Source organism: Ixodes scapularis, unplaced genomic scaffold (genome assembly GCF_016920785.2).
Source record: "Ixodes scapularis isolate PalLabHiFi unplaced genomic scaffold, ASM1692078v2 PGA_scaffold4__175_contigs__length_147842914, whole genome shotgun sequence".
Taxonomy (NCBI): Eukaryota; Metazoa; Arthropoda; class Arachnida; order Ixodida; family Ixodidae; genus Ixodes; species Ixodes scapularis.
In genome coordinates, this window is record NW_024609879.1 from 87,443,184 (window position 1) to 87,515,272 (window position 72,089).

At 44.5% G+C, this 72,089-nt stretch overlaps 2 protein-coding genes across 8 annotated transcripts; both read right to left on the reverse strand.

Moving 5' to 3' along the window:
• Positions 1–6,601: 6,601 nt before the first annotated feature.
• On the reverse strand, positions 6,602–23,662 carry LOC115327227 (gastrula zinc finger protein XlCGF49.1-like). 4 transcript variants are annotated; one of them, XM_040207329.2, is made up of 5 exons: positions 23,330–23,653; positions 20,429–20,563; positions 20,305–20,344; positions 17,615–17,800; positions 6,602–7,913 (listed from the first exon to the last, which is right to left on the reverse strand). In XM_040207329.2, exons 3-5 carry the CDS (start codon positions 20,327–20,329, stop codon positions 7,465–7,467), a joined length of 660 nt encoding a protein of 219 aa, XP_040063263.2. In that variant the 5' UTR covers positions 20,330–20,344; positions 20,429–20,563; positions 23,330–23,653; the 3' UTR covers positions 6,602–7,464. The 4 variants fall into 4 exon arrangements, with proteins under 4 accessions (XP_040063263.2, XP_040063262.2, XP_040063261.2 ...); XM_040207328.2 differs by having other exon boundaries at positions 20,429–20,899; positions 23,330–23,391; XM_040207327.2 differs by lacking the exon at positions 23,330–23,653 and having other exon boundaries at positions 20,429–22,657.
• A 19,141-nt stretch (positions 23,663–42,803) lies between these two features.
• Positions 42,804–58,716, reverse strand: LOC120837759 (zinc finger protein 32-like). Of its 4 annotated transcripts, none has more exons than XM_042293201.1 (4): positions 58,351–58,716; positions 55,815–55,862; positions 53,057–53,233; positions 42,804–43,282 (listed from the first exon to the last, which is right to left on the reverse strand). In XM_042293201.1, exons 1-4 carry the CDS (start codon positions 58,364–58,366, stop codon positions 42,909–42,911), a joined length of 615 nt encoding a protein of 204 aa, XP_042149135.1. In that variant the 5' UTR covers positions 58,367–58,716; the 3' UTR covers positions 42,804–42,908. The 4 variants fall into 4 exon arrangements, with proteins under 4 accessions (XP_042149135.1, XP_042149134.1, XP_042149137.1 ...); XM_042293200.1 differs by having other exon boundaries at positions 53,057–53,236; XM_042293203.1 differs by lacking the exon at positions 55,815–55,862.
• Positions 58,717–72,089: the final 13,373 nt, after the last annotated feature.

Sequence of the window (72,089 nt, forward strand, 5' to 3'; positions counted from 1 at the left end):
TGATGCGTTTACTACTCCAAATTGTGCCAAAGTGCTTACCCTGCTACATTTCACCAAAATGCGGCTAATTTCCGCCAACGGTGCGCCAAAAGCTAATTTAAATTTATCAAAGCAGAAATGGATCAGTCGTCACTACGCTGCCAGATTGTTACGGTAAGCTTGCACAAATTTTCAACACTTTTGTGTACTGCTGTAAATAATGTGTGATTTAATATGATCTTCGTATCAAACGCGACACAGTCCTCGGAAGTTTCGGGACATTCCTAATTGTGGTCTGTTTGGGCTGTTTAATTAGCTTCGTTGAGTGTGCTTCTTATGGCGCACTGGTGCACTACAGAGAAGCTGCACATGCAAAGTAAAATTTGCGATTTGTGTAATGGTTTCGTCGCAGCGCAGCCTTGTGTTGAGGGGGAAAACGCTTTTGCGTGGAATAATAGATCGTAAGTCGTGCATTAAAAAAAAAATGAATTATTTAAAGTTAAAAGTATTCACAGTAAAAAATAAATATATTTGAAGTTTGTGAATGCTGCCTGACAGTGACCTAGGTGGGGGGGAGTGGGGGACAAAATATATTTCAAGTTGGTGAATGGTGCCTGTGACAGTAAATTTTGTACAATAAAATTGTAGTTTATACGATAGACTGCAACATTCTGACAAGTTGCCCACATTATTAATTTTGAACTTTCGTATTGGGAAAGGGTTGATTAATCACAGGAATTAGGTGTAGCTGGGCTGCACCATAATTTACCTTTATGTTTAGGTAACATTTCTAAATAAGCCTTCAACTGTTTGTGGATGCAGCCAATAAAGTTGAAATTGAAATTAAATTGACTTAGGAGTGGAATGAAAGCTTGGGAATCCCAATAATGAGTTTAAATGTATTGTTATGGCATATTTGTTCTCCGCATGCTGACTTTCCACCATCATAAGTCTCCACATGCAAGATGCCACTGATGTGCAGACCTAAATAACTTTTGAAATGTATTTGTTTCACAGTAGATGCTAATAAGTTGTACAGAAATAGAAAGACAAGCACAAAGGGCAGTTTTTTTTTTTATTTGAACAGGTTACAGGGGCGGATGCAGGAATTTCCTGAGGGGGGGGACAGATGTCAGTCAGCCTACCATATGTCTAGGGACCCCCTCCCCCTCTCCTTCGTTTTACGTCCTAAAATTTACACAAGCAGAAATCAAGAGGGGGGTCAGGACATCCGGACCCCCCCTCTAAATCCGCCCCTGGGTTAGCGCGTGAGTATTGAAATAGTATTCACAATGGAACGAAGAGCCTACTCGTGTGCCAACAGTGGTTTTTGCTGCTCCAAGAGTACTCAAACCAATCACATCACTGCATAAAACTTCGCTGTTTTGCATTGGTGAGCTTGAAGCTTAATTGGCAGAACGTCTTGGTTGGTTCAACATGGGCTTGGAAATTTTCTTTGGTGATGATGTGATTATGATAGGCTTCCACATTTTCGGGGTTTCTTTTTTTCTGGGAGAGAAAGGGAAAATCAATGAAGATTGTGGAGAGATTGCATTTTCTTTGAATTTGGGAATGTTTTTCTACGTTTAACTTTCCCTCTCAGATTTGGTATATCTCAGTGCTTACAATGAAGGAAACGGGACACTGATGGGCTTTTTCAATCTCTAAGGAACATATGCGTTACCCAGTAGTTGGAAAACAAACCTACATCGATAAGAGAGGAAAATGAGGTTAAGTTATGGTGCCTGAAGGAAATTGCAGCCTTGTGGACCGTTCAGTGCACGCCATGTTTTAGGTCAACAAAAATAAAGCGGTACATTAACATTTTTAGCCATGAAGCTTGGGTTCTTTTCTCATTCAAGGACAACTTCTAACTGGGGTTTTACGGTTTTTCCGATTCCACAAAAACCAGCTCGGTGGTTGCTTCTTGGAGGTTATCCGTATGTACCAAAAACACAACCCTAGTTATAGATTAACCCCAAATTTTTAAGGACAGTGCCAGAAACATTGTTACCATGTATTCGCACATTGGTGTTTTGTTAATTGGTCAATGAATAAAAAGTAAAATTGGTGGTACCGGTGTTTGCCAGCAGAAAGTTAATCTGCATCGAAAAATTGCTGACCTGATGGTGTTGAGCAAATGTTTGAATATCTCAAGTAGTAGTTTAAATATTACACTATCCGATATTCGCTTCAAGATTAACAATAATACTCATATTTTTCAAAGCGATGATCGCTGCAGGTTAGGACCGTTGAGAGCGCTTCTTACCGAACACCTGTGTACTGCGGAGAAGCAAGACCCCGCGAAAGCGAGCTCCGCGGGTGTTGCTTCGCCGCAGTGCACCGGTGCTCGGTAAAAAGCGCACTCAACAGAATAACCCGCCGCGATCAGCGTTGGTAAAAATATGAACATCACAATTGCGTACTCGGAAGGATTTTCAAAGCGATGATCGCTGCGGGTTAGCACCGTTGAGAGCGCTTCTTACCGAACACCTGTGTACTGCGGAGAAGCAAGACCCCGCGAAAGCGAGCTCCGCGGGTGTTGCTTCGCCGCAGTGCACCGGTGCTCGGTAAAAAACGCACTCAACAATAACCCGCCGCGATCAGCATTGGTAAAAGTATGAACACCACAATTGCGTACTAGGGAGGATTTTCAAAGCGATGATCGCTGCGGGTTAGCACCGTTGAGAGCGCTTCTTATCGAACACCTGTGTACTGCGGAGAAGCAAGACCCCGCGGAAGCGAGCTCCGCTGGTGTTGCTTCGCCGCAGTGCACCGGTGCTCGGCAAAAAACGCACTCAACAGAATAACCCGCCGAGATCAACATTGGTAAAAGTATGAACACCACAATTGCGTACTCGGGAGGATTTTCAAAGCGATGATCGCTGCGGGTTAGCACCGTTGAGAGCGCTTCTTACCGAACACCTGTGCACTGCGGGGAAGCAAGACCCCGCGGAAGCGAGCTCCTCGGGTGTTGCTTCGCCGCAGTGCACCGGTGCTCGGTAAAAAGAGCACTCAACAGAATAACCCGCCGCCATCAGCATTGGTAAAAGTATGAACACCACAATTGCGTACTCGGGAGGGTTTTCAAAGCGATGATCGCTGCGGGTTAGCACCGTTGAGAGCGCTTCTTATCGAACACCTGTGTACTGCGGAGAAGCAAGACCCCGCGAAAGCGAGCTCCGCGGGTGTTGCTTCGCCGCAGTGCACCGGTGCTCGGTAAAAAACGCACTCAACAGAATAACCCGCCGCGATCAGCATTGGTAAAAGTATGAACACCACAATTGCGTACTCGGGAGGATTTTCAAAGCGATGATCGCTGCGGGTTAGCACCGTTGAGAGCGCTTCTTATCGAACACCTGTGTACTGCGGAGAAGCAAGACCCCGCGGAAGCGAGCTCCGCTGGTGTTGCTTCGCCGCAGTGCACCGGTGCTCGGTAAAAAACGCACTCAACAGAATAACCCGCCGAGATCAACATTGGTAAAAGTATGAACACCACAATTGCGTACTCGGGAGGATTTTCAAAGCGATGATCGCTGCGGGTTAGCACCGTTGAGAGCGCTTCTTACCGAACACCTGTGCACTGCGGGGAAGCAAGACCCCGCGGAAGCGAGCTCCTCGGGTGTTGCTTCGCCGCAGTGCACCGGTGCTCGGTAAAAAGAGCACTCAACAGAATAACCCGCCGCCATCAGCATTGGTAAAAGTATGAACACCACAATTGCGTACTCGGGAGGGTTTTCAAAGCGATGATCGCTGCGGGTTAGCACCGTTGAGAGCGCTTCTTATCGAACACCTGTGTACTGCGGAGAAGCAAGACCCCGCGAAAGCGAGCTCCGCGGGTGTTGCTTCGCCGCAGTGCACCGGTGCTCGGTAAAAAACGCACTCAACAGAATAACCCGCCGCGATCAGCATTGGTAAAAGTATGAACACCACAATTGCGTACTCGGGAGGATTTTCAAAGCGATGATCGCTGCGGGTTAGCACCGTTGAGAGCGCTTCTTATCGAACACCTGTGTACTGCGGAGAAGCAAGACCCCGCGGAAGCGAGCTCCGCTGGTGTTGCTTCGCCGCAGTGCACCGGTGCTCGGTAAAAAACGCACTCAACAGAATAACCCGCCGAGATCAACATTGGTAAAAGTATGAACACCACAATTGCGTACTCGGGAGGATTTTCAAAGCGATGATCGCTGCGGGTTAGCACCGTTGAAAGCGCTTCTTACCGAACACCTGTGCACTGCGGGGAAGCAAGACCCCGCGGAAGCGAGCTCCTCGGGTGTTGCTTCGCCGCAGTGCACCGGTGCTCGGTAAAAAGAGCACTCAACAGAATAACCCGCCGCCATCAGCATTGGTAAAAGTATGAACATCACAATTGCGTACTCGGGAGAAATGCGCGCTTTCAAAGCGGGATGGTGCACGCGCGCGCCTGGTCTATTCAAAAACAAACGAAAACTTTGTTAATGTTGATATCTACACTCTACATTAAAGTAAAAATTTCAAAATTAATCTGGTTGTTATGCACAACTCCCTTAAACGTGCGTTCATCATTCGTGATTCTTTTACCTTTTTTTCTTTTTCAAATTCGATATTGAAGAAAAAATATTTGCATAAAGAAAGATTTGGAAATCCACTCAATTTCTTTATGGGTTTAATTGCATGTTCAATCCGTCATTCACCTGCCATCCCAAGGCACTTGACTTTTGGAGGTTACAACTAGCTTATAAATGAACAAGTGGAACTTTGGAAGACAACCTTCGCGAGTTAAGTTGTTTAAGCATGGTGCAACAGTAGTGAAAAGGCTTGGAGAAGCTATTCAGTATTCAATTCGCAAATATTCGGACAAAAACACTTTTTGCTTACAACTCAAAATATACTATTTGGCCCCCAATTTCTCGAGCTTATTTTTATATGAAATTTGGTGTTTATTGAGGTTTACCTTTGTTCAATTCTCAATCATAAAAAAGTTTGTATTTAATCTTGTCATATCTCTCCACAGTTTTGAATAGGTGATAAAATCCACAAAAATGTATAAAAAGCATCGTGCACATAATCTTGAATGTTGTAGTGTTTCAGATAAATTCAAACCTTACCGGTGAGTGCTCAGAGTTTGAGGCAAACTCTCAGCACACAGTTATCTTGGGGGACTTCACCAACATCTTAATATCTTGCCTTTTGTTGTATGCATCCTTACGCCTGAAGAAAACCTTTCAAGACAATGTTATAATGCTCAGAAATCAACATTTTAGGAGTAAACTCTCAAGGCACTTCTTGGTACATATCTGCATCTAAGCGAGAAAAAACAAGTAACATAGGTGGTAAGAAAAGATAGGCGCATCTGATATTTTTTCTTGAACTCATGACTAGCATGTGCAAACAAGAGGCTTATGCCGGTTTTGTGTGTAAGGAGTTTACATCGAGGTTTAGCTCACCACACAAAAAAAGGATTTGACTGGTTTTGAATGCCTCTTTTTTTTAATATAGGAGGAGTGCAGTCCCTATTGTTTCAAGAAGGGTGAGATTTAGGAAAGTATGCAGATTAATGTGAGCCATATGTCTTTACAGATCGGTAAAAAAAAAGCATCTTTGGAATTTTTTTTTCTTGTTTCCAAAATCTTTTTAAAGGGTCGTTACCATTGAGGTGTCACATCCATAGCATAATAATACACCTTGCATCTGATTGTGTGAGAATGCAAACTTTCATGTAACCAAAGTAGAATTTGTACCTACTCTATTTTCTGTTCGCCACAATTTTCATTGTTTCGACAAGTCGTAGATTATATGTGCTCTAGTCGAGCTCAACCAGAATAGACATGCCCTATCTTTTCAAAGTGACTCAGACATCAATTTTTCATTTCAATTATATATTGTTTTACCAAATATCAAATTCAAGGATAATGACCATCTGCATGCACCATTGCGACGTTCAAGCGATATTTTGATTGCAATGCAAAAATTCAAAATGACAAAGTCAAATTTGGGGGTTTTACGTGCCAAACCAATGACAGGCATCTGGCACGCCCCAGCGGAGGACTGAGAAGTAATTTCGACCACCTGGGGATCTTTTGACATACAACCGAAATCTCGGTTAAACGGCGCCTTCTCTGCAATAAGCCTCCGTCAGATTGCGGGCACCTCGGCCGGGATTCAAACCTGCCACATGGGAATCTGTGGGCCGGCTCTCTCACCTCAGAGCCACCGAAGCGGCTGTAATTCAAAATGAAAAAAATTTGGCAGCATTCCACTTCCAATTCAATGATGTCATTGTTTGGTTATGAGAAGTGTGTAACAATGAGATGAGCCAAGAAAAAAGTGGACAAACACAGAGCCTGGTATTGCCTACAAAGGGCATAATGTCTCAGTTCTGCATTGACTGATATCCAACTGCTTCAATACCTGCACATCTGTAGAGCTTGGGCAGAACCGGTTGGCTAAAAAAAACACATGCAAAATCTATTGGACACGACATTCAGTTTAAGCCCAAAAAAGAAACCTACTAACAGAGCAAACAATGAATTTAGTGTAAACTACTCGTTGCCAAGATGAAACTTTCAGAAATAAATAATCACTATACATTTTACTCATTCCCATCAGTGCAACATACTATAAATGGTTTAGAAGACCACAATGTGTTGGAAGAAATGTTTATTGTGTGTTCCCCTCCTGCAGTATCTTTGGCTAGACAAACTGGCCACACTGAACAGAATTTCTCAGCCTTAGCATGAGACATGCGTAACTAACACAATGTGAAAAGGCAAAGAAAGACAGTTCCTCCAAGTTTCATCTTGAGGGCTAAAAGGTCATTAGCAAAACTTGAACCCTTCCGGTGTGTCTCTCTACATGATTAGAACACATGCAAAAAGTTTTATTCTATACAATAACTTAAATAAAACTAAATTAAACAAACACATAAACTGTACAAACTGTTCTATAATGAACCAATGTACGAGCGAGAGGCAATATTTGCAACTGCTGAAATCAAGAAAGTTGTAGGAATGCCAACCATGTGGGGTCAAGCTCTATCGATCAAAATAAAGGTTTCTTTTTATCTTCAACAAAGCCCTATGATCCTGATCCAATGACAGCAGAAGGTCATCTCAGTTGTATAAGTGAAACTGAAACATATTCCCCAAATAAATCTCCCGGCATTAGAAGCCGTCCTGCTCATTTGCGTTGAGAAGTTATGACAGTACCGAGGCTCCGAATGCAACAACTGAACAATGTATAAAAATGATAAGGAAAATTATTGCTGGGTTTTTAACAGTCACATTAGGCAGAAACAGAACAGGAAATTTTTCCCATCGTAAAATAACATTGTAGTATCTGCAATGCTGCAAACATGTAACCCAACGATGCAGCTACCTTTCACAAACACTGCGGCCACAGTCAGTCGGTAGGCACAGAACAAACGGTGGATATTTAAACAAAACTTCTGTCCATACCTTCGTCAAACACATCATATGGCCTCACATGCGGCTCCTCTTTTAGTGGTTATTGAAATGGTTGCTCCCCGAGAACACCCTCCCACAAGTCACGCACCGGTGTGTCTTGACCTCTGTGAAGCCGCTTGTGATTAATTAAGCCAGATCTCCACGCAAACGCAGCTCCGCAGATGCTGCACTTGAGCGGTCTTTCCCCCGTGTGAACCCTCTCGTGAGATGTCAAGGTTCCCTTCTCCGTGAATGTTTTTTGGCAGAACTGGCACCTGAAGGGCTTTTCACCCGTGTGAATCCTTTCGTGATTTTGCAAGGAAGACTTCTTTGTGAATGCTCTCTGGCACACGTGGCAGCTGAAGAACTTGCTGCCTATGTGCGTTGTTTTGTGAAGGGCAACAGATGTGTTATAGCTGGAGTAAGGGTAGAAGCGGCACTGGTATTTGTCCCGTTGTTGGTCACCCTGGCTGTTTGCTGTTTTGTCACCAGAGTTTTCCTCGACCCAACCTGTTGGGGCAACAAGACAAAGCAGATTGGTCAGAAGAGTTTACATTTTTCTGAACATCAATTAGTTGGCGGCAACAAAATTTACCCCAAAGTACCAGTATTCTCCCTACAATTACATGTAAAGCAACACTAGTGCCAGCTCTGTGGCTACTGGAGTGAGGGCAAGAACCAGCACTGCAGTACGTCCTATCTGGAAGGGACATATCTTCAATGCCACCAGCACAAACCATATTTTTGCAAATACTATTAGTTTTCCTAGTTGACACACTCCCCCATGCCAGAGGCTGGCTTGGTGAACTGTTGGGGTAGACAGGTCAAGCTTTCTATGAATGGTTTTTATTACATACTAACTCAAAGGTTGGATTCCATGCTTTCAGAGTTGATTTCTTGTGAAATTCGCATGGAGTTTTTCTGAGTTTATTTTTTGCTGAAAATTCGGGTTTTATTGGAGTTTATAATTGCTAGAATTCTTTGAAGTTCGGAGTTCACTTTACCTGTTGTCCTGAAGGAACCTCGATGTGCAAAAAGCAAAATCCCTTCTGTCAGTAGTTCTAGACTAGTTTTCTAATGAAACTGAAGTGGCATCTCCTCAGGATTACTGACCCTGTGCTCTTATGAAGTTTATTTGTAAAACAGTCTTTTTTTTTATTTTGTAGTTGACCTTGAAATTTAGTTTTCTGGATAAATTCAAATTGATAAAACATTTACCGACGAGTGTTCTTCACACTTTTTCGTATTTACCCAAAATCACATAGCCCTTATAGGACCTGGTGCACTAAACTACATGTCATTGCACGGTAAATGGCAAGTGAAGCTGAAAAGTGTGCATGCTGAGTAAGCAAGTTTGGTAAGTTCATCCAACAGGCAGATCCAATAGTGGCAAAGAAATAAGAGTATACAAACAAGTGTACAATCACCAAACATCCGGAACAATACTGCTGTAAAAGAAAACTGAAAACCATGCAGAAAATTCGAATCTATCATAACTCCCAGCTAGTTGCGGTGAATTTATTCATGAAGAATCTATCTTTAAACTCCTGGATTATTCTGAAAAAAAGATTAAACATCATGGGCAGCGGATACGTCCAACACCACATGATGCCGTGGTGTCTTGAAACCCGCCGTGATGTGACCAGGTCACACGATTAACGGTGTCGTACGGCCAAGTCATGACATATGCCGTATCATGTGACATGGTACCGAACGCAACCAGGACGAGCATCCATTTCGACGGATTCTCCATTCACAGGACACTGCCGGGAGGCCAAGCAATTTTTAATTCTTTGTTCAGTTTGTTGTGTACAAGGGCATACAGAGATTCACAACTGCTCGAAACCGAAAAAGGACTGGGGAGGAGAGAGATGGCAGAAGTCACGCGGCTGTGCAACTTTTTTTTTCCAATCAATATATTTGCAGCTTTATAGACCTTTGCAAAAATTGCCTTCTGGCCGCTGCCATCTTTGTCTGCTGGGCTGTGGAACGCCTTCTGAGCGTGCGCTGTTGCTGTGCTGTGCGGTATATCGGATGCTGCGCATGCGTCCACAGCTCAGTGACTCAGCATTTTCCGCCCGGGCGCTTCGTTCAAGACTGCCGCTGGAAAGGTCTATAGAAACCCCCAAAAAATGGGTATCATATTTTTTTTCTATTTTTAATACTCTGTGTGTGCCTTCGATGACTCACGACTGATTATATTCAGTGGTTGTGTCTAAACCATAGAAAACGGCATGACCACGAAGAAGAGAGTGAGCGCGACTCAAACCGGCCAGTTCTCGATCGGCAGTTTCCGGGCGGAAAAAAAATGAATTTCGAGCTGCAAATTGTTTTCTAAACAGTTATGTTTTCATATGTCATGTACAAATAAACCCTTGCAAGCTTAAATACCCTGTCAGTGCCCCTTTAAAAACCAAAGAATAAAAACACAAAAGACACACATGGACGATCACACTCTTTCAAATAGGAACGTTTAATTTTGGTAGAAAAAAATTTCCTCTCTACTCAAACTTCTTTTGCAGATAAGTGGGGAGGAAAGGAGAGGGGGAATGGGACTGGGGAACTGGAGGAATGCGGCGTAAGAGGAGGGCAAAGCACTGTGTCATGGTGACGTCTGTTCCTTCCAAGTTGAGTTTTGTGATTTTTCCAGCTCCGGCCTAAGAAATTCAATTTCCCGTCTTGATAATGTTAGAGAAGCCGATGACACATTATTTCTTGTGTTCTCGACGAAAAATGCCTCAATGATTTCTCGTCCGCAGCATTGACGGTGAGCTCCTTTGATTTTCGTGCAGGCAAAATTGGGAGCACATCCAAAACAATCTTTCGCATGTGCTGCGATGGGGTTCGTGGGGCACTCGGCTCTCAAAGTTGCCTTGTTGTGATGTTCGCGAAGCCGATCCTTGCTGCACCGGCCTGTCTGACCGACGTATTCAGCTCCGCATTTGGGGGCTACCGAGCATACTTTTTCCACCCCACACTTTCTAAATTGGGTGGTGTTTCTTCTCGCAAGTCACCTTGGGTTCCCTATGGTTCATCATGCTACACAGGCTTGCCAGCTTGAACCTGCATAAGGGAATCCAAGTCATGTTGTGAGAACAAACACACCACCCAATTTAGAGGGTGTGGGCTAGAAAAAGTATACTTGGTATCCCACAAATGCGGAGCCGAGTTCAATGGTCAAACAAGCCAGTGCATCAATGATCAACTTCGCGAGCATCACGATGAGGCAACTTTGAGAGCCGAGTACCCCATGGCCTACCGCAGCACATGCAAAAGATTGTTTCGGATGCGGTCCCAATTTTGGGTAAACAAAAATCAAAGCAGCTCACTGTCAACGCTAGAGACGAGAAATCAGAGAGGCTCGCCTCATCGAGAATGCCAAAAAGTCTCATCGGCTTCTCTAACATTATCAAGACGGAAAATAGAATTTCTTAGGCCAGAGCTGGAAAAATCATGGAACTCAGAAAGAACAGACGTCGCCATGACACAGTGCTTTGCCTTTCTCCCCCAACCCTTTCCATCAGTTTCCCATTCCGACTCGCCCTTATCTGCATAAAATTTTCGAGTAGAGCATGAAGTTTTGTCACCAGAATTAAACGTTACTATTTGAAAAAGTGTGGTGGTCCGTGTATGTCTTTTATGTTTTAGAGCGCAGCTTTCAGGTGCCCGCTTCCGGGTTGAGCGGCGTCTGTGTAACCGCGCACGTTGCATTATGGGACGTTTCCTCGCTAAAGTTAGCGAGGAAATTTTCTCGCTATATTTAGCGGGGAAATTTTTCCACTAAATTTAGTGGGAAACTTTCTCGCTCAAGTTAGTGGGGAAATTTTCTCGCCAAATTTAGCAGAAAAATTTCCCCGCTAAATTTAAGGGAAAAATGACGTCACAGCTTCATGTAACGTCACCCATGAACAAATTCAGCGGCAGAAGAGCAGGAGGAAGGGAGGGTATGGAAAAGGAGAGGTGACATACCCTCCCTTCTTCCTCCTCAAGAGCTGCGCTCTAGTTTCGCATTACAAAAATTTGTAAAAACCTTTCATTTTTTATATTCTTTTGTTTTTAAGTATTCATTATAATAATGCTCTCAAGTTAACTTGTAAAAAAAAGCGAAGACATGCAACCCGCTCTTGTGCACGAAACAGAGTTACTTTCCTCTTCACGTCTTCCCCTTTCTTGTTTTTGGGAGGTTGAAGACCGACTAAAGCAGCGGTGGCCTTGACTGACAGCCAGCAGAGTATGCGAGTGGCTACTTCCTGCCTTACGTCATGAGCACAGTCCAAGGCTTTGTTTAAGGATGTAAGCAGAAGGTGACTTTCTGCCCAAAAGAAATTGTCTCAAACAGAGCCGGAAGCAGAGGAAAAATCTCCGCTTCTATGAGCAAATGCAGTGTGTGGCTCAAAGAGTGTCCTGTGTAGAAAGTCTTTAACTGGACCACATCAATGACACAATTTGCACGCTCGACAAGAAACAAGCCGAAATAAAACACCATAGGTAGCCAGGAATAGCCCAGTTCAGTTTTGTGAGCATGCCAGAGAGGACACATATTTTTAAAGCATGCCTCATGGTATATTGGACCCCATGCAAAATCAAATTGATGCTAGTTACTACAGAATAAAGCAGGAACACATTAGTGCAACAAACCTTTTTTTTACTATGTACTATGCTACAAGCACAATTGCCCTGTACAATGTTCACATATCTAAGAGTGACAATCAATATTCAAGTCAGACTGGGAATGATCACGCTTATGCAGGGTCTATCTATAAATATACACAGAAGGTTCGATATGCCCGCAGTGAAGCAGAAATTTTTCCGTTCCGTCCGCTTAGAAAAGCATGCGACAAGGTGGTGCCATTGCATGTGGCTCCTGGCGGAACCATTATGTGTACACGTCTGTGTGGCAGAAAACAGCATCAGTCGTATGTTTCTAATCAATTTCAGCTTCAGGGCCACATTCGGTGCTAACTTCTTTTACACTGGACATGAAAATTAGGAACACGGATCCTCTTCATGCACTAGCGAAAGCAAGAACTACAGTCTCATTCCCGATAGGCTTTCTCAACCAGCCAGTGAGCAAAGAGCCATCTGATAAAATGAGGAGCAAAAAATACACATTATTTAGATTGCATAAATTCCTGAAAATGGTGAATGTCGTCCCATGGTAATTTCAGGGCAATCGAGCACAGCAGCAGTTCATAAAAGCATATTCTAGTAGAGATAAACGAAAAATATGTTGGTTTGTTGCATCGTGCTTTGAGCATCGAACATTGAGCTTCGAACTACTCCTGCAGGTCGAATCATGTGGGAACACATACAAAGCAATGCTGGGCACAGACAGGTTTTTGAATGTCAAGGTATGAAATATTTACTCCAAAGAAAGTTGCCAACGTGGTGGCATGACGCCATTGGTGGCGAAGCTGCTGCCCCCCCCCCCCCCCCTTAGATGTTGCACACTTCTTATAGAGTTTGAATGAATCTATTTGGAGCAAAGTGCACATGCCCCGCAAAGCTGAGAGGGTTAGAACCAGTACTCTAATGCGTGAACAACAGAAGTAGCAGTGCAAATTACCTTGAGGCACCACTTGCAACAGTTAAATGTTTATAAATAAAAAGGATGAAGAATTAGTATGCTTTTCTACTCACCTTTTTCGTTGTTGTTGGGGGCCTTTCCTTTTCTTAATCTTACAAAATAAATTATGTCCCAAACAAAACATATTAAATATCTAACACCATGGAAGCATCATCTCTCACAAATATAGAATCCACAGGTTCATTGGCAGGTGTGAACACACAGCGGAGTTTGGAGCAAGTCATCTGTTCAAACCTTCTCTGCCATTACCTCACAGTGTGCATCTATTGCTAGTGATAGTACCTCTTCCGATGGACATCTAAATTCCACTTCTGCGTAAACCCCCTTCCGCACACGTCGCACAAGTATGGTCGCTCTCCCGTGTGAGTTCTCTCGTGACGCACCAAGTCACCCCTTCCCACAAACGCCTTCTGGCAACTCCGGCATCTGAACGGCTTTTCACCCGTGTGAATCCTTTCGTGAACGGTGACAGACGCCGTGTAGCGGCTGGAGTAAGGGCAGAAACGGCACCGGTGCTGATTTTTCACTTGAGCAGTCTTCCACTGCGGCACAGACAGCCTGTCTTCTTGAGCAGAGAGGTCACCATTGCTCTTCTCGAAGACAAAACTCCCCACTTCAGTGTGATAGCCCACCTTGGAACCTGTTGGGGTGACACGACAGATCGTGTCAGATCAGAGGAATGTTCACCTCTCCTGAATGCAGATTAGTCGATGGCATTCGAGAACTGCTTCAGCCAAAAGTTTGCTCATTTTATAACTTATAGGGTGGTTTAGATTAGGTTCATGTGTGATTGAGCGGGTTGTACTTACTTGTAACCGCTTATAGGGAAGATACAAATTGATGCACTTGTACCGCCTATCAGGTAGCACCGGAAATACTTCTGCTCGTTGTATAGCTAGACTGAAGGTCGTACAGTATTTGCAACATCAAATTTATGCACTATCACCAGAAATGGTCACTTACAACTTTGCCCAAATTATACAGTGTTTTTTTATAAGCTTAACAGACTTCTTTAAAAAAAGAAAGGGCAGTGAAAGCTACACTAATGCAGTTCGTGCAGGTGAGTTATACGGCCAGGCGGAGAATAGGAGGCTAATAGTAACGATCAGTCAAATAATTAATTAAAATGTGTTAATCATTGCTTTAATTATTGAAAAGAAACAGTTTTAAGTAAGAAACTTGCTGAGCCTCACTGAAAACCATGAAATCATTTAATATTTAAAAATTGGAGCACGCGGGAAACACAACAAAGCACTAAAGTTACCACTCCTGCAGCAGGGACAAGGCTACCAGTGCAACAGCGTGCCCATGTGGTTTTTTTCGTCTCTTATCATCTACGTTTTCTCATGCCAAACTTGTGCCTGTTGCATGACTGGCAACTTTAACACACTACTGCGCTCCCCATGCACTCAGTTCTCAAAATTACTGATTTACTGGTTTTCAGTGATGCTCGGCACAATTCAAAATGGAACCATGTCTATTTCACTAATTATAAGTTTATCAACAAATCTTTAGTTAATTATTCAACTGGTCGTGACGATGGACTCCTATATTATGTCCTTCTGGCCGTATAACTCGCCAGCACAAGCCGCATGGATGTGTCTGTAACGAGGGGTTTTGAAAAGAAGTCTGTAAACTCTAAAAAGCCATATTTTTTGCTTACACTGTGCGAAGAAACGAAAGCGATGTCAGCAGCACGGTCACGCAATGCAAGTGAAATGGTGCCGTCACATACCTGAGGACCAAGCTACGACGCGGTTAATTCTCATAGCCATTGTGGTTGGTATCATAGATGCCAATGACAACTGCCACTAGTGATCCGTGAAGTAGGTAAGCGTGGTGGAAGTTTCTAAAACCATCCAACATTACGCATAGCAACTGGACACTTCCAAAGTGGGACTTCGCATAACGCGAGGAAAGTTTGAAAATAACTCTTTTGGAGCAGACAACATGGACATACTCCCTGCGATGCGCAATTATTGGTGGGACGCCTGGACTGGCCTCTGCTTTCCTCGCAAGGCACGGCCAGCGGGACGTCCCCAACTTCCCTCTCCTAATGGCAAGATGGGAGAGAAAAGTTTCCCTTCTTCAGGCACGCAACGACGAAGCCGAAATCTCTGTAGTGTTTCCCCTAAAGCTATCGCTTTAAAAGAAACATACTGCTTGTGCACATCTGAAGTGTTCTTGCGTTACCTGATAGATGGCGTCAGTGTGCCAGTATTTTCTCTTGTCATAAGCTGTCCCGAGCGAGCACGATACATATTGACCACACTCAAACATAAATGTGTGAATTAGCCTTAATAGTGCGCATCGACAATAATTTACAGGGCTTTCAACATACCGTAATATTTTGAGATGCCCCACCCTTGAGAGATAACCTATTCATATTTTTAGTATGATTCGCTACTTTTTAAAAAGACGCAGAAAGATAGCCCAACTCTAGTAACTGCATGGCTCTGGGCCATGCTGACATCGGCAGACTTGGTGTTACTGCGTCATAGAGGAGGATAAGCGAACATTGCAAACTGGGAAAGACTGTTTTCTATGTTCCATCACCCCTTAATGTAAAAACAGAAAATATGAAATGTCATTTTTAAAAGTTTGAGTGATTGCGCACTAGCCCACTTTTTATTTTCACCCAATTTGATCTCACTTTTAGGTGGGCTATCTCTCGGGATATTGCAATACAGTCGCCGACCGTTTTTTCGGACTCCGACAATTCGGACTTGTAAAGGAGGAACCGTGACTTACCCCATAGAAATAGTGTATATTCACGACCAATGTTTCGGATAGCATGAAGTCCGAAAGTTCGATTTTTCGGACAAAATCATCGCAAGCGATCGGCGGAAAACACCACCGAGAAGCGGCCATTTTGAATTTCATGTTGGCTGCAAATGGATTGGCTTGGTTTGGCAGCGCTACTAGAGTACTCCTGAGTCCTACCGCTAGGTGACGCTATGCTAGCCCTTTTTTTTTTTCCAGTTAGATGCACGTCATCATCATCATCATTACTAACATTTTGCTTTGTTTTTCCGTTCCTTCGCGTCGCCAGTCGCCATTTTGCGCTCGTGGATCTGCGCCTCTTATCTCGTTTGGACAACGCTGGCTTGGACATCATGGCCCGATCTGTTGTTCTAACGCCACAATGTGTCGTTCAGAAGCGCAGAAAGTACTCGACCATAACGCTAGAAAAGGAGGCAGTGATTGTCAAGCTAACAGAAAGTTGCCGAATGGAAACAGAGGCGTAACCTAAGACAAGGCACTATTTACAGCTTTTTTAAGCCCACTTGGAAGCAATAAAGGCAAGTTCTTCAATCTGTTGATTTTTCGGACTGCTCTATTATTCGGACGTTTTTTCGGTCCCTGCGAAGTCCGAATAATCGGTCGGCGACTGTATATTTTTACTCTGGTATCTGAGTTAACTAAGAGTATATTTGGCTGGTCGATTTTCAGCCTTTTGGAGAGCCCTGAAAATCTGATTCCCATTCGGTTGGTCGAAGTTGGGCGCTATACCGTAAAGTTTTAAAAGAACCCCCGCGTTTTTGTCCGTGATCTGCGTGCGCGACATCGGTTCCCAAGACAGGCAAGTTTGTAGCGGGCTCCTGCCTATTTATTATACCATAAAACTTGAATCTGCCGAGTCCGCAATTTGTCGTATTATTCCCGAGGAATGCAACTTCTCAACGGGTTTTCGCGGGTCCTTGGCTAGGTAAAACATGAATCTGCTGTGTCTGCAACCTGCGGTATCATTTCCTATGACACAGAAGTTTGTAGCAAACACCCGCGTGTTTATTGCGCTGTGAAACGCGAATGTGTGGTGTCCGTGATCTAGAGTATCAGTTCTGCGCATCACGTGGTTTGTAGCAGGTGCCCGGTTTATAATTAATTCTCGATAAAGCTTTGCTGTGGCATCGCCAAAGGTAGCCCACCCCATGTTTTTTCACCACTTATTTCTTCATTTTGGGTGGGCGTTCTCTCGGAACTTTAAGGTAAGTGTATTTGGCTGGTTCTTTTAGAGCACTCCCAGATTATCAGACTGTGCCATCTTCCGACTCATAGCGCTGCGAGCCGTTCTGATTTTGAAGTGGGAACGGTAGGAGCATGTGACAGAGGACCGGTCACATGAATTAAGCCATTTCTGCAATTGGATTGGAAGAAAAAAAAGCCAATACGGACGAGAGGCTTAGCGTAGAACGCCGCCGTGTTTGGATACCGCAACGATCCTACTGCGCTGTGCAGCGAGTACAGAAGATGCTTGGCTCTTGACGGGGGACTGGAGTGAAAGCCAACATTTCATTGAAGGCTGCTGCTTTTTGTGCGGGCATGCGGCGCAGGCGCAGGATGGACAAACGTTATGGAATAAACCCTTTGTATTGGGCAGTAGCCTGCGCCACTGCAGTGGAACAGTTGTAAAAGTTGCTCTCGGCATCCGGTTCCGTGTCGGCGCTTCTGTCACTCGGAAAAGTAGCCGAGCATTTGGCCGGCACATCATTTTTCTAGCTCAGATTTGAAGATGCTCCCAGACCTCAGATATCCAATTCATAGGATCGGAGTGCTAGAAAATGACCAGCCGAATACACCATAAAAGCAAAAATGGCATGTCGAAACCCTTCACCAATATTACCTGGGAAGCCTTCTTCTGTGGTGGTTGGAATGGCGGCAGGAATGGCACTGGTGTTTGTCTTTCCTCCTCTGTGCATCCCCCTCCACCGCTGCCAACCCGACACAGCTTTCTGTAAAGGGACAATGTTCCTCCTGTCTCCGCAGTTGGTGGTCTCCCACTCATCGTTGAACGCTGCCTTGGCGGACTCTGTTGGGAAGGTAGATTAAACTCCATTTAGTTTGTTTCTGTTAACCCTTTCTGTAAAAATGCCACAAGGAGATGCTGTTGCATTTTTCATCCAAGGAAACTTTTCGTCAAGTTTGTCACTTTAACAACCCTCGTTCGAACCCACATAAAATATTTCATCACTAATTCTCCTGGCACTAAGTCGGTCATCGAGATATTTGTTGGTTTTTGGGATACTCTTATAATGAAACCGATCACCTGGTATACATGTTGAATAGCACAGCAGAAGGACCTCGCTAAGCAACTTCACTGTTTCTGTAGCACCATAGCAGTCCGGCAATTCTGGCATAAACAAGCTCGGAAGAAGTCACTTGGGATACAAAAAATGGCTTGTGTTTGTAAACATGAAAAGGGCCTATTATTTGCACAGCACTTAAGCCAAAAACAGAGGTAACAACACTTGCTCAGATTAAGCTAGAAAGTAAACTTTTCAGTTTGCCAAAAGGATAAAATGAAAAGTTGGAAGAGGCAGATAATCATACACAAACAAATGCACCATCTCACAAAGCCCCCAAAATTGGTTCTGCAAAAAAACAACAAAATACAACAACATAAAAAAGCCAATATAAAAGTGATGTCTGCACTTCAAGACACCTATTATTTTACCAAGCTTGGTTTGAGTCTAGCTCCACGCCTTGTAGTGCACACAAAACAGGATACCACATAACACTGGTTTTGTTTCTGAAGACGAAAAGGTGACAGATTGCACACGGTGGACCAGCTAGTTAGGGGAGGGCCGACACTGGGAACAATTGCACTTAAAGGGGCACTAAAGTGCTTTTTGAGAAACTCGGTTTATTGCCATAACTCGGTCTATGAGCTCTCAGCATCCTACAAAAACCGAAATAACATTCCTACGCGAATGATTTGAGTATTAAAAAAGCGATCAAAGATCCCGAGACACTTACCGTTGGTGCAAAACGACACATGGCGCAACCAAACCTTGCTGAATATGAGAGAACGGCAGACGACGCTTGTTAACCACTCATGAGCGAAAAGCTCCCGCATGGACGAGCGGGACTGGTCGGCCGCTCAACCACACAGGAACTAATCGATCACAGGTGGCTGACAAGTGGTGTTCGTCATTCAACCACATCCAGCAAGGTCCGGTAGCGCCATCTGTCGTTCTGTGCCAACGCTAAATGTCGGGAAAGTGGATGTAACCTTGGGTTTTCTAAGAAAGCGCTTTAATGCCCCTTTAAGATACATCATGCTAAATCACTCAGAGAGGAGCATACTGTGAGTGAGGTTACGTGCGCTGTACACACAGGTGTCTGCAGCAGTTAGTTTCAAAGCAAAAATTTATGCACTGGCTGCACGGATGAGTTACTGTTATAAAGGAAAAAAATTAAATCAAACGGCACTTTGCATGTGTGTTCATCAACACCTTGTTTTGGTATAAATTTTTTTATACAAGTCAGGTAAGTGATAGCAGCACACATGCTGACATTCCCTGGATTCACTTTGGTGCATGGATAATTTGACAAAAGGTGTATTGGCCGTGCTGTGGCCATATACCATTTAATCTGAATTTTGTATTCATGTAAATAAAATGTAGCACAAATGCCGACACTGTTAGAGGTTGACTAGCCCTCTTTCCAGAATGGTGACATGTTGTTATCCACATTTTCACTGAAGCAATGCTCAGTCTGACCTGCAAAGTAAGAATGTGAATGTTTAGGGAACTGTTTACACAAAGGAATCATACAATGCTTGAAAATGCCATTGCACTTAGAGAACAAAACGGGCACTTACGTCAATTGCAAAAATAAAATTACAAATCGGTATATAAAAGAGTGAAAGGAGTATTACTACTAACAGGCCCTGATCATGCCAAACTAGTTCTGCCCCGAGTCAACCCAGTGGACTGAATAATCAAATTACCATTTGTGCCTGATTGCCAGCAATGTGCGTGACCCTTACACAGATAAAATTATTTCAACAACGGCTAACCTCAGTTGAGCTAGCTGTACCCCAATTTACATACTATATCCAGGCTATGGTCCTAGCCTAAGGAATTTTGCATGTTTGATATCAAGAAAGAAAAGGAATACAGTGATGTCCCATTAATGTGGACCTTGTTAATATGGAAACCCCATTATGCAGACACAGTTTTTGGGGACGAACTGGGTAAATACATAAATTTTTGTCTCATTATGGACAACTCACGTAAGGGACGACTTCTTGGGGAAGACAGAGGTATCCATATTAACTTGACTGTTCATTTTTTTCAGCCTCAGCCACTCCACATTAGCATTACGGTTTTACTACTCAAAACAAGTATTCACATCATGCCATATGCCACACATCCTCTTTTCAACTGCAGCTTGTATATGATATATATTTCAAGAGCATCTAGCTCCTGGTTACATGCCGTGAAGAGGGTGGGAGCTTAGGTATTTTACAGCAAGCACAGCAATGCGGCACATTGACAGCACAGGTTTATCCTCTTAATACTTGCATGCCTTTCGTTGTTCTTGCGCCATTCATCGCTGCCCTGGCCAACTGTTGAAAAGACACACCAAATCAGATGGAATTAGTTTCTTAGTTTCTCAGAGTAGAAGAAAACTTAGAGATTTTGCTTCTTACCCAGCTCACATGTTAACCCCCGGGGTAACAAACGGAACCAAACCAAACAAGAAGTGGCGGCTCCGCCGCCAAGTGACGACGACGGGAGGTGGCCGCACGCTCCCCCTCTTCCTCCTGCGGCATTTCCACCTTCTCCTGCATAAAATTCTAAACTTCATATCTCAACAGGCCTGCCACAAACTGCCCCGGAGGCAAATTAAAGGGGCCACACAATACATTTTTGGACTTAATTGGGGGAGTTGTACCGTGTCCTGTCTGGTGTAAAGAACTTAAAACCAATTTTGCATGCGTGCAATAATTTGAAAAGACACTCTCAGCTCTTACACTGTCTTTTGAGTCATGTGCACAGTGATGTGTTCCCGGGTGCACTGGGGACAACATAGCATCTGGATGGGTTCTCTTTCAGAGCCTCCAGTGCATGCTGCCTCCGCTCAAGATTCATATGGCCACCTTGAAGGTTTGAGGGTCAGTCTGAGGGACGTGGAAAGGGGGAGAGGGGAGAAAAGAGGGAGAGGACAGGGGAAAGCACTTGCCTTCTTGTAAGAAAGTCGGACTGACGAGGTAGCGAGGGGGCAAGACTTGAGAGAGGAGTCGTTTTGTTCACCTCGGGCAGATGGCGCAACTAAAACTGATTATAGCACAATTTTGTTGAGAATATGAGGCCTTCGACACACTTACTCACATTGAAACTACAGTATCTATTGAAGACAGCCTTAGATTGAGCAATTAATGGCACATCCTGCCAACTTATTACGATACACCCAGGTTGGTGCTGCGCCTCAGTTACCATGGCCGCCAACCGCAGCTGCAAATTGCGTAATGTTTTCACTTTTGGCTTCGCTATTATGCGACGGAATCGAGGCATTTCATGAGGATGAGGCGGTTTTGCCATCCCTTTGAAACTGTGAATTCTTTAAAAGATAAAATTATTGCATTGCCCCTTAAAAAGTGCTCACATAGTTTGAAAGAAGCAGCCACTAATTTACAAAAACAAACAAACAGGTCTTTCTGTGAAGCCTGAGATCCCTTTGTCAGTTCACATGCCAATTTACAATATCTTTTAGATGTCCATTGTTACAGCCTCTTCTCAATAGCACAATCATAGTGCTAAATGTTCTTTGTTGACTGCCAGAGGCCAGCGCCTGACACAGGTTTGAGACGAGCATTGCGTCAGCCTTCGGCAGGAAGCTCATGTGCAACCGGCGAGGACAACCGATCATTACCAATCACTTCTTGACTAAAGCTTTCTCCTGCACAAAGTAGTACAACTGGCCCTGCGGTTCTGCTACCTCCGAAACCGGCCGGGCTCTTGACAGCGTTGAGACTACCCTGAAGTCCCATATTACAATGTGCCTCTTCATTTATGGTCTTGCCACCGATGAAGTTCAGGAAGAAACTCCTTCGTGACACAGGCTGCTCTCGTAAGCAATAAAACGACGGGGGAGCTGGACCTGTTAGACCCAACTAAGTCAGACGCGTATACAGCGCGAGGTAGTCTGCCAGAGATGTTGCAGACATTGTTTCGCTTGCTGTAGATGAGGAATATTACCAGTGCAGTAGTATCCTGCTAGCCTCAGAGGTTTTGATGTGCACTGCCCGGCAGTGATACACGGTTGCACGCCGGTATGGTGGCCATCCAGGTTGAAAGATGGGGATTGGACCTGGGGTTTCTCGGTTTTGCAGCGTGAGCTATCACTCCGTGTGTTCCGAGCTGCAGCGACCAGCCACTGATCCCCTGGCATATCGGCACCGTATAGCATACAATCTGGTGTAAACAATTTGGCAAGTGCACGGTCAAATTTGGTATGCCGTCGTTTCAGTATCCGTCATTTTGGAAGTGCGCTTTGTTCATACTTTGCAAAGAAAGGCCCCGCCAATGTGACGCCTGAAAGAACTTCCAATACTGGCGCGCTAGGGACCCTCTAGTACGTCTTTTCCCATGTGTGTTTTTTCACTCATGAGGGCGTGTCATTGGCACCCTCTAGCTAGTGCTATAAATAATGCCAACCTGTTGTCTGCAAGCGACACAAAGTGTAGCACGAGAAACGTTTGTATTATTAGGACGTAAAGAAATGTAAATGGCAGAGTGCACGGCTTTCGATACCTGACGCGCCACCTGAAGGGAAATTAGGATAAAAATGCGTGGCATAGATGGGGATTCTCCTGTGCATCTCTGCGAGCCCCCAGTGGCCCTCCAGGTTGCGCACCATGTGTCATAAGCCACGCACTCTGCCGTTCAATATTCGCTAGAGCCCGACAGTATGCTGTTAGCGCTCCATGGCTTACATGTGATGTTATCACACTGTACCAATGGTCATACCTAATTGTTCTTGTCATAAAAACAAATTTAGTGGTGCTCAATATATGCAACAGAAGATCTGCGTGCAGCAGCAAGGTCATTCACAATGGCCGCTTATGCAACGATTGTGCAAGCCACGGTCATAGTCGAAAGAAGTGTTTTCTTCTTTTTTTTTTTTTTTTTTTGAGAATTCATGCTGTAAAATGAGGAGTTCGTTATCTGAAAACCGGAAAACTGGCACGCTCATTTCGACGCGACAATCGATCACACATCAATGCAACAGATAGACGTGGTTTTAGACTATTTCCGTTTCTTCGGATAAAGGTAAACTCAACGTATCTCCACATGCCACATCTGGTCTCAAGGCTTGCCGCTGTGTAATACCGAAGTTTCCTAAGCCCGAAACGATGGCTGGACCCGAATGTGCGCGACACACACGTCAACACGGAATAGGAAATTTTACCGGTCACGCTTGAGCCCCGATTAAACATTGTCCACGGCAGTAATAGTGTTAAAACCTTTTCATTCATAAAACAAAGTTTGTTCGCGCGCTAACTGTGTCATGCTATGCAAGCGGTGCGCCAGAACAATGGTTCACTCACCCTGCGCAGACCACATGAACCTGACGGGCAATCGCCGCTGAAAGATTTACTTGGAATTACTTTAGAGTGCATCACTTTATACTTTCCGTGACCTGGAAACGGCACTTTGACGTAGCAGCAGAACCTCGCAACACGACCGGTTTGTTTCTCCAGAGAAGAGATCGGATCAAACAGCAACATTTGATTGACAGATTAGATTCGTGCCACATCTTGATCTTCGCGGCAGCACTGCTCCTGAAGGCAAGGAAAACCACTTCGCGCGCGTTCCCACGAAAGCAGTAGAGAAAACCGAGAAAAGCATGCATACACAAGATGCGTCAAGCAGACGAGCAGCACGAGCAGAGACAAGCAGCAAGCAGCTAGCCGCTTGAATTGGATTGACATGATTCTGGATTGAACTACAGTTGGATTCGGTTGGCACAATTGTGGATTAAAACTCTCTCAGACACAAACACATATAAGTGAAAGCGAAAGCGTGTAACTGTGGCTCATTTAATAAAAAGGCAAATCTTGACTAAAATACACTTTTCGCGTAAAAACCTTCTTCCGAAAATCGCTGCATGCAACACTGTCAACTCCGTCAACTCCGCGCAAGCGTTGCATGTTGGGCGGTCTGTATGGTTTTGGTTTCGGTTAACGTAGCGCCACTAAATTAGCGCAGCTCATTTTCTGGCTCTAAGGTTAACGCATCGACGCGTGCGGCGCTGACGGCGAATCGTGCAAAACCTGCCGATTATATCGCATCCAGTAAGTACCCCTTTAAGTATACTTATATCAAGCTGTGCTGTATAAATTATCTGACTACCGGGGTAACGGCGTTTCAGTGGTTTCAATACTAAATTCAAAGAACCCTGTCCCGGAACCAATCGAAATCTTCATTTCACGTGGGGATCAGCGCTTTTATCGTTTGTACGCGTGCATGGCAACGACGTACGCTTGTGCCAAAGTGTTTCCCTCTGACGAAATTATTTTGCAAGCTGCAGCGGAGATTTTCTGTAAAACTTAGGTTGACACTGTAGCGGCCGTCTCTGATCTCCCAAGCAATGTGCAAAGAGCCGACGCACATAATCGCGTTTTCTATTGCATTGCAAACCTCTATTTGAACCTCGTAGTTATACTCCGCGACAACTTTTCTTGGCAATGCAGTGGAAGGTACGGGCCCGCGTCCCCTCTTTCATTTTGAGTGTACGCAGGCTCTCCTCCTCCCCCATTTCTGGGGAGAGGAGGAGAGCCCGCGCACACTCAAAATGGGAGAGGGGACGCGGGCCCGTACCTTCCACTGCATTGCCAAGAAAAGTTGTTCAGATCGCGCGCTTCAGAGCATGCTTGGAAGTGGCAGCGCGAGTTCCTACCCAGCGTTACTTGAAAACACGATCTACTAAAACTCTTTAGTGACACTGTGCAGATGCGATCGGCAAGTAATGAATATAAAAATTTGAAATAAAATAAAAAGAGCGCGACCCTCACGCGGATTGCAGTTATACGCGACGCCGCCAACGACTCCACACGGTCACACCGTCACACGTGTCCAACGATCGAAACCGAAACTTTATGGCCAACTCTGCATGCATTGCATGGACTTTGCCGCGGTGAAGCGCCTCGTGTTTGGGAAAAATGTTAGTGGCGCTCAACGTTGGGCTGGGCGGCCTGGGCCAATATACGGCTCTGGGCTGGGCGGAACTCAACGCTACCTCGTTGGCGGAACTGCTAGATCGGGGACTACGGGATATATGGACGCCATGTAAGTACTAAATTTTGCTGGGAGTTTACGGGGCAAAGGGTCGTTTTGTTTCCTAACTCAGGTCGTAACAGCTTATTGATGTGCTTGAATAATTTACGCAAGGTATAAATGATTACTATATCCACCAGTTTTGTTCTCATAAGTTAAGCATTTGTTTAACGCGAAAAATGGTAAATTCCGCCATCTCGGACATTGCTGCTTGTCTGGCAACCCTGCTTTCTCCTCTCGACGTTTGCAATTCCTGGTGCAAGAAGGAAGCGATAAAGGTGTTTGTTGCGTGCAATGGGAGGCGAGAGGAGGAAAGGCACATGGGGCAACAAAGCGGGCGTCTGCTCTCGTGCAGGCAACATGGGCGCATATCCTTTCCCAATCCTCGCCCTCAGACGCTGCCATTGAATTGCAAACACTCCAGGATTTGAGTTGCTCCCACACTAACTAAAGCCTCCCTAGAAGTCTATTAGGACTGCAGCCTTTCTTTGGTGACGGCATAGATGGGGGCCATCGACTGCCCCCAGAAGCTCCTCCCTGTCAACAGTGTAATAACCAGTGAACCCATTAAGTTAATTAACATGTTTCGGTTATCAGCCTGCAAATATTTATGGTTATCATCTCACAAACTGTCTGCCGAATCCGTTATAGACCAAAATGTTGATTACCAACAAACCCGTGTTTGCATGCCCACGCCTCATTCACACAGCCGTTCTCTCCATCGTGGAATTGAGCGAGTGTCCTGAGCCTTGCCAACTTCAGCGCGTGGCTATGGTCAACATTGGCGACATATAATCGGCTCGATCACGTCGCAGCTTGTTTTGGCTGCTAGTTGAGGGGGTGAACGCTGCTTGTTTCTCTTTAATCTATTCTGCAACTTCGATAGCATGTGGTGAAAAACGAATGGGTGTTTCACAGGTCATTAAAGTCGGATCCGTCTTAAAGGAAACCTGTAATCATATTTAAGCGTCTACCTTTTTTGCCGTTTCCAGGTCCCTCGGGGTTCGGGCAAGCCAGCGGGCACGGAGAGAGTAACTAAATATCAGTGCGTCATATTTTAACCGGACGACGCGGAAACCTCCACCACTATACAGGGGCGATCCGCGGTGCCGAAAGCGCGTGATATGTGATGTCTTAGGTCCTGGGCTTACTACTGGTCAGAGCTGCTAAAAGCTTCTTTTTTGTCGGAATACAAAATATAAGTGGCACGAACCGTTTAAATTATTTATAAAAGTAGTTTTTGTTAACTATTTTAGATCAGAAAAGAAACAAATGCAGGTTACAAAGTACGGAAACAAGAAATGACCCGTCGACATACCCGCCACCAAGCGGTGGAAAAGGCGGCGCATACTAGAAAGGTGTAGTGCAACGTTACTAAAACACTCAGTTAGGAAACTCTCATAGAGACAGCTTTGAAAAAGTGGCCCCAATCTGTCTCCGAGCACCGAGCTAATGACGAACACAACGCCACCATTTCTCCCGCAGCGGCCACTTGAGGAACTGCACGTGACTTTTATTTTGGCTCTAAGAACAGATACAGCGGTAGAGGTTACAGTGGTGCCACCCCCGTCTCCCCGGTGGACGTGCCGCGTTCAATATCCGAAGTTAAAATGCACCTAGGGCGGGACGCGCTACCTAAAAGGCCCGCTGAGGCATGGTTGTATAAAAACAATATTGATTGTGCCGCAAAACCCTGCAAACTAAAGATTTTAAAAACATAACGCGCCCCTCTTTTTGTACTAAACTCCAATAAATTTCATACAAAGAGTCTTTTTCGTTTGTTTTTACGCAAAAACAGGCTTTCAAAAAGCTCAAGGTGACCACAGTACAGACAAATGATTAAGAGTGGCGCTGTTGTCGCATTTAGCTCGGTCTCGGTGGACGCCAGCGGCCCAGGTTTCGACGGCGAGTTTCCCAACTGAGTGTTTTAGTAACGTTGGTGTAGTGGGATCAGGCGCCAACGAGCGGCGAACGTAGAAAGGTCCCGGATGTTTGCGGCGGCGCTGCGGTCGTACGGACTGGAGGATTCGACCGGTTCCGAGCGTACCCGAGGCCTCCGGCGAGCAGCTTTGGCTTGCGGTTTCGCCCTTTTGGTGGTATGGTAACGCGAAGTGGCTCCCGTTCTGAACTGATCTTTACCCCGTGTTTGCTGTTGTTTGTGGCCAATGAAGTGTCATGCCGAATTAGTGTTTAATCACTTAACAAATGCAATGCGAGCCACCCTGGTTGCCCGCTTCATACAGCCTGTCCAGAACATGCTTTATGGTGCCCTGTCGAGCCGTCGACACGGAGTGCGGCAGCCGTGGTCATTCGCTGAACTCACTACCCCTTGTCTAGTTCACGGCCACTCAAGCAACCAAGGACGTCATGAAGGAGGTTTTTTTTTTGCTTGTTTTGTACTTTTAATTTGCCTATCACTTTTACAAACCAGTAAAAAAAGTCATTGCAGGGCCCCTTTACAAAAATCATTGCACCGCCCCTTTAAAGGGGTAGTGAAACGAAATTTTAGCGCCGATCTTGTTGCATAAATATGGGCTAGGGACAGGCACCACCTCGGAAATATAAATATTGCGCTGTAAAACACAGGAGAACTAATTTTAAACATAATTAAACGATTTCAAATTCTCATCTGGTGGATGGGGGGAAGTTCTCGTGACATCACTTGTGCCAAAATAGCAGCGCCGTTCTGCGGCAATACGGCGTGCCGGCAGAATTCGCCTAGGCCTGAACGCGTTTGCAAAGCCTTGGCGGAGAAAGCCAAAGAGTAGTTGGCCACAGTGAGCTCGTTCTCGTTGCGGCTCTTTGCACGACACGGCCCGAATATGCACGGCCGGCCGGTATTAGCTGCTACGAGTCGCGAGCTGCAAGCCGACGTTGGTGTATTCGCACGACGGAGTTTCTTCCCGAGGAGAAAGATAAACGTCATCGAGTTTTGAGGTCACGTGCTCTGCGTCACGAATGTTCGCTGATCCCCCGAGCTCGCGGCGTGCTCGCGGGGTCCCGAGGAGAATCTGGGAGAGGCCTACAGAATCTCGGCCGTTCCGTCGGTATCCGTCGGAGCGGTCGGGCCCCCTCTTTTGTCCCCCTGCTTTTGGGGAGGGGTAATGACGAACAGCTTTGAAGTGTGGGGTGCCTTTTCTTTATTATTTTTTGCCGGCCTTTTTGTTGGATGAGCCCCCGAAAGTCGCCAGCAGGCTTGAAGTGTGGGGTGTCTTTTGCTTATTATTCTTTCCCTGCTTTTTGTTCAATGAGCTCCCGAAAGTCGCCAATAGGTTTGCGAAAAGAAAGACTCCGGAGACCCAACTATATGCGACTCCGTCGTGCGAATGCTCGCTTGGATTTTCTCCACTTCCTCCTCCTTCTCGTGCCGTTTCCTTCTCTCAGCTCTATGACGTACTCGGCTTTCTCCGGGGATAAAGATCTCTCGTGCGAATACACCATAAAAAGGATATGTTTGAACTACGAGGGTGTCAGCAAGAGCCACGCAAATGCCAAATACCTGTTCACACTCGGAGCGGACACGCGCGTTTGATCGAAGTGCTGGATTCGCTCTGTTAGACCGCGTTTCGGTAAGCGCTTCTGGACCGATCTTTTACGATTGCAACTCGATACTGACATGACACTCGGCAAAGAAAGGTTAGACCGACATCGCGTAGCTCCCACGAACTGCTATAGCTCGACACTGACGTAGCGTCGAGTCAGAATAAAAATGGCATACTAATAACAGAGTGTACATACCGAGTTGCCAAGGTAATCCGTATGGCGTTTATTTGAGTTCTATATCACACAAAACAAGGAGATAGAATCAATGAGAGTCCCTTTTCGACGACAGCGTTCGTCACCGCTGTCTCGGAAAACAAGGAGATCGAGATGACAAGGGGAAAATATTGACCTCTGAAATTTAGTTCAGGGATCAAACTACTCATCCGGTAAGGGTCCACAAGGGTCGCGCGGGCATATTCCATTCAGCAAGCCAGCCGGTCATGGACAGACGGTCTTGGCCAAGGACCGCCGGAGCAACGGTGCGCCGAGTCGATGTTGCTGCTAGGCCTACTATATTCTGCCGTGCTCGCTCGGTCGGCAGAATCGTGGCTGTTGTAGCTCTTCTCGTGTGTTTGTGGATCCTGCGTTCTTGATCGTCGTGGTCTGTTTTAAGTACTCCTTCCTTTTTTCTTGCTGGTTGAAGTCGGGACGCACGAGAAGATCACGAAGAAAAATAAATGTCCGTTGGTGGCCGATACCAAGTAACTGAGCGACGCTGTCGGCCTTGTTGATTTGATCGTAAAAAGTGCGCAAGACAGCTTCGGAGCTGTCGTAGGATTCTGTCGTAACCTGCGCAAAGGTTACGACAATTTGGTTTCGAGGGCACGGGTTTTCTCTGAAATTTGTCGTACGCACTTTTTTCGTCGTGAATTCGCTTTGAGAATCCGGCCTCAGAGCTGGTTTTGTCTAGGGATGCCGCGAACTTTTTTCGAATCGAAGTTTCGATGATCGAATCAAGCGGTTCGAAAGGTTCGAAAGATTTCGATTTTTCGAATTGTCTATATCGTAAAATTCGACGGAGATCGAATTTTCGACCTTGTTAAGCTAAGAAGTTCGACGCTTTTCGAACCGTCGAACTTATTACGCTAAAAAATTCGGATTTTTCGAACTTTCGAATTTATTGCGCTGCAAGGTTCGATGCTTGTCGAACTTTCGACCTTGACTGACCAAAAAATCCGATGAATTTCGAACTTATTTATCAAGAGGATTCGAAAAGTTTCGAACTTTCGACCTCTGAAAAGTCAGAAGTTCGACGAACTTCGAACTTTTAGGGTAAAAGTTCGACGTTCGTCGAACTTCGAAAGACCGGCGGACGGTTTCATTTGATTTCAAGTAGTGGGGTACATTCGTAATTTTTTTTTTTTCGAACTTGTCCACGCGGTGCTGCGTTCCTTACGAAAGACAATGTCGTTTATTTCAATGTTCTGGCATGCTTAGGTTTAAAGAAATAAATTCCCGAAGGGGCGAGGAAGGACGACGGGTTTTTGACGATTATCGTTTGTGCCAGATTTGAAGCACGCTGCCGCCGGAGCTATTCATGGTAGATAAGTTATACTTTTTTAAGAATGATCTATGTATAGCCTAGGTAAGTGCCGTTTTAGGATGTGATTATTGTTATTCAACGTGAGTTTCGAAGAAATGTCCAAATATGTATCTGCATGCAATTATGACCTAAACTTGATATTTATTTTCGTCTAAGTTGTTTGAGGTATCGCATTTAAATTGACACCACAGACAGTACATATCATTGCCATCTGCAGAATACAAAATAATATATTCATTGATTTTTCACCTTAAGGAATAAATTAACTCATGGGAGAAGATTTCTAGTAGTGTTCAAGTTCAGCACGTCATTAAAAGAAAACTTTTTTTTTCCGCTTCACGTTCCTGGGACGTGTTTCTTTTAGCCTGTACACACTTTGGTAAAAGAAACTTGTTTCGAAGTTCTGAACCTCTGAATATGCAAGAATAGAACACTTCCGACGAATTCTTGATAGTTTTTTTTTTTCTCCTGCTTTTTATTCCCGCATTGATTCTTTTTTTTTTTTTTTTTTTGTTACTATCGGCACACGTGTTTAGGTCGAAAAGACAGCTTTGAACTTCCGAACCACTAAGCATGTGACGAGCAGTGCCTTCTGACAACGAGTTTCTAACAATGACCATCTACGCAACCTTTTATGCAGTGAAGAGCGACATTAGCTATACATATGCATAAATAATTTCAGATTAAAATAAGCTCGACCACGCCCTCTTTCCCCGTATTGTTTTCTTTAACAGTCCGAAATACCTGCAAGGGGAAGAAGGAGGCTGAAGCCCCTCCCTCCCCCCCCCCCCCCCCCCCGCCCTCCCCGCTACCCTCTTTCCCCCCGTTTTTCCTCTTCCGACGCCACTTGTATGGTAGAACGCTCCTCGACCTCGAGCTGTGTCGGCTTTTGTGCTTTTTGCGAGGCGATTCCTCCGTCCCAGAAAATAAACCTCCAGGACAATTATAAACTTCACCGGATCGGATTACTACCAGCGTGCAAGGGGTGGCGAGCTAGTTTGCCAGGTCGCTTCACGGTTTTTCTGAGCCTCAACCTCCTGCTCGCCCCTGGCCGTTTCGAACTGGAAGAGTCTCGTAAAACAGTGTGTTCGTGCAATCACTACTGCTTGATGCAGGTTTAAGACCCCCCCCCCCCCCCCCCCCACTCCCTCCCCCCCCCCCCCCCCCGACCCACGGGGCTGGCGGTCACAATTCTGCACTGGCAAATATTCTAGCACATCCGGGACACTCGTCGTCTCATTTAATTGCCTGACCAACTTCGCAGAATCTAGATATCACACCCTAACTTTCCTAAACTTGATTTTGTGAAAACCAGTGAGTCGTGAAAACGTTATTTGAAACTGAAACTGTGGAAAAACTTGAAAATCGGACTTCGAACTTCGAAAACTTGGATTAGAAAGTAATTCAAAATCTTTGATTTTTTTTTTTTTTTAATTTAGCGTTAAAAGAGAATCGAAACCTTCGAACTTTTCGAACTTTATGGAAAAAAAATTCGAAATCTTCGAATTGTTCGAACTTCATGTCTATAAAAATTCGAAGCGTTCGAAGTTTTCGAATCTTTTTTACAAAGAATTTCGAAATCTTCGAATTTATCGAACCTGAAGTAAAAAAATATTCGAAATATTCGAATTCGAAATTTTAGAAACCGTGAAAGCTTCGAACTTTTCGAATTCGAAACTCCGCTGTGGACAAAAGTTGCGAATTTTTCGAAATCGAACCTCGGTCGGTACGAAAATATCGAAATTTTTCGAAATCGAACCTCAGTTCGCTTCGCAAACATCGAAACCTTTCGAAATCGAACCTAGGGTGGTTCGCGACATCCCTAGTTTTGTCAGTGCTGCCGTGGTTGCCGACTTGCCGTGGTTTCGTGGTGCAGCGTGCGTGCAGCCCTTGCACATCTCAAACGGCCACGTTGTCACAGGTCGTAGATCATCGACGCGCCACCAAGTGGCAACGCTCGTAACCACAACATTCACGCCGTAGCCTTTCCCGACCGGCACAAGTGACGTCACGAATGCGCCCAATATCCCAAGACGCATCGCGCTCTCCGATGGCCGATTTTTGAGCGCGCGCCCAATCGGGCCCATCAGGGTGAAAAATATAGCCATCCGTTCAAAATACAAATGCGCGATTATGATTTATGAATATCATTGATCATATTGAACCTATTTCTGACCATAATAGGTGTATTTCAAGTTTCGCTTCAGTATCCCTTTAAAGGGGTACTCCGCCGTTTTCATCATAGTCCCCGATTTGCCTAAAAACTTGCTAGACACACCAACAAACATAGCTGAACTAGTAACCCAAATATTCGGAAAAAATAACTTCTTTTTTGCGCAGTTACAGAATTTACAGTTTTGGTCCTCAAGTTTTTCAAAGCGAGAAGCTCTACTGGCAACATTGAAAAAGTGACGTCATGGGTGGGCAGGAGTTTACTCTTTGGGCTGTAGACTTTGTTCCTAACTGATTACAAACAGTTTTATGGTGTCAAATGAATGCTTTGGAAGGTCACTCCAGCTCCCGCGCAGCAGCACGATACAAATGCTCGGCATATTTCATTTTTAGACTGCCCGCTCGTACCGCAAGCCAGCCCACCCGTGACGTCAGGGCAGGGATGGGCAGTATCTCAAATACAAGTATTTGAAATATGTATTTCAAATACTTTGTGTATTTTGAATCTGTATTCAATTACAAATTGGGTAATGTATTTGACGTGTGTATTTATATAGTAAAACGTGGGTATTTCAAATACAATTGTAATTAAATACAATTTTTTGGGCAGAAATACATCCCTCAAATTTATTGTGACGACTCATTTTGCTCATCCTAATACGTGTCCAAAGCTGCTCTTTCTTCATCTTAACGCCAACGGCAACAACAAACCAAGAAAATTACATTGTACTGAGAAGGTATCCTCTTTAATGTTGCACTTGCCTTTATTACATTAAATATATGTTATTGCCAAAGTTACAATTCTGGTTTTTATGCATGTAATTGTAAGATATAGTCTCCATCCTTTATTCGGCCATGGGGCTTTTTTCTTTTTCTCCTCCGGCTTTATTTTAGAGGCACTGTCCAGAGTAGGAAGAAAACTACGTTCTGCACTGAATGCAGTGTCTCTCAATCAAGCACAAGCGTTTAGTGACTTTGTGATTACGGTGCTAGTTTAGGGTAAGAAAAGTGATGAAATCGACGTTCACAGGCAGACTGGCTAAATAAGTGCCTATGACAAGTTGTGATGCTTTCCAGCCTGATTTCCATCCATATTTTTGCCTGGAACATTCTAAATGCGCGGGTCGTCCAGATTTTCGTAACTGGTGCGAGTTGCAACAATAAAACATTCTCTAGCTAGTGCTGCGCGTCTTGGTCGTCTCGGTTCTTTGTTGGTCTATACCAATATCAATGTAATCAACAAAAAAAGCTGCTTGAAGCTCTGTACTTCTTTCACCTATTACGTCCAAGCTGATTACATTTTTTTTTCTGATTATATTTCTATTACGTTACTAGAGCCTCGCATACTAACTCCCAGGGATGGGCAGTATTTCAAATACAAGTATTTGAAATACGTATTTCAAATACTTTGTGTATTTTGCATTTGTATTTAATTACAAATTGGGTAATGTATTTGACGTGTGTATTTAAATAATAAAACAAGGGTATTTCAAATAGAATTGTAATGGAATACAATTTTGTGGGCGAAAATACATCCCTCAAATTTATTGTCACTGTTAAGAGCAGGAAGAAAACTACGTTCTGCACCGAATGCAGTGTCTCTCAATCAAGCACAAGCGTGTAGCGACTTTGTGATTACGGTGCTAGTCCAGGGCAAGAATAGTGACGAAATCGACGTTCACAGGCAGACTGGCTAAATAGTGCCTGTGACAACTTGTGATATGCTTTCTAGCCTGATTTCCATTCATATTTTTGCCTTGAACTTTCTAAATGCGGGGGTTGTCCAGTTTTTCGTAGCTGGTGCGAGTCGCAACAATAAAAAATTCTCTAGCTAGTGCTGTGCATCTTGGTCGTTTCGGTTCTTTGTTGGTCTATACCCAATCGTAATCGACAAAAAAATCTGCTTGAAGCTCTGTACTTTTTTTACCCATTACGTCCAAGCTGATTACATTTTTTTTTTGTGATTATATTTCTATTAAAAAAAATTTAAAATGAGATACCCAGAAACCCGTTGCAGGTGCCCTGAAGTCGCTGACGCAAATTTTGAGGAATGTATTTGGAAAAGTATTTGGAGGAGACCAAATACATTTGGTTGTATTTGTATCTTATTTATTTATTTATTTATTAGAGTACCTACATCGCCTAGAAGGCATTACAGTAGGGGGGCACAATGCAAAATATACATCGTTATACACGAAAAAAAGAAGAAAACACTACTACACTTATAAAGACTAAATCATATGAAAATTTAAACAATTGATTGAATTTCCTCAAAGAACAGCTCTGGCATCAAAGTTTCTACAATGTCATTAGGAAGCTTATTCCAATCCTCAACAGACCGTGGAAAAAAAGAGAATTTAAAAACATCAGTTCTGCACTTATCTGGACTAATCTTTTTTGAATTGTCAACCTTTAAAGACACATAAGCAGGTTCTAGAAGATGTGTTGATTTACATATACCAGTATTATTGTGGAAGATGTTATGCAGAAGTTTTAGACGAAGGCACTGACGTCTGTGCCTCAGCGGCCTCCAGTCCAGCAATGACTTCAGTTCAGTTACACTTGTCCTGAAATCATAATTTCCCGTAACAAACCTTGCAGCACGGTTCTGTATTTTTTCAATCTGCTCCTCCAAGTTGAACCTATAGGGGTCCCAGATTGTACACGCATAATCAAGAACTGATCTAACAAGTGAAAAATGTAAGGTTTCTTTCAGTGACGAGGAGGCCAATCTAAAATTACGTTTAATGAAACCTAGCGATCGACTAGCCTTGGCGGTTATATGGTCAACATGTTTATTTCAACTTAAATTTGACGAAAAAATAACTCCTAAATATTTAGTTTCATTTAAAAGGATGAGGGGCAATCCACCAATGGTGTATGAAGAAGGGAAGAAATTCGTTTTTCTTGTGAACCTGATATAGACACATTTCGATATATTCAAAGACATATGCCATTGAAAACACCAAGCTCCAATCCTGTCCAAATCACTTTGAAGAGCAAGGGTGTCAGCATTACATGAAACATCTGCGTACAAAACGCAATCTTGTACTTAAATGCTTTTTTGAAAATGTAATTAGATTTGTAATTAAATACATTCTTGACGAAGTATTTTGTATTTGTATTTCGATACATATTTGCATGTATTTTGCCCATTCCTGCTAGCTCCCGAGTGTGCGATGCAAAATTAAAATGAGATACCCAGAAACCGGTTGCAGGTGCCCTAAAGTCGCTGACGCTAATTTTGAGGAATGTATTTGGAAAAGTATTTGGAGGAGACCAAATACATTTGGTTGTATTTGTATCTTGTACTTAAATGCTTTTTTGGAAATGTAATTAGATTTGTAATTAAATACATTTTTGACGAAGTATTTTGTATTTGTATTTCGATACATATTTCGTTGTATTTTGCCCATCCCTGCGTCAGGGCAATGAAAAGCGCGGGTATATTCGAATCTTCATTTTGGCTTAATTTTCAATTGCCGATTTCACAATAACTATCCTGAATTTCGCTATACTAAATTGCATACCGAAAAGAGTAAATGATGGCGATTTCGAAAATATAGTTAGTTGGGGTTAGGGGTGTCGCAAACTTTTGTCGAACCAGATTTTTTGGTCGAACTTTCGGGGTTCGACTGGGTCGAACCGGTTCGACGAACCTTCGAACTTTTCACCAGTTTCGACCGGTTCGACTTTGTGGACAGTGTGGCCAGACCTTGATACAAGCATGTCTAGGTTTGGAGAATTTCTTTTTTTATGCAAAAGGTTATTTTATTGTGTGAACAACTGCAATTAAAAGAAACTAATTCTATTCACTGAAGAAGTTAATAACTTAATTTTAGTACTGTATTGACTGAAATAGCCGATCAGCGCTACACTTAATTCATCTCTTAGCCATTACCATCCAATCCAAAGCCAACTGGCTAGCCTGTCGCGCATGCGCACACGAGTCGAACCTCAATACAAGGTTCGACAAACTTTCCACTAAAAGTTCGAAAAAGTCGAACCTGGTCGAACTCGAACCGCGGCCGGTTCGAGACACCCCTAGTTGGGGTTGCTCAAAAAATCGCCGGTGTTTCTTTAAGGTGTGAACTAGAGAACTCTAGTGTGAACAACAGACGTGACACTGCAGATTACCTTGAGGCATCACTTGCAACAGTTAAATGCTTATAAATAAAAAAAGGATGAACGATTTGTATGCTTCTCTACTCATCTTTTTCGTGGGCCGGCCTTTCCTTTCTTTTATCTCACAATATAAAATATGTCCCAAACAACATTAGTAATATGCCAAACTTTTGCCGAATCTTGGGATTCGGCAAAGCTGAAGTTTTGCCAAACTTTTCTGAAGAATTGACGAAGATTCGGCAAAAATACAATGGTGCCAGACTTTTCAAATTTGATATTCTGTTTTTACGGGCGAAATAAGTTTATAGTTTTTTTTTGTGCAGATTGACACATTAATTACTGAATAAGGTGATATTCTACAAGACAATTGTATCGGTATCATTTTTGTGTGTTTCCTGGCAATTTTACAGTGACTTTTTGCAGAAATAAAGGTGGTGCGACGACAAGGTTAGGTAGTAGCGACCCAGTAGTGGGCGCAGTCAAAATAAGCGAGTTTCGGTTTTGAGGCCTCATCAGTGCAACTCTGCAAGTGTACATTGTTAAAATACAGGCGGTAACCCTGTGTCCTTACTATCTTTGCGAGTCCCCGTTTCGTGCGTGAAAATGAATGCAACGGCTGCTGAGCCTTAACCAGAAGAAATAACAATATTATTGTAAATATGCATGTTTTTCTACTTGAATCACTTGAAGCCAGCTTTGCATGAAAGCGTGTGTCCCATATTCGCAACGTCTCATTTTTTAACTTTTAAAATGCCTGTCTTTGGTGTTATGGCACATGTGTAAGTTTAAGAAGATGGGAAGAGTTAGGAATGTCGTATGTGCAACATCGAGCACGAGAGTTGTGTGTTTAGTTTTATGCGATATACGAGAAGTGCGAAATAACGCAAATTAAAAAGAAATATTATTTCGTTTTGGCACAAACTACTTGTGAGCCAAAAAAGAATTGCTAAAATTGCAAGGAGTGCTATAAAGTACTTGGCAGTCAATGTTGCAACTACTTCATTGCATCACTGGAAAGATTAAATGAAAATCATGTTACCCAAAATGTACTGCATCACTCGGGAAAAACAAAACTGTGTGTTTTAATGCAGCCAGAACTTAGTCTGCCTCAACAAGCGACTTCTCTCAGCTGTAGATGAGAAATTTAGCCAGTGCAGCAAAGCCGTTGTTAGCCTGGGGTTTTTAACATGCATCACACAGTCATGATACACGACCGCAATCCGGTACGATGCTCATCCAGATCGAAACGGGCAGAGGTGGGGATAGAACCATGGATCCCTGGGTTCTGCAGCGTAAGCTTTCGCTCCACATGCTCTGAGCTGGTACTCTAATCTGGGAACTTAGCGAAAAAGTTGACGAGAAATTTGCTCGCCGCGATTGGTCAGCGCCAAGGTCAAGCGAGGCGTTGGCCAATCAATACGGCCAAAATTTCTTGCCAACTTTTTTGCCAAGTGTCCAGATTAGGGCTGTGGTATGCGCTAGCCAACTCGGTTACCGATCCCCCCATAATCAATTGTCACTTGCGCAGTGGACAGTGTCAATTCCTAGTCGACCTTCTGTTTTTGAGGCAGAAAATATTGGAGAATGACATTCACAAAGGCTGACAAACACACAGTTACCATTAGGGATGCCGCGAACTTTTTTCGAATCGAAGTTTCGATGATCGAATCAAGCGGTTCGAAAGGTTCGAAAGATTTCGATTTTTCGAATTGTCTTTATCGTAAAATTCGACGGAGGTCGAATTTTCGAATTTGTTAAGCTAAGAAGTTCGACGCTTTTCGAACCGTCAAACTTATTACGCAAAAAAATCGATATTTTTCGAACTTATTGCGCTGCAAGGTTCGATGCTTGTCGAACTTTCGAACTTGACTGACCAAAAAATTCGATTAATTTCGAACTTTCGAACTTATTTATCAAGAAAATTCGAAAAGTTTCGAACTTTCGAATTCTGAAAAGTCAGAAGTTCGACGAACTTCGAACTTTTAGGGTAAAAATTCGACGTTCGTCGAACTTCGAAAGACCGGCGGACGGTTTCATTTGATTTCAAGTAGTGGGGTACATTCGTAATTTTTTTTTTCTCGAACTTTTACACGCGGTGCTGCGTTTCTTACGAAAGACAATGTCATTTATTTCAATGTTCTGGCATGCTTAGGTTTAAAGAAATAAATCCCCGAAGGGGCGAGGACGGACGACGGGTTTTTGACGATTATCGTTTGTGCCAGATTTGAAGCACGCTGCAGCCGGAGCTATTTATGGCAGATATGTTATACTTTTTTAAGAATGATCTATGTATAGCCTAGGTAAGTGCCGTCTTAAGATGTGATTATTGTTATTCAACTTGAGTTTCGAAGAAATGTCCAAACATGTATCTGCATGCAATTATGACCTAAACTTGATATTTATTTTCGTCTAAGTTGTTTGAGGTATCGCATTTAAATTAACACCACAGATAGTACATATCATTGCCATCTGCAGAATACAAAATAATATATTTATTGTTTTTTCACGTTAAGGAATAAATTAACTCATTGCAGAAGATTTCTAGTAGTGTTCAAGTTCAGCACGTCATTAAAAGAAAATGTTTTTTTTTTTTTCGCTTCACGTTCCTGGGACGTGTTTCTTTTAGCCTGTACACATTTTAATAAAAGAAACTTGTTTCGAAGTTCTGAACCTCTGAATATGCAAGAATAGAACACTTCCGACGAATTCTTGATAGTTTTTTTTTTCTCCTGCTTTTTATTCCCGCATTTATTCTTTTTTTTTTTTTTTTGTTACTATCGGCACAGGTGTTTAGGTCGAAAAGACATAGCTTTGAACTTCCGAACCACTAAGCATGTGACGAGCAGTGCCTTCTGACAACGAGTTTCTAACAGTGACCATCTACGCAACCTTTTATGCAGTGAAGAGCGACAGTAGCTATACATTTGCATAAATAATTTCAGATTAAAATAAGCTCGACCACGCTCTCTTTTCCCGTATTGTTCACTTTAACAGTCCGAAATACCTGCAAAGGGGAAGAAGAGGCTGAAGCCCCCCCCCCCCCCCCCCGCTACCCTCTTTCCCCCCGTTTTTCCTCTTCCGACGCCACTTGTATGGTAGAACGCTCCTCGACCTCGAGTTGTGTCGGCTTTTGTGCTTTTTGCGAGGCGATTCCTAATGTAGTAAGATTTTCTAACAAAAGACAAATTCTGGCCACAGAATATTTCCTAGGTGTCACACGTTTAACGGTTGTACCTGAATATAAATATCTGGGAGTTTTATTTTCTAGTAACTTGTCATGGAATGCTCATGTTGATTATTTGTCATCTAAGGCCAGCCGCACATTAAACTTTCTGAGACGCAATTTTAGTCAGGCACCTACTAACCTTAAAGAAACATTGTACATATCGAATGTACGTCCCATTTTGGAATATGCATGTGCGGCATGGGATTTGCATACCCGTCACACCATTGAACAACTCGAACGTATTCAGAAACGGGCAGCTCGGTTTGTCTCCGGCAATTATGATTTCTCTATAAGATCATCTGAAATACGCCGCAACCTGGGATGGCCTCTGTTGGAAGACAGACGAAGGTTCCTTAGGCTCACTTTATTTTTTAACATAGTAAACGGTAGGACCGGCATCGAGAAAGAACGTTATATTAGGGAGCCCAGTTATGTGTCGCCGCGTACAGATCATCACTTAAAAGTACGAGAATATAGATGCAGAATTAACGTTTTTAAGCACTCGTTTTTTCCACGAACAATACACGAATGGAACAATTTACCAACTGAGGTTATCTCTGCGGCTCCTTCATCCTTTCCTACTGCCCTAAAAAACTTGCTGTTGGAATAATTTTTCACTTTGCCCTTCTAATAGTGCCATTCACTATACTTTGTTTTCATATATTGTACAAAGTGTTGTATGTTGTATTTTTCTCCTGTCATATCCACTATTTCTGCATCACAATAGTTCTTGTGTATCTCTATATGTATCGTTTGCTATTGTTTTGTATTGCCCTACCCCCCTACAATAATGCCCAGATCTGGGCGATGTAGGTATTCGAATAAATAAATAAATAAATAAAAAGCGTGCAAGGGGTGGCGAGGTAGTTTGCCAGGTCGCTTCCAGGTTTTTCTGAGCCTCAACCTCCTGCTCGCCCCTGGCCGTTTCGAACTGGATGAGTCTCGTAAAACAGTGTGTTCGTGCAATCACTACTGCGTAATGCAGGTTAAAGACCCCCCCCCGGGGCTGGCGGTCACAATTCTGCACTGGCAAATATTCTAGCACGTCCGGGACACTCGTGTCTCATTTAATTGCCTGACCAACTTCGCAGAATCTAGATATCACACCCTAACTTTTCTAAACTTGATTTTGTGAAAACCAGTGAACGTTATTTGAAACTGAAACTGTAGAAAAACTTGAAAATCGGACTTCAAACTTTGAAAACTTGGATTAGAAAAAAATTCAAAATCTTCGAAGGTTTTTTCTTTTTTTTGAATTTAGCGTTAAAAGAGAATCGAAACTTTCGAACTTTTCGAACTTTATGCCAAAAGAAATTCGAAATCTTCGAATTGTTCGAACTGTATGTCTATAAAAATTCGAAGCGTTCGAAGTTTTCGAATTTTTTTTACAAAGAATTTTGAAATCTTCGAATTTATCGAACCTGAAGTAAAAAAATATTCGAAATATTCGAATTCGAAATTTTAGAAACCGTGAAAGCTTCGGAATTTTCGAATTCGAAACTTCGCTGTGGACAAAAGTTGCGAATTTTTCGAAATCGAACCTCGGTCGGTACGAAAATATCGAAATTGTTCGAAATCGAACCTCAGTTCGCTTCGCAAATATCGAAACCTTTCGAAATCGAACCTAGGGTGGTTCGCGACATCCCTAGTTACCATATACTCCGCATCTCGCGGTAACCGCTGGTAGTACTACACTGTACGATGGTAGCTGCACAGCGTTCATTTGCAATCCATGGCTCTCTCGCATTCTCGCACAGGCACAGACATTTGCCGAATCTGAAGTTCGGCAGATTCGGTCCATAGCTATATCTAATAGCGAGTTTGTTTCACGGCACTCGTGCCCACGCGTGCCCACTCGCAGCGTGGAACGGGTTCGTTTCGGCCGGCACTCCACGAGTGGTTGCACTCTCCGAGTTCGTTTCAGCGCTGGACACCTTACGCGTGCATGCACTCGCTGCACCGAGAAAATCGGGAGTGCGCCCAAATGCAATCCCGTCATGCCTCGCTCCGGTGGGGCCGGCGAAGAGCGGGAGCAGGCGATGAGGGTTCGTCTGCTACGATGTGTCGCAGAACCGAACGGAAAAAAAAAAGTAGATTTTCTGATAGAAATCGCGTCCGACTGGTATATTTCAGCGTTTGTAAGGCAACGAAATCAAATGCGAGCTTGAATTGTGAGCGTCTGCTGTTTCACGAAGGAAGCAATTGACAACCCCCGATTTATTTGCAGGTTTTAAATCGCTCTGTTGCCGTACAAACGCTGAAATATACCAGTGTGTAAAGAAATGTTCAGAACAAACACAACAGTGGCCCCCGAGCCCCCGAGATGTCTATCACCATCCGTGAGCGGTTGCAAAATTTAACATTTGTCAACAAAACTCCCCCAGCAGAAACCTCCGACTGCCCAATAAGCATCAGAGAAAGCTAAAGATGGAGACCTTACCCGAGGATTGGGCAACATCATCATGTTTAACATTTACCTACGTCAGCTAACTTGACCCGTCGTATTTTGTTCGAGAAAGCTCTCGTTCTCGACGCCCTCACCAAAGCTAATATCTAATCCACCTACAATGACGATCCAAATTCGAAAGTCCCAGTTTTGCTGGATATTCCAACAGGCTAGTTTTAAGCCGTACCCTTTCAGTGGTTCACGCATAATACCACGCTCAAACGGATCAAGCTTCTGCTCGGACAGCATCATCAGTTTTCTTCAGTGTAAACGGTCATAAGAATTGAAAGATCGCAACCAACCTGTTTGTATACAGCTGGTTGCGGAAATTTACGCCGTCTGTAATTATCTCTACAGCAGCCTAGCTGCTTGAAGTCATCGCAACTATAAACTACAGGTTGCAGCGACCAACGTTTGTATATAAACGTTGGTAGCGATTGCATTCTCGCATTCCCACGCATCACTCCGAACAGAAAGGCGCTAGTTTCGGTTTGAAGTCGGTACCTTTTCTACAACATAGATGGCGGCAGCATCAGTCCTCTGCACTCGGTGCATTTGGCGAGTTCGTTTGAGTCCAGTTTTCTGTGCAACACTCTGTGGGTGCGATGCATTCTGGGAGAGAACTCGAACAGTGCCAGAGCGTGTGAAACGAACTCGCTATAACAACATGGAAGCATTGTCTCTCACAAATATAGAATCCACAGGTTTATTGGCAGGTGTGAACACACAGCGGAGTTTGGAACAAGTCCTCTGTTCAAACCGTCTCCGCCATTACCACACAGTGTGCATCTGTTGCTAGTGGTTGTACCTCTTCCGATGGACATCTAAATTCCATTTCTTTGTAAACCTCCTTCCGCAGACCTCGCACAAGTATGGTTGCTCTCCGGTGTGACTTCTCTCGTGACGCACCAAGTCGCCCCTTTTCACAAACGCCTTCTGGCAGCTCCGGCATCTGAACGGCTTTTCGCCCGTGTGAATCCTTTCGTGAACGGTGATGGACGCCCTATAGCGGCTGGAATAAGGGCAGAAACGGCATCGGTGCTGACTTTTCACTTGAGCAGTCTTCCATTGCGGTACAAACAGCCTGTCTTCTGGAGGAGAGAGGTCACCCTTGCTCCTCTCGCAGTCAAAGCTCCCCACTTCACTGTGAGAGCCCACCTTGGAACAACCTGTTGGGGTGACACGACAGACTTGTGTCACATCAGAGGAATGTTCACCTTTTCTGAATGCAGATTAGTCGATGGCATTCGAGAACTGCTTCAGCCAAAAGTAGACATTTGTTCTCTCACTTTGATAATTTAAAGGGTGGTTTAGATATCTGGTGTTCGTGTTGTACTTGTAACCGCTTATAGGGAAGATGCACATTGGTGCATGTGTGCCACCTATCAGGCAGTACTGGAAACACTTCTGATTGTCGTACAGCTAGACTGAAGGTTGTACAGTATTTGCAACATCAAATCTGCACTATCATGAGAAATGGTCACTTGAAACATTGTCCAAATTATAAAATTTCTTTATAACTTAAAACTAAAAAAAAAAGGACAGTGAAAGTTACACTAGTGCAGTTTGTGCAGGTGAGTTATACAACCAGGGGGACATAGTATAGGGGGCTAATCAGAATGATCAGTCGAATAGTTAACTCAAATATGTTAATGTTTTTATTCTTGAAAAAGAACACAGTTCTAATTAAAAAAATTACTGAGCCTCGTCGAAAATCATCAAATGATTCAATATTTAACAGACTTGGAGCACATGGGAACACAACAAAGCACTAGAGTCACTACTCATGCACCAAGAACAAGGCTACCAGTGCAATAACACGCCCGCACGTTTTTTTTGCCTCTTATCAACCGCGTTTTCTCACCCCAAACTTGTGCATGTTGCACGTGTGGTTACTTTAACGCACTACTACGCTCCCCATGCACTCAGCCCATTACAAAAGTACCGATTAAGGGGTTTTCGATGATGCTCAGCATGTTTCAAATTGGAACCGTGTCTACTTTCACTAATTGAAAAGTTGATTAACAAATCTTTAGTTCATTATTCAACTTGTCATGACGATTGGCCCTCTATATTATGATCTTCTGTCAGTATAACTCGCGTACACAAACCGTATAACCCCTTAAGTGCCTTGGACAAGCTGAGCTCGTCGGCCACTTTCTGACTACAGATGCCGTAGACAAGCTCAGCTCGTCCAGTGGTTTTTTCGGTAGCCCTCAATTCCACGGACGAGCTAGGCTCGTCCGAGTAGTTTTGTGGCGCTGATCATAGATGGCAGCACTCGTTTTAGTTGGGAAATATTTTTTTCGCCTCCGCTGATTTTTGCGTAATAAACTTTTAAAATTTTACGTGTAATACTAAAGGAATAACAATTCAAAATAAAAAAAGATATGGCACTTTTAGGTTACTTAATGAAAAAAAATTTGGCACTTAAAGGCAGGCGCTCAAAATTTTCTTCAGCGTGGCAGAAATTCCCTCTTTTCTTTTTTCCTCCTCCCCTTTCCTCCTCTATTTTCCTCCTCCCTTTTTTACGGCCTTCTTGCATGAGTGCTAATGGGCTTACCGGCCCCCCGACAAAATCTCTGTAACCCTTCAAGGTTCTCTGCTTCAATCCCAAACATCAGGTATTAGTTATGCAGCCTGGACATGAGCTCGGAAGGGTTCGGGCTGGCTCGTTTTTCTTCTTTTTTTTTTTCTTTTCTTTTTAATCTTTTTATGCAGCTCTAAAACACATTCAGATAGTCAACACCAACTAGCCCAACAACAAGTTCTTTTACATTCAGATACTTCCGTGTGCGGCCACATACGCTACAACACTGTATACGGTATATTTATCTCGAGTGAACGAAACTCGAATATCACAGCAGAAGGAAAAAAATATGGGTATTTTTATCTGAACTTTGAGCTCTACCCAGAGAGTTGAAAATTGGTCGTTCTAACAACGGCACACTGAAGAGTGATTGTATCACTATTGTGTTGTTGTTTTCCTGTTTTTTGTACAAAGTAATAATCATGAGTAATTACAAGTCAAAGATATTGCAGTCAGTGGGACATAGTCTGACCATTTCTGGGGCATAATATATAGGTTCGTACTACAGGTGTTTTCTAGAGTGACGGTCGCCTCGTTGAAGCTACCAAGAATAAAAACAAACTTCCATAAAAAGTGAAACGGTTTCTGGTATATTTCATCTATCTTCAGCCTTAAAAAAAATTTCTTCGTGGCCAAACATGCATTTAGTTTCCGTCAACAAATGTAACTGAAAACTTGACAGCCGACAAATATCTTGCGTATCAGCAAAGAGAACGGGAAACACGGAGATTGAACTGCAATATCACAATTTTCTTCGCGTAAAATAGTGCAACTAGCAATAGTAGCATATTATGCCAATTACTAAAAGACAGGAGGTATTACGAAGTTTTCATTCTCTTCCGTTCCCATTTGTTCGCTGATTAAGAAATGGAATGCCCAGATAGCCTCTGCAGCCCTCGCATCATAATTGTTCGGGGCTCTGCCAGGGTGGTCAAAGGCCAGCGACCATCTCCAAAAAAAACACACAAAAAAACCAGGAGTTCGGAAGGTGTACTACCACAAGTTTTGGGGCTGCTTGTCTAATTTAGGCGTCTGGCGTTTCCCGGCCTAGTTAGAAAAGAAGCGGAACAGCGGCCAGCTCAACGTCGTCACCAAGCGGGAAATCATGCCGAAATGTGTCCTTGAACACGTGCGAGATCTTTACCCGAACCCAGCCGGGATTCGCCACAATTCATCTATGAAAAAAAAACTATAAAAAGGGGTAGGCTTAAACGATTTTGCAATTTTTTTAATATAGTCATGCGGACTAACTGTCCACAAGTACAGAAAGAAATGCAGTAGAATTGCAGAGCTCTATTGTGGTCTTTATGTCCATACTTGTCTTTCGCGCTGTACGCGAATTAAAATAAATTCTGCAATATCTGTAGATTATGCCTGGTTATGTTGTCTCTAAAAGAAAAGTAATCAAGCAAGTTCGGTATCGTGCAACAATTTGTGCAAATACAATTTTATGTGGAATTCAACGTCAAAACAGTACTTCCGCGGGAGTACTGTTTTGACGTTGCATCCGTCGTTCTTCGTCTCCCTGAAGCTATGAACTACCGATCTCGGCTACAGGACTTTTGGGTCCATAAAATATCACGCTCACTAGAAAATTCGCCTTTTTCTACCAAAAGTACTGGAAATTATTTATTTTTAAAACAGGTCGGGTGGTGATGCGTGTTTGAGTGTAGGACCGTTGACTGGGCACTGGTTTGCGCCAAGAGTGCAGTGCTTCCTTTCATGCTGCCTGCGACGAGTGTTGAAATTTGAATATAGTAGAAATAAAATCCACTGACACTCTTAGAATTATTTTAAACTTGCGCTTTCTTCAGGAATTAAGATTTTGATCGTACCTTTTACGGTATTCATTGTCGTCTTCGATGAGGGAACAACTTGCCGAGGAGGCCGCGCTGTCCGCGTCCGCGGCTTGACAGATAAGGTCGCGAATGCTTTTTACGAATCTTTAAAGACCTAGCATAAAAATGAAAGACGCTTACAAATCTCTGTAACGTGAAATTAGAGCGCAGCCACTTTACGCCAATGAAACCAACTTTATGTTTTGGGCAGACGTCTTGCGAGAGTTGCAATATTTTTAATTATGCCTCATAAATTAAATGTTTAGGACTAAGTGCCAAACTTTTTTAAATGTATTAAGAACCGAAATGTCAATTGGAAAGTTCTAGAGCTCCTTGAGAAGCACCCGAATTAGCTGTTTGCAACGTGATACGGCTCGCGTGGCTTCCTTCTGACCCGTAACAAAGCTTATGAAACATGACAAAATACCCCGTGATAAAGCGCCCGCACCATCATAAACTCAATTTTGAATGTCCCGGGATTTGTTTTTATCGGCCGGAAAAAAAAGAAAAAGAGATGCATGCAAGATACGGTGCCTCACGCTTTATTTATATCAGAAAAGAACTGCCCTCTGTTTTATATACAGCGTTGTTTTTTGTTTTTTTTCACCTGCTAGATATTAGAAAGAACGTGCAAATTAACGTTTTGTGGATGTGAGATATACGGCCAGGTGAAGATTGGGTTCAAGAAAGAACGCAGCAAAAACCGACTGATTACCGAACATTCGTTAATGAACTTTTTGATTATATAAGAAAACGGGATAGTTGATTCATGAAGTTGTTGGGCATAATCGAAAGCCACCAAATTGTCCAGTGAAAATTAGCGCCATTGCGGTTTGTGTAGGTGAGCTATATGGCCAGGCGAAGATTAGGTTCAAGAAAGAACGCAACTAAAACCGACCGATTGCCTAAAATTCGCTAATTAACCCTTTAGTTAGATAAGAAAACCGACGTCGTGTATTTAGAACGTTGTTGGCATAATCGCAAGCCACCAAACCGTCCATTCTTAAAAAAAATGTAACGCGCGAACACTATTGTACGGCGTCCTGATACGGCGTCCTCCTAATTTGGGCGCGAAAATATAGTTTTGATTTTATGTGGGCTCCATCTCCGCGTGGCACAGCCTAACGCCATGAAGCCAAAGCGACAAATCATGCGCATCGCTGTGACAACGCCACTGTAGAAGAGGCGAGGAGTGCGGCGGCCGAAAAGATTGCGGTAACACGATTCGCATCCAAATTAGGCTTTTTAGGACGCCGTGAACCCCTTCACGTGCACTACATCTCTTTAAAAATGAATGATTTGGTGTTTTGGAGATTTGGAGATAAGGCACAAACCGAAATTGCGTAACTCGGACGTCTTTTCTAAAAAAATGTCTAATCATCAAAAAAAAATCGCTTTAGCTGTATAAACACGATTGTAAGGCAGTTCTTTACGTCCGGCGACATCATTACGGCATGGAAGGACACGTTAACCACAGATCATACGCTGTCTATGATCTGTGGTCACTGCTTTTTTTTTTTTTTTTTTATACGAGAATGAGCAAACATTTGATACCAAATAAAAGATATAGCATTCACCAAATTCGGCTTGTTTTACTTGATTCAAATCGATATTTGATTTTATTACACTTATTTTTTTACCCGCACACGCCTCTTTTATTCCCTAATAAGTTACAAGTGATAATTACATTGTTTTTTTGTCGTGCAAGGTCATCACAATGTATTATTAACAATCGGAGCAGTGCGATTACGCGGAGGAGGCGCATTTGAAGATATTCAAAATTGTTCTGAATACAGAAACAACCTCAAACGTCTTGCTGTTTCGGTGCTTTCCTACACGTAGGACCAATAATAGAGCCAAAACCTTATAGAGGAGACTATCTCTATCAACTCAACGCGCAAACACGATGTGAAGCGTGTCTGCGTACGTTGGAAAAGAGATACCGGCGACCAAACCATAGCGTCGAATGTCCATGCATCAAAATGTCCCTGCACCGAAATATCCGCGCACCGAAAAGTCCCACACCAAAAAGTCTGCAGCAAGAAGTCCGTACACTGAAATGTCTGTGCACTAAAAAGTCCGCACCGAAATGCCCTACAGCAAAATGCTCTACGCCAAAAAGTGCTAGACCCACTACGAATGGGGTCCTTCGTTACCTCTGCCGGTTTACGAGCCATAATGATTCAGAACCACTGGTCTATGGAGCGCCATCCCTGATATACGGAAAACGCCGCTCGTACTTCTCGTTGTCGCCATGAATCCGACAACGAAAGATGCCAAATCAGATATTTATATTAAAATTGATACTTCAATGACTACTTCTTTGAGCAGAACAAGGCATTTGTGCTCTCACAACAGCAAAGAATCGTTTTCCAAACCAATGCTAAAAAAGAGCCAATGCAACTCGTCGGGAAGAGCAAGTGCCAAGCTCACTCAAAACAGCTACTCGGTTGGTTCAGCTCCTTGTCGCAGGTGTGCCGGCTGGCTTCTGGATAATCTTTTCAAATCCTCGAAGCTTTCATTTCCTCCACCCCAAACTTGTCAAAAAAAAAAAATCGGAAAATGGCGAGGAGGAAACGAGGCGATTTCCTCCTTTCACAGTGGTGAGAAGGAAAGTGAGGGTTGGGTTCCTTCTCTCTGCTTGCGGGCCGGCCTTTAAGGGATTGTTTTTTTTTATTGGGTTTTTTAAAAGAAACGGTAAAGCCTAAAATGTCATATTTTTTGCCCACAGTATGCAAAGAAACGAAGGCGATAGCGGTAGCATGGTCACGCAATGGCGGTGAAATGGCGCTGTCACATACATGAGGACAGAGGTGAGACATGGTTAATTCCCACAGCCGTCGTGGTTGGCGTCGTGGATGCCACTGACGACTGCCACGAGTGATCCGTGAAGTAAGTGCGATGAGTTTCTAAAATCATCCAATATTACGCGTAGCAACTGGATACTGCCAAAATAAGATTTCACATAATGCGAAGAATGTTTGAAAATAACTCTTTTGGAGCAGATGACATGGACATTCTCCCTGCGACATGCAATTATTGTCGGGACGCCTGGGCTGGCCTCTGCTTTTCTCGCGAGCCACGGCCGATGGGATGTCCCCGACTTCCATCTCCTCGCTGCAAGAGTGGAGAGAAGAAAGTTCTTCTCTTTTTCGGGTGCGCGGTGACGACAGAAGACTAAGTTGAAAACTCTGCAAAGTGTCGCTTGTAAAGCTATCGCTTTAAAGGGAACACACTGTATGTGCACATCAGAAATGTTCTTGCGTTACCTGATAAACGGCGTAAGTGTGCCATATTTTCTCTCGTCATAAGCTCTTCCGAGCGAGCACAATACACATTGACCCCACTCGAGCATTAATATATGAATTAGCGTTAAGAGTGCACATCGAGTTGAACCGAGTGTACGCAGGTCCGAAGAAAGGTACAGTACATATCAATAATGTTCGCGCGTTGAAACTATGACGCATACTTTATCTAAAACTAAACTTATCGGTCTGCAGCTACAAACATTTTCGTTGACCTTGCTTAGATGATGTAACCATTCAGGCCTCGCATTAAAAGGTGTTGCGAACTCTTCGGTTGTTCTAGTTAATTGTGCTAAAAAGCGGTTGGATGGAAAGTATGACAACTACAGCATACAAGGGACGATTGAGGTCTTTATCCTGCATTCTATGTATCGAAAGATCGGTATCATTGGTGTTATACTGTGATCATTGGGTCGTCGATCGTCCTGTTTTTACGCATAATGTAAACAAGCCCCAGAAGCGCCATTCTCATTTTGATGTGCTTGTGCACCCTTACAAGCCTCGTTTCGGCTCTTGTGGAAAGCTTTATTGTAATAGCAATAGTCTCATCGGTCATTCGAGTTGCATGTGCCACGGTGATATCTGCTGTGTGTGATCTGCTGACGAACAAGTCTGTATTAAATGCGAGGAGAACGAAGGTAAAGCTTTTTTAACTGCTTTCTTGTTACAGAACAGGGCAAAGCTTCTAAAACAAGAGCAACCTAAGCTGATATTTGAGTGTGCTCAAGAATGAATGGCAAAAGGTGCTTATACTAAGTGGTAGATGTATGCAGTTGATTTTCTGTTAACTTGTTAACTTCTGCATTGTAAATTGGAAGATATGTACACGTCTCCTTTTGAAAATGTCTTCTATTAGGGCAAAAATAAGTTTTCATACACAACCGAAGAGTTCGCAACACCATTTGATGCGAGGCCTGAACGGTTACATCATCTAAGCAACGTCAACGAAAAGGCTTGTAGCCGCAGACCGATACATTTAGGTTTAGATAAGTATGCGTCATAGTTTCAGCCTCAAACACGCAACATTGTTATGTACCTTTCTTGATGACAACTGCACCTTTGTAAGAGCCCACGTCGTCGAACACTTGCACACATATCTTGACTATGGTATGGCAAGATTCCTTGCTTGAAGCGAAGATCATCTCGCTACGACTAGCTACGACCACCCACCACAGCGATGCACGCGTCGAAGGGGCGCAACGCAGTCAGTCACTGTCACCCGACGCTGCTTGTTGGGCACTCACGGCTTTCCGCCCAGGTGTGTGTACCCATATCATCACATTTTTAGCAAATTGAATGGTCCCACCTGTCACACTGTTAGCTTTGGAAGTAAACCAATTCACAATACCACCAGTGGCATACATCGTGCCAAGCATTAGTGCCGCATGTGGCACAAAAATGTCCTAACTAGGGAAGCAAACTTAATTGATCGTGTTGATTAAAGCACTTAAGTACGGGAGAAATCATCAATCAAAGAAGGTCACTCGAAAGAGAAATTTTCTTGCCGAACGAATATGACTTCTTATTGGGCGTTCCGCAATGTAAGGCAGAAGACATTTACTCCGTGATCGGTACAGAAGCATTTGCTTAGCAGTCGGTTGTGCGTACTAAAATTACACCATCTTCCCGAGGGGAATCATGGGGTGATGCGGAGCATCGTTCCATCACACTTCATCGGAAGAACGAAGTGAAGTGGAGTCAACAGCGGTGAACTGAACGCGCGCAGAAATTGGTTTGCTCTTTATGTTTAGACAGCCTTGATGGAGATGCGCCTCAACGGGTAATCGGTCTCTTAGCTGTAGATCAGAAATTTAGCCAGTGCAGTACAACCGCTAACCTGGGATTCTTAACGTGCATCACGCAGTAGTCATCACACGAACGCGTGCCGGTACGAAACTCGTCCAGATCGAAACGGGCGGGGGTGGCGGGGACTCGAACCCAGGAGGTTCCCAGCGCAAGCTTTTGCTCTACGCTCCGAGCTGAAACGCGTTAGCCCACTCGGCCACTTCCTCCCCTTGAACGCGCGCAGCGCGCTACCGCTGCTTATATTCAAACTTGAAGGAGAAGAAACTAGAGGAGGAGAGTTGCGCCTGCGCGCGCGGTGTGAGTAAAAGCGAACGCACGCGAAGTGCATGCAGCTGGCAGCTGCGTGCACTTCGCGCAGCTGTTGAAGAGAGAGAGAACGCTCGCGCAGCTGTTAGAGAGAGGGACGCAGCTGGTAGCTGCGTGCACTTCGCACAGCTTTTGGAGAGAGAGAGAGAATGCACGCGCAGCGAGGAGAGTTACGCATGCGTAGTGTGAGTGCGGGCTACGACGCCACGGGACATAGCCGGAGCAAGAGATGCTCCGCATCTAAAACAACAACAAAAACAAAAGTAGATTAGAAACGCGATAGGTTCGCCTTTGCACGGAGTACTTACACTCAAAATCGTGTCAATATAAAGCGACTATGGCTCACCTTGCTAGCAGCAATCTTAAAATTTATTTGTGTAGTCGTCGCACCCGTGCACCAACCGAAAGCGTTGCTGCAAGCCCCTCCGCCGTCAATTTTGAGTCGCTGTTGAGTCTGAGGAACTGCTCTATGAGGTCCATATCTAGCCACTGAGCACATACACAAGCACAGGAAATAATACTCGGTTCCAAGTACAGGTGAAGAACCCGGGGCGGAAAGCCCTGAATGCCAAACGACCTGTGTTGGGCGACGGCGACTGACTGCGTAATACACAGGTTGCGCTCCTTCGACGCCTGCATCGCTGCGGCGGGTGGTCGTAGCAGATTGTGTCACCTCTGTTGCTTGTACCGGAACACTAGAGCCGCGTAATATTCTTGCTGCCGAAGTTTATAAGCAACGTTTGCGGCCAACGCATTTACACAAAGCCAACGCCCAGAGAACCTATCCCCCTCGTTCTCCTTCGGCGACCGGCCGCCAGGGCGGTGACACCGTCGCTGAAACTCCTCAATAGGGGAGTAGCTTGCACCAATACAGTGGAGCGGTTGCGAAAGTCGCCTGTGGCATCCGGTTCCGTGTCAGTGTTTGACCGCTTGGAAACGTTACCGAGCATTCGGCCGGCCCGTCGTTCCTCTAGCTCGGATTTGGAGATGCTCCCGGAGCTCAGATATCCGATTTATAGGATTGGAGTGCTGGAAAACGACCGGCCGAACATACCATAAGCGTGAAAATGGCAAGTAAAAACCCTTCACCAGAATTACCCGGGGGTTCTTCTATGGTGGTCGGAATGGTGGCAGGAGTGGTACTGGTGCTTGTCTTTCCTCCACCGTGCACCTCCATCCACCAACCCGACACAGCTTTCTGGAAGGAGAGAATGCTCCTCCCGTCTCCATGGTTGGTGGTCTGCCATTCAACGTTGAATGCTGCCTTGGCGGACTCTGCTGGGAAGGCAGATAGAACACCATTTAGTTAGTTTCTGTAGACTCTTTCTCTAAAAATGCCACAAGGAGGCACAGTTGCATTTTGCATCCAAACAAACTTTTGGTCAAATGGGAAGAGAAACACTCTCCACTATAACAACCCTCTTTCAAACCCACATATTTCATCACCAATTATGCTGGCATTAAGCTAAAAGGTTGGTCAGGGAGACATTTGCTGGACATTTTAGGACACTCCTATAATACAACCGATCACCTGGTGTACATGTTGACTAGCACAGCAGAAGGACCTCGCTAAGCGTCCAACTTCATTGTAGCAATTGTGGCATAAACAAGCTCGGCAGAAGTCGCTTGGAATACAAGAAACGGCTTGTGTTTGTAAACATGGAAAGGGCTAACTGATTTGCACAGCATTTATGCCAAAAAAAGAGACAACACTTGCACAGGTAAAGTCAGACAGTCAACTTTTCAATTTGTCTAAGGGATACAATAAAAAGTTGGAAGAAACAAAGAATCGTACACAAACAAATGCACCATTTAAAAAAGCCCCCCAAATATGCTGCTGTAAAAAACAGACAAACATAAAAAGTCAATATAAATGTGATGTCTGTGCTTGAAGATACCTGTTATTTAACAAGCATGGTCCGAGTTTAGTTCCATGCTTTGTACTGCCCACGAAACAGGACAACACATGACACTGGTTTTGTTTCTGAGGATGGGATGGTGACAGATTACACGTGGTAGGCTTGCTAGTTAAGTTGGGGCCGACACTGGGAACAATTGCACTTAAAGGGGCACTAAAGTGCTTTTTGAGATACTTGCTTTATTGTTATAACTCAATCTATGTACTCTAAGCATCTTACAAAACCTGAAATTACATTTCACGTTTCGGTATTAACAAAGTGATCAAAGATCCCAACACTTACCGTTGGCGCAGAACGACAGATGGCACTACCGAACCAGCTGAATATGACATAATGCTGGACGACACTTGTCAACCACTCGTGGGCGATGGTTTCTCGCATGGACGGGTAGGACTGGTCAACCACTCATGCATGTGGGAACCCATCGCTCGCGAATGGCTGACAAGCATAGTTAGTCGTATGACCCCATCCAGCAAGGTTCAGTAGTGCAATATGTTGTTTTGCACCAGTGGTAAGTATCAGGAACTTTGATCCCGTTTTTAATATGCAAATCGGCAATGCAGGGATGCAATCTCGGGTTTTCTAGGATACATGAAGCTTATAGATTGAGTTATGGCCTTAAAACGAGGATCTCAGAAAGCACTGTAGTGCTCCTTTAAGACATTTTGCTAAATTACCAAACAGAAAGGAGCATACTGTGAGTGTGGCAACACGCGCTGTATGCACTGGTGTCTGAAACAGTTACTGTTTTAAAGCAAAAATTTAAATCAAATGGCACTTTGCACGTACGTTCGTCAACACCTTGTTTTGGTACAATTTCATTTATACAGGTCAGGTGAGTGACAGTAGCACACATACTGACATTCCCAGCATTCACTTCGGTGCTTGAATAATTTGGCAAAAAGCCTATTGGCCATGCTGTGGCCATATACCATTTAATCTGAATGTTGTATTTGTGTAAAAAAAAAAATGGCAGCGCAAATGCCGACACTGTTAGAGGTTGACTTGATGGTGATTAGTCCTCTTTCCAGGATGGCACCATGTTATTATCCACATGTTCACTGAAGTGATGCTCAGTCTGAACTGCAAGGTAAGAATGTGAATGTTTAGGGAACTGTTTACACAAAGGAATCATACAATGCTTGAAAATGCCATTGCACTTAAAGAACAAAACTGGCACTGGTGTCATTGCAAAAATAAAATTACAAATGGGTATATAAAAAAGTGAAAGCAGTATTACTACTAACAGGCCCCGATCAAGCCAAACTAGTTCTGCACCGAGTCAACCCATTGGATTGAATCATCAACTTCCGATTTAACTTCAGTCCTGTAACATGACGGTCTGAGCATATATTCACTAAGCTTTATTGAACTTACCATTGCCAGCAAAGTGCATGACCCTACCCACAAAAAATGATTTCATAAACGGCTAACCTCTACTGACCTAGGTGCACCGCAATTTACATGTATCCAGGCTATGGTCCTAGCCCAGGTAAATTTGCATGTTTGATATCCAGAGAAAAAAAAGGGATACAGTGATGTACCATTAATGTGGACCTCGTTATTATGGATACCCCCCATGTAGACACAGTTTTCGAGTACAAACTGGGTAAATACATAAATTTTTGTCTCCTTATTACGGACAACTCACATTAGGAGCGACCTTTGAAGAAGGCAGAGGTATCCATGTTAACTTGACTGTTCATTTTTTCAGCCCTCAGCCACTGTACTACTTTCGCATTACACTTTTACTACTGAAAACAAGTATTTACATTATGCCACATGCCATACATCCTCCAATCAACAGCAGCTTGTATATGATATCTCAGGAGCACCCAGCTCCTGGCTACATGCCGTAAGGGGAGCGGGAGCTTAGGTGTTTTACAGCAAGCACAGCAGTGTGTCACGTCGACGGCACAGGTTTATTCTCCTAATACCTGCACGCCGTTCGTTGTTCTTGCACCATCCATCGCTGCCCTGGCCAGCTATTGAAGAGACATACCAAATCAGATGAAATTAGTTTCTTAGTTTCTCCAAATAGAAGCAAACCTAGTGATTTCGCTTCTCGCCAAATGCACACTCGAACCCTTGGGTAGCAAACAGAACCAAACCGAACAGGAAGTGGCAGCTCCACCACAAAGCGACGACGACGGCAGGTGGCCGTGCACTCTCCCTTTTCCTCCTGCGGCATTTGCACCTTTTCCTGCATAGAATTCTAAAATTCATTTCCCAACAGGCTTGCCACAAACTGCTCCAGAGGCTAATTAACCCATTCGCTTCAGCAGGGGCCATATTGATGTTCATAGATGGCGCAGTATATAGACTTGGGGTAGTGTAGCTAGATGCATTGCCAAAAGATAACTTGGCCGCCAGGTTCCAACCCACGGCTGCAAAGAGTGAAATGTTTCAGTTTTTTGCTTTGCTATGATGCAACGGAATCGAGATATTTCATAAGGATGAGGCGGTTTTGCCATTCCTTTTGGCAAGATGAACAATGCAAAAATTAATAACTGCAAATTTTTTACAAGATAAAATTGTTGCAATGCCCCTTGAAATGTCCTCACATAGTTTAAAAGAAGCAGCCACTAATTTACCAAAAAAATCAAACAAACAGTTCTTTCTGTGAAGCCTGAAATCCCTATGTCAGTTCACATGCCACTTTACAATTTCTTTTAGACGCCCATTGTTACAGCCTCTTCTAAATAGCACAATCATAGCACTGAATGTTCTTTGTCAACTGCCAGAGGCCAGGGCATGACAAAGATTTGACACGAGCATTGCATTAGCCAGCCTTCAGCAGGGGGCTCGTGTTCAACCGGCGAGGACGACCAATCTTTATCAATCGCTTCTTGACTAAATCTTTCTCCTGCACAAAGTAGCACAACTGGCATTGAGGCTCTGCTACCTCTGAAACCGGCTGGGCTATTGACAGCGCCGGAACAAAGGTTCAGAAAGAAATTCCTTCGTGACACGAGCTACTTTTGTGAGCAATAAAATTACAAGGGAGCCGGGCGTGTCAGACCCAAATACTTAGTCATTAGATGCTTAGATAGTGTGAGGTAGTCTGCCAGACATTTTGGCTACATTGTTTCGCTTGCTGTAGATGAGAAATATTTCCAGTGCAGTAGGATCTTGCTAGCCTGGGGGTTTTAATGTGCATCGCCCGATAGTGATACATGGTTGCACACCGGTACGGTGGTCATCCAGACTGAAAGATGGGGATTGGACCCGGAGTTTTGGGGTCTGCAGCGTGAGCTTTCGCTCCGTGTGTTCCGAGCTGCGGCAATATTCCACCGATCTCCTGGCATATCGACCGCGTACGGCATACGATCGGGTGTAAACGATCTGGCAGGTACACGTTTGAATTTGGTATGCGGTCAATTCGGTATCGGTAATTTTGGAAGTGCGCTTTATTCATGCTTTGCAAGGAAAGGCCCCGCCGATGTGACGTCTGAAAGCACTTCCAATACTGGTGCACAAGAGGACCTTCTTGTAAGTCTTTTCCATTGTGTTTTTTTTTTGCTCATGAGACTGCGTCACTGGCACCCTCTAGCTAGTGCTATAAATAATGCTAACGTGTTGCCTGCCAGCGAGTGCAGCACGAGAAACATTTGTATTATCAGACCATAATGAAATGCTAACGGCAGAGTGCATGGTTTTCGATACCTGAGGCTTTGCCTGAAGGGAAATTAGGATAAAAATGCGCGGCAGAGATGGGGCTCCTACTGTGCACTTCTGCGAGTCCCCAGTGGCCCTCCAGGTAGTGCCAGCATGTGTCACAAGCCAGACACACTGCCGTTCCATATTCACCTGACAGTACCCTGTTACCGCCCTATGACTTACACGTGATGTTATCACACTGTACCAATGGTCATACCTAATTGTCCTTGTCATAAAAACAAATTCCGTGGTGCCTAACATGCGCCACAAAAGATGCGCGCGCAGCAGCAAGGCCCTACAGAATGGCCGCTTATGCGACGATTGTGCAAGCCATGTTTAGTCGAAAGGACTATTTTCTTTTTTTTGAATATTTATTCAGTAAAATGAGTAGTTCGTTATCTGAAAACCGGAAAATCTGGCACGTTCATTTCGATGCGAAAAACGATCACACATCAGTGGAACATACTGATGTGATTTTAGGCCATTTCCGTTTCTTCGGATAAAGGTGAACTCAACGTACCTCCACATGACACGCCTGGTCTCGAGGCTTGCCGTAGAGTAATAGCGAAGTTTCCTAAGTCCGAAATGATGGCTGGACCCGAATGTGCGCGACAGAGACGTCAACACGGAATAGGAAATTTTATCGGTCACGCTTGTGCCCCGATTGAACACTGTCCACGGCAGTTATAACGTTAAAACCTTTTCATCCCTAGAAGAAAGAGAAAAGAAAAAAAGGAAATACTTTGCGATTTTTTGTTTGCGCTAACCGTGTCATGCTATGCAAGCGTTGTTCCAGAGCAATCGTTCACTCACCCTGCGCAGACCACATGAACCTGACTGGCAATCGCCGCTGAAAGATTTACTTTAGAGTGCACCGTGATGCCTAATAGTTTCCATGATCTGGAAACGGCACCACGGTACTTCGTCGTAGTAGCACAACCTCGAACACGACCGGTATGTTGCTCCGGAGAAGAGATCGGATGCAACTATAACTTTCGATTGCCAGATTAGATTCGTGCCGCGCCTTGATCTTCGTGGCAGCACTGCTCCAGAAGGTAAGCAAAACCACTTTGAGCGCATTCACATGAAAGCAGTTGAGAAAAGCATGCCTACGCAAGATAGAAGGTACTAGGTACGTCGAGCAGACGAGCAGACAAACCATCCCTTGGCAAATTTGCAAGCAGCCAACCGCTTGGATTGGATTGACCAGATTCTGGTTTGAAGCTATAATTGGATTCAGTTGGCACATTTTTGTACGGATGGATAGATGATATTGGCAAAGCCTTTAATAACGGGCGGTAGCTTGCGCCAGCTAGCCTTAGTCTAAAATAGACAAACATGATTCTTCCCGCCCTTCTAACCCAATGGACCTTTTCCACATACCGACGGCACCAGGCGGTGGCTGCACGAACTGAAAATCGAGGAAGTGACCTACATGCACTACCAATCGATAATGGCAGCTACGCTACCAGTTTCTTCTCTCTGAGCTGCGTCGCGTGGCGTCCACACAATCGTTGTGTTTTTCCTTCCGTTCACTTTCTTTTTTTTTGTGTAACCCAATTATATATATGCTGCACTTACCTGTTCTACTCGCTTATTTACAGGCTCATTCCGAATTTCCTCGATTTTTCGTTCCGACTTCCGCCGCTTGGCATCGAGCGCTCGCGCGTGCGCAGAACGCTTCTCGGAAAAGGTCCATTATCTCCCCTTAGCTATCACCAGACAATGTGGGATATTACCAGGACGAGGCTTTGGAGTATCAGGCAAAAAAATCCCGCTCGCTCGTTTGCAGTGTTGCCAACTCGGCACCAAGATGACAATTTGTGCAACAATTTCAGTGTTCTACTCAAATAATTTGGGAGTTGGTGATAGTCCCCCTTGTGACGCCACTGTGCCGATGCATCTGGTCCACCCTGGAAGATCTTTTTGAGTATTTTAAAACAGTAAACTCATTTTCCAGTGCCTCCAAGCACCGACACAGCATGCGGTGGTGGTACGAACATGTACGCTTGTTTCGCCGGTGTGTAGGTAGCAAAATCTCAGTATACAAGAAAGGTCTCCATAAAACTACCCGTCACCAGCGAATTTAGATCGGCTCACCAAGAACGGGGGGTCAAGGAGAAATTGCTCATTTCACGAACCAAAATAGCGACAATGCGGGGATCTTGGCGCTACTTTCCCAGGATCCAGTGACTTTAGTATTCATTGGACGCCATGTATGAGGGCGCTATTTGGGATCCTTTGGGCGCCACCGGCCAGTGTTTGCCCTGCCCAGCGGCGACTGTTTTATTTTTTTTTTGGGGGGGGGGGGGTGCAAAAACACATGCCTTGCCCCCCCTCTCTCTGAGAAGGGGGGGGGCGGGGCAAGCACCCCCCTTGCCCCGGTTAATACGCCCATGACAGTGCTGACAGCTGACATACCGTCGTGTCGAAATAAAAATGGCATACTAATAACGAAGTGTGCATACCATGTTGCGCAGCCTTACGGCGTTTATTTGAGCTCTATATCACACAAAACAAGGAGATAGAATCGATGGGAGCAGAGGCTCTGCTTGCGGGTACCCCCGGGTACCCCCGATTCGCGACAGATGGCGCTGCGGCGAGAGGAAAAAAAATTAGAATCGGATTTGCATGGGACTCTATGGGAGAGTGCGCAAAATAAACCGAGAGCACGACAGTCCTCCATTGAAAATCCACGAGATATCATCTCTGTCAGTTTAGCCGGTCGCCACCATTCGCCCACCCAAAGCGAGAGTTCGCGGTGCTCCACATAGATGGCGCCAAAGAAAAAGAGAAAACCGAGGGGGAAACAATCCGGTCACTCATTTGGCTCTCGTTTCCCCTCCTATCTATCTTACACCCTGCGTCGGAGCAACTTTGCGTAGAAGCAGGTCGGAGTGCCTTGCTATGCCCACATTCTGCGGAGCTCGCCGAGCTAGCCCTTCGCGGTCGCTTGGTCGGTGTGTTCGCTGCCGTTGTAGCGCGTTTGTGAATCCAGCGTTCATGTCCGCCGTCGTCGGTTTCAAGTTCGTTGATTTGTTGATTCGATCGTAATAAAGTGCGTAATTCAGCTCCGGAACTGTCGTAGGATTCCATCGTAACCTGAGCAAAAGTTACGATAATTTCGTTTCGTGAATGCGAATTCGTTCTTACGTTTTGTCGTACGCACATTTTTGGCGTAATATCGTTTCGCGAATCGGGCCTCAGATCTGTAGCCGCAGGGCAGCGAACAGGAGGCGCCTCGGTCGGCTGCTTGTCAGCGTGGCTGGTAGCCAAAAAGGGCAAGTTTGGGAAGGTATTGCCACCAAGCGATTGGACAGGCGTCGCTGCGTCACAGTTCCGAACGGCAATCGGAGATTCGAGCTCGAGGTCGAGTCCAATGATCGCGGCCGCGGGCCGCCTCAGAGTTGCGAAAATTCCCCATAAGATGGCGCCACTTTTCAAACCAAACTTCATTGCCCGGTGGGTATATCCACTATCCACAAAAAATTGTCGCTCATAACATTGTCAGAATTATTTCGAGCTCATGGTGAAAGAACAACGCGTAAATGATGCGCAGACGTGAAGCGTTTTAGTTCTAGCTAGATGACGCCGTAAAATGCAGTCGATGACTGTCAAACGCAAGTTTTTCTACTTTCAGTAAACACTGCTTCGAATTATTCCTTGGCATTCATACCTAACAGCACACGCAAGTTTCTCCCTGTACGCAATGGCATGTCACGGAAAAGATTAAAGAAAAAACGAGCACCGATCCCTCCGCTCAACTTGCTTCCAGAACACGCGAGAACAAGCACAAGTTTGCGACCTTTATGTGTCCCCTGTATGTGCCGCATTCAAATATCGTCACCGCTGGGATCGCAAAGCTTGATGACAAACTCCGGGGGATTGCACTGTTGACAACGCCAACAGTACGATCCAAACAAACTCCTCATCAAGTTTTGCGAACGAGAGACTGAAAGAAAAATCCTCTATTACCCTCGCAATTATAATAATAATAACTTCATTCACCACATCACATATGGCGAGAGCTGGAGAAAAAAGCTGACAAAGCGGGTCTCCAGCCCCCTAAACATGTACACAGCGGGGACCAATTGTTTCAAACAAAGCAAGGAAACGTGACAGCAACAACATAAGCGGAAACAACCACTAAACACATACACACAGAAAAAGGATGACTAACTAGTCATCAACTACACATGAAATCAACAATAACAGAAATGTGCTCAAGACAAGTCAAACGGTAAACAACAGCAGTATATTTATTTCAAAAGTAGATAGTCGCGTAACTCACGCGGCTACAAAGAAGCGTCTTTGTCAGCGGCGTTGCGTGCGAGTAGACTTGGGTCCTACTAGTGCCAGTAAGCATGTGTTAAGTGAGAAACATGTTCCTGCTCAATATCATTGCACGGACCCCTCAAGTCCGTATGTGGCCCAGATCAGGACTGAAGAAGGCGAAAGGGCAGATATATAAATTTAAAATATGTCCTGACTGCAATTAGTTGCATGGGCAACAAACATATCTCCGTGCCCACTGATGACCACTTGAAGGTTACGAGACATTTATTCGCAAATTCAAAACACAAAATCTTCAAGATCAAGAATACAACAAGCTTTGACACACTATCATATAAAAAGTGGTATAATAAAAAAAAAAAATCTTTTACTTAATTACAAGGAATGGGGTGACAAACACTCAAAATAGATGTGAAAAGTTGGATCGCTGTGCATGTGACATCTATTTAGCCTTTGATAATGAAGGGAATGTGTCAAGCTTAACGTACAAATGTTGTCAAAAGCACGTACGTTACAAGTGCCCTAGGGAGTTTTTGACTTCGTCTTGTTCGTGCGTAAATAAATATCCTGCAGAGTGCCCCCCGAATTTAGAAAAAACAAACACCACAAATAACTTTTACGTGCTCCGCTTTCATATATATCTAAAAAAAACGGGATCATAAAATTAGATATGTCTTCTCTCTCTCTCTCGCGGCCAGAGGAGTCCAAGGCTGGATAGGAAATGTGTACAACACAGCGGTTGAAGCGCGATCGACTAACGCCACATAGAAGAAAAGGCCTGTGCATGCCGCCATCCCTAGTGAATCCCCGATTCGCCCCTAGCGGCAAAGACGCTGAAGCTCGACGAGACTCACCGCAAAGCGACTGACGCGTCCGTCTTGGCGTCGCCGCGTGTTAGCGTCGCGTTTGTTGCAAGATGCCGGCGACGCTGACTCAAGCTATGCGGAGAGCAAGTCGTCTGCTTCTTGTGCAGGGGTTGTGATGACGTCAGAACGCCGAGCTTTGATTGGCACTGATTGAAGGATAGTGGGTAGACCTCAAGGCATGTTTGCTTCGAGGTTTACCCACTATCTTTCAGTCGGAGCCAATCAGAACTTGGCGTCTTTCTGACGTCACCACCCCGTCCAAATGAAGCGGACGAACTTGCACTCCGCAAAGGCGGCGCTGAATGTATCCATTAGTGATGATGTTTTGGAGGGAAAGGTGCGGGCCCCGTCTTGTAGGTGCTATCGGCTCGGTCAACAACCTCGCAGATGTGGAAGGCCGGAGGACTATACATCGGAAAGAGGCGGCGAACGCCGAGCACGGATTTGACACTGCATCAGCGCTCGGCCGACACTCTCGTGTCCTCGCTAATTGGAGACGAGTCTCAGCCGAATGCTGACTTAGCACTCGTGTCAAATTTCAGCTGAGCGTATTGACCTCTCGTGGATGACGCAAAAAATACGTAGTCCTCCGGCCTTCTTATCTGGGAGGAGTTGGCTCGATGAACTCGAGCCGGTTTTCGGCACAGCCTTTGTCTCACTCGTCAAACTACACTCTGTAGGTGTTCTTCCTGCCTCCTTCTCCCGACTATTGAGTCAATAAAATTGATTTGAATTGCCAGTCGTCCCCGCTCGCCATTAGTAGAAGCACGAATCAACCACCGAGAGGACGAAAACTTAGAATTTCCCCCCTCATTCCTGTTTTCCTCTTTGTGATCTGTCATATATAATGCGCCTTTTTGTATGCATTTAAGACACACAAAAAAGATTTTTTTTTCATGAAGTGTGAACAACGTCAAAACATCTTTAAAACGTAGTTATGCGTCTTGGATAATTATCGCATACAACGCGCACATTTCTGGTAGATTAAAGTAGTCACTAATACTGAACAGATGTTTAATTATAAACACAAATACCTTTACCGCGATATTTTATACTAACACACAATTAAACATACAAAAATGGTTGAGGGTGAAATTACTGTGAACCAATACATATTGTTTTCTTAACCCATGACACAATTTAAGAACCTAACGTTCAATATACCTGGTGAAGATGCCTGGCTCTAAAAAGGACGTCAAGTCGAAACGCGACGTACTCCAGTGCCAATAATAGCACGCAAACAAAACAGCACCACAAATAGGTATAAAAGAAACTCCCGAAAGCAATGTGCATTTCATTTTCAGTCACCGGGGTAGCGCACGTTTTTGTCTCCTGCAAATATTCTCTCTCAAACCATCCAGTCTCGTAAATCCTCCGCATGACCGCCCTCAATGATAACTTTTGGGGAGAGTTTCGGTTGATGGGAATTCCGCCATGAATACCTTCCGTATCCTTGCTCACCACGAAGATGCTTTGTCCGAGCTCTCTCTTAATGGCGCAAGAAGGCTTGTCGGAGAGGATGGCCGCGGCAGGTTTGCCGGTAGCCAAGTCGACAAAGCACGACTGCGACTGGAGGGTGTTACAAGGATACTCGGTGTCTGTGAGTTGGTTCGTCAGCCCTTCAAACACAGCTCCTCTCACGTAAACCACCTCCTCCCCGGTTGTGCAGAAGTTAAAGGTGCGTGTTCGGATCAACTGTTTCACAACTGTCACTAAGTCCTTCCGATTGACCTTTGTCGGTACACTTTCTGCGGCCGTGAGGAGGCATCGGACATACACAGCGAAGGCCAGGCACCCCAGGGCCCAGAAGGCTACCAGAACACGTCGACTCTGTTGACGAAGACATCGACTGGAGACATCGACTGCGGTCGCTACCGAATGACAAAACAGCAGCAAGAGTAGCTCATCGATGGCTTGGCTGAACAATCTTCGATTCACGGCCAGAAAAAGGGCGGCGACCAAGAAAGAAACGGAGAAGAAAAAGCCGAACGTCTTAAAATCGGAGATCGAAGCGTCCAGGAACCTGGCTTTCTGTATTTTGCCTACGTCAGCGTACATGTAAATGGACAGTTCTCTAATTAACTCTGGCTCAATCAAAAACGCGGGACTCAGGTAGTGCTTCTCAATTAGGAGTCCTAAAATATCCACGCCATGTCTTACTAGGGGTTGCGCTTTGTGGCGCAGCGAAACTTTTGTGACTGTAGCGTTCTTACGTGCGAGAGCACTTGCCAGAACTTTAACTCTGAAGATGGTGCACAAATCGAGTCCCATGCAGCTACCGCATCCAAGAGCGACATTTCTGCCAGAGAGTGCAGACACACCTTGTTTTGGTGTGAATATATCATCGCTGATGCAACGTCTAACCCCGTCCCTACCTGCAGCAAGGGTAGCGTTATGAAGGACACTGGCCCAGGTGCACAGTTCAGATGCATCTGCGGTTTCGTCCCAAATTACAACCTCGACGATATCGAGTCCTTCTTCGAGTGAAGCAGGGAACTGCTGGACGAGGTTCAAGAGTCCTTCCTTGGAGACTATTACAACTCTGTTCATGTTTTGATGGTCCTTCTCGACGGTGGGGTGTGAGACACAGTTCGTGACGGTTCCGCATACCTGGTAGTTTCCTTTATAAGACTGCATTATTTTTGCCTCAATTAAGCTCTGGTGATTGGGAATGTAAAATATGACTCTCTTGGCGGCTTCGCGATCACTTCCGAACAGCTTCTCGATGGCCGGCGATAGAGTATTCATGCGCAGTAGTTCGTTCTGCAGATCTTTACGATAAATTCCGTCGGTGTCCAGGGGCAAGAAGAGTACACACAGCATCGTGATCCAGCAGACAGCGTTGAATGACGGCATCTTGCTCTTCTTGGACCTTAAACGCTCTCAGTGTCCGGAGTATTCCACAGTTAGTTGTCTCTTCAAGACTCAGTCGGATGGAGTAGTTTATTCTGATCAACGGTCCTCGTAGCTTAATTTGCACGTTCTTGAGACGGAATTTGTTCCAGTAGAGCCACCGAGCATAAAAGGCATCGGAGCGAATAAGGTTGGAAAAATAATGATAAAATATGTTGCTAGGATTGAAAAGCTGTTGCGACAACTGAACAACGTCTGCAGGTGATAAGTCATCTTCTCCAAGCACGACAGTGACATGCTAGATTTCAATATTTGGAAAGGGCGATGACACTACCGAGAAAAAATTTCACCTCGCTTCGTAGAATCGCAGTCCTCATCTCAGCGCCTTCAATCGAAATCAACTTCGGGCCTGCGTGACAAACTTAATATGATCGAGCGGCTATTCTGAGGCCATCCTGAATGATTTAAACTTGCTCAAATGTTAAGGGAGGCTTGTTGGAGATGCACATTACAAATAAATAGCGCGAAGGTCAAGCACACAATGACGGAACGAGAGTTATTTATTTAACGGAATAGCGCTTGTCTCGTCAGTGCGTACTTGACCTTCGCGCTATTTATTTGTAATTGAAACTTAGATCACGGTCAACTGGCACGAATGATAATGCATATGTGAAGCGCAACTAAGAAACAAAGGACTTAGAGCTTTCCGAATGCCGTGTTGGCAGTATTCCAATGATGGAGTTGCTGATCCCTGTAAGGTTTTGCCGATTCTGGAGTCAAATTCACATTAAAGAAGAGATCGTTCATTCCTGTTGATGCAGCTAAGAAAGATGAATCGATATGTGATTTGGTGTCATCCAGCCAGGAGATCGACTGATCTCTTGACTGGAGCGTCTCGTCATTCGAGACGTGAGCGTCTCGAATGTCACGCGATCTTTCGCCCAAACGCTGGTGTGACAACGCACACGCACTTTCCTGCAAAAAAAAAAAAAAAAAAAAAAAAAAAAATCTTGTGAAAAGAGCATTATGAAATTTAAATTATTTTTCTTTATTCTTTATTTAGAGATTACCCCGCAGTGCCACAAGGCGTTACAGCAGGGGGGTTACAGCGCTGAAGAAAGAAACAAAGAAACAAATCTTCAGTTTCACTGCAAACTTGCAGCTCCGATAGCCCATTCCACTGTTCTATCGTTTTAACAACAAAAGAGTTGGCGTACATGTTCGTCCTGGCGTGGTACTATCTAATTTTGAAAGCATGATCGTTTCGTTTAGAACTATGATATATGGTTATTTTAAATAAGTTTCACTGTTAATTCCAGTTTTATTTTTGAATATCAAAAACAGAAACTTTAAACGCAATTTTTTACGGTGGGCTGAGAAGGGTTCCCAATTCAGATCAGTCTTTATTTGAGTAGAACTGTCTCTCCGCCCGTACCATCCTAGAACAAATCTAGCAGGTACTTTGTATTTTTTCGAGTTTGTCTATTAGGGTTTTTTGTTCTGGGACCCAGACGGCACAGGCATATTTTAAAATTGGCCTAACACGTGTTAAATACGCGGTTTCCTTTAAAGGAGCTGTGCAACAATATTTGTACTGTGCACAAATACCGCTTAAAACGGATCCCTAACGTTAATGACCTATGAAACACGCGTTCGTTTTTCACCCCACGCAATAGAAGTCCCAGAAAAAAAATTGAATAAAAACGAGCAGCCTTCACCCCCTCAACTCGCAGCCAGAACAAGCGGCCACGTGATCTGGACCCGATTATATGCCGCCAGTGTTAAGGGCCGCCCAGACTAGCGAGAAAACGCGCCCGGCGCGCCGATAAATCGGTTAAGCGGGAAGATAAAGGGCGTGTCTCTGCACGCGCTCGTGGCGCTGACTGTGCTTCGGCGACATTTTGTTACTTGCCGCGATCGGCGTGCCACGCGCGTTTTCTCGCTAGTGTGGGCGGCCCTTTGATCATAGCCACGCGCTGGGGTTGGCAAAGCGCAGGACACGCGCTGAGTTCCAGACATTGTTATGGCTCGGCTGTTGTCGTCGTTGCAGCGATTGGACACGGGTCACTACCCGAATGCTTCTCGAGCTAGCAATTGTCACGAGCCCAAGTCGAGTGCCCACGCAATGCTCGGGTCCAATCTATGAACCGCATTCAAATATCGTCACTTGGGTGTACTGCGATCCCCGAGTTACGTCATCAAATTTTGCAAAGGAGAGATTGAATGAAAATGACCGCTTTTGTCCTTGAAATTACACCGCAACAAAGGAGTTTCTTGGCCAATGGCGTTGCGTGTGAGTATCCTTGAGTCCCAGGTGTGCCAGTAAGCTCGTGTAGAGAGAAAAACATTCCAATTGATTATCGTTGCACAGCTCCTTTAAGTTCGGGAGTGAACAGTTTAGGTTTCGCTGAATAAAGTTCAGTGCCTTGCCAGCTTTTACAATCACGTCATTCACATGAATGACGTGAATAGGACATCAAAAAAAGTGAAAGCCGTTTACAACTCCCTGTAACGCCGAATTGGAGCGCAGCTCTTGAGGAGGAGGAGGGAAGGGTACTGAGGGAAGGTAGACCCCTCCTCCTCCTCTTCCTCCTCCTTCTCCTCCCCTCATTTTTGAATATGTTCCGGGGGGGTTACCTGACCTCGGGGGAGGGGGTCATGTGACCTCGGGGGGGGGGGGGGGGGGGGTGTCACGTGACTTCAGGGGGAAGGAGGGGGGGGGGTCACGTGACTTGGGGAGTCACGTAACCTTGGGTGTCAAGTAACCTTGGGGGTCACGTGACCTCTGGGGATCACGTGACTTAGGGGGTTGCGTGACCTTGGGGTGACCTTCGGGGGTCACGTGACCTCGCGGATACGACGACGGTGACGGCGACGGCGACGCCGACGCCGCTCAAGCCGGAAACGGGCGCCTAAGAGCTGCGCTCTAAAATGACGTCCAGGACGACTTCTAGGACGACCCTTAGGACGACCACTAAGACGACCTCTAGGATGACCTTAAAAAATTAAAGACGTTTACGTGTTTCCCAGCACAATCGACCCTTTCCGAAATTCAGTGCCATCTGGTGGCTGGTATAGCAGTTTAGGTTTTTCCGTATTAGTGGCGTTAATGAACTGTGAAGCTCTGCTAGAATGGCGTCACGTCATGAGTTCCTATAAGAAGCAGCGCCAGTTCGGGGCAGTATGACTCTCTCGTAGAGTTACTTAGTGCTGAATGTGACTTGGCGTAGAACGCTCATAAGCTGAGACTGCAGCCAAAGCTACGAGCGCGAGCTAGCCCGCGCTCCTGGCTTTGAGACATGCCATAGCCTGGCAGTTTGACGACGCAGCCATAGACTCCCCGGTCGCAGATTCGGAGCGCGTGGATCTTGAAGCACAGAGTATGAAAGAACAATTTCTTGGGGAACCTGAACGCCAGCGCACAGCCTTTGCAGCGGCGAGAACCTGGAACGCACTTGTTTTCTCGGGAGAAGTGTGTTTCGGCGTCTCGCCGCAGCGCGGCGCCAGTCACGTGGCTCTCGTCTCATCCGTTGTCTGCCGGCCGGTTCGCCTTTTTCATTTCGGCGGCCTCTTCTCGTAATCTAGCTGCCAGACTTTGTCAGTGTATAGGAGGCTATGGACACACGTTTCTAGCGCGAGCGCTCGATCGTTCTGCGGAACAGCGCTTCAAAGCAATTGACCAGGGTGTAAGATAGACAGGTGGGGAAACGAGAGCCAAACGAGCGACCGGATTGTGTCCCCCTCGGGTTTCTCTTTTTCTGTGGCGCCATCTATGTGGAGCACCGCGAACTCTCACTCCGGGTGGGCGACCGGTGGCGACCGGCTAATCTGACGGATATGATTTCTCGTGGATTTTCAATGGAGGACTGTCGTGCTCTCGGTTTATTTTGCGCACTCTCCCATAAAGTTCCGTGCAAATCCGATTCTAATTTTTTTTCTTCTCACCGCAGCGCCATCTGTCGCAAATCGGGGGTACCCGCAAGCAGACGAGTACACAATCCGGTCACGGCGCTGCGGTAGGTTTCTATGGGCCGTTTCCCCACCTGTCTATCTTACACCTTGCAATTGACCCTGTAAGTGACTACGTCACAACATGGTGTCTAGGTTCAAACAAACCGTTGCTAGGGACGTTGCTATGGGCTAACACATGGAGACTCCACATGAGGCTAGATTTTCGCTTACAGGTAAATAAATAATTTTTTGTAAGCAACCTAACTTTTTGATATCTAATTATGAATATGTTCTTGTCGTCTCAGTCTCGTATTGCAAAGAGAAAAGGCATTTCTAAAGTATTACACTCCTCTTTGCTTTGGTAGCAGACGACACGATAGTAGTGATGCAAAACTATCGATAAATTGACTATCGATACTATCGATAGTTTTTCCAAAACTATCGATAGTGTCTCAGAACTATCGATAGTCGACTATCGATGGTACTATCGATAGTTTTTCGATAGTCGACTATCGATAGTACTATCGATAGTTTTTCGATAGTCGACTATCGATAGTACTATCGATAGTTTTTCGATAGTCGACTATCGATAGTACTATCGATAGTTTTTCGATAGTCAACTATCGATAGTACTATCGATAGTTTTTCGCTAGTCGACTATCGATAGTACTATCGAAAAACTATCGATAGTACTATCGATAGTTTTTCGATAGTCGATTATCGGTAGTTTTTACTATACTGGCGGCTAACGATACTATCGATAGTGCTATCGATAGTCTTGCACCACTATAGTCCGTTACAACTCAAGAAGGTAGGGCGAAGGTAAGACGGGCCGGGGAGGAGGAAGCAGACGGAACGCTAAAGAGAGAAGGAGGTTTCCCCATCTCTTCTCCAGCGTTCCGTCTGCTTCGTCCTCCCCGACCCGCCTTACCCCCGCCCTACCGCTGGCCTCCCCCTTCTCCTCTCCTCGCCCAAACTCCCGTCTTCGTCATCACTGAAAGCTGAACGAAAGTTGGGATGGTAAGTGGCTAACCTAATTGGTGTCCCATTTGAAAAAAAAAAAGATAAATAAATAAAGCGATAAAAAGAGAAGAGGGAGCGACGCAAACTACTAGTGTCGCAAAACTATCGATAGTAAATCGTCGACAGTACCATCAATAGGTTTACGATAGTCGACTATCGATAGTTTTTTGATATTTGATTAACGATAGTTTTTCGATAGTCGACTATCGATAGTACTATCGATAGTTTTTCGATAGTCGACTATTGATAGTACTACCGATAGTTTTCCGATAGTCGATTATCGATAGTTTTTCGATAGTTTTCCGATATTCGACTATCGATAGTTTTTCGATAGTCGACTATCGATAGTACTATCGATAGTTTTTCGATAGTCGACTATCGATAGTTTTTCGATAGTCGACTATCGATAGTACTATCGATAGTTTTTTTCACTATCGATAGTCAGAATTCTGGCGACTATCGATACTATCGATAGTACTATCGATAGTTTTTCACTACTACACGATAGATTTGCTGGCCTCTGTTGCAGCGGGTGTCTTCATCGAATTGCGTCGGTAAACGAAACAAGTGCATCGCTGTGGCCATAAAAACCTGCGCAATGTGCGTTTTCTTTCTTTTCTTTTTTTTTTTTGTGAAGAACTTAGTTTAGTTCAGAGGGGTGAAATGCGGTAAAATCGAACCACGTCATGCAAATCATTTACAACGGCCACCTGAAGTGCATTACCGGCGTAGTGCCTGGCCAGCATGAGAAACAAATCGTACGCCGTCGAGGTAAGTCGTTTGTTATTATTATTATTGAGGCTTGTACTAAATACTCAATTAAAAAGCTGGTGCGAACAGGAGAACATATAAAGATCAAAATGAAAAAAAAATCACCAAAGGAAGATATATGAGCATAAACAAAATAACCGGATAGCGCATAGACACAGGTATACTTCTCAATGCTGTTTTACCATAGCAATGTAAGACTACTGCAACCTTGAGCTGAATTTTACTCTCATTACTACTCGCACGCAACTACTTTATCAATATTATAGCAATAATATATAAATTTAGCGCCATATTTTAGGACATTATGACCGAACAAAATATAGGTTTTACGTGCTTTTGGTTGGTTTGGCCTTTTTTTTTACATCAAGGCAACTAACTGTACGCCATTGCTACACGTACTCAGTGCTCACCTTATGTTTTTTATTAAGCTTTTCCCGCTTTGGGGTCTTGCGGAAATTTGAAGAAACTGCAAGAATCTTTCTCCACGGGATGGTTACAACCAGATACGAAACACACTCCCATAGCGGGAGTCCGCAAACCAAATTGGGATCTCTACCGATCGCCTGAGGTGCTTTTCTCACGGGTGCAATGCGATCTTTTAGCAGAGGATCATCTCAATCGACGCCCGGACTTTCGATAAACCATATTTTGCATCGCACCCCACTATGAATTTTTATTATATTTCAAACAAAGGCAATATCAAAATATCGTCTTTATTCACACGATTCAAACGACGGCGCCGGCTTGGCCGGCAGGCCTGTGGCGGACGGCATACTTCTTGCATTCGTCGTCTGC

Excerpts from the sequence above, each read along its gene's own strand:
- LOC115327227 (XM_040207329.2), bottom strand. The coding sequence starts at position 20,329 with ATGAATGGCGCAAGAACAACGAAAG. Across the intron at positions 17,801-20,304 it reads TGGCGCAAGAACAACGAAAG|AGTCCGCCAAGGCAGCGTTC; the intron begins GCATGCAAGTAT and ends CCTTCCCAACAG. Across the intron at positions 7,914-17,614 it reads CACAGAAGAAGGCTTCCCAG|GTTGGGTCGAGGAAAACTCT; the intron begins GTAATATTGGTG and ends TTGCCCCAACAG.
- LOC120837759 (XM_042293200.1), bottom strand. Across the intron at positions 53,237-55,814 it reads GAACAACGAACGGCGTGCAG|CAGAGTCCGCCAAGGCAGCA; the intron begins GTATTAGGAGAA and ends CTGCCTTCCCAG. Across the intron at positions 43,283-53,056 it reads CACCATAGAAGAACCCCCGG|GTTGTTCCAAGGTGGGCTCT; the intron begins GTAATTCTGGTG and ends TCACCCCAACAG.